The sequence below is a fragment of the Felis catus genome, chromosome A3 (genome assembly GCF_018350175.1).
Source record: "Felis catus isolate Fca126 chromosome A3, F.catus_Fca126_mat1.0, whole genome shotgun sequence".
NCBI lineage: Eukaryota > Metazoa > Chordata > Mammalia > Carnivora > Felidae > Felis > Felis catus.
The window spans coordinates 125,958,516-126,030,604 of record NC_058370.1 but is presented as its reverse complement, the minus strand read 5'-3'; the positions used below and the strand labels follow the sequence as shown (position 1 = coordinate 126,030,604).

The 72,089-nt window shown below is 37.2% G+C and overlaps 1 long non-coding RNA gene across 1 annotated transcript; it reads right to left on the bottom strand.

The window, feature by feature from the left end:
* Window positions 1–14,909: 14,909 nt before the first annotated feature.
* LOC109498377 lies at window positions 14,910–63,102 on the bottom strand. The gene is made up of 3 exons (XR_002155179.2): window positions 63,050–63,102; window positions 49,838–49,889; window positions 14,910–14,976 (listed from the first exon to the last, which is right to left on the bottom strand). It is a non-coding gene; the product is annotated as an uncharacterized LOC109498377 (long non-coding RNA).
* Window positions 63,103–72,089: the final 8,987 nt, after the last annotated feature.

Here is a 72,089-nt window from a genome sequence, read left to right as displayed (position 1 = left end):
AAAAGTGACATAACCCATGTGCCTAAGAAGCCTCTGTCAAAAGGCTTGAGATGCTTCTCTGGGAATATCACATTTCATTTGGCAAGAATTTCTCCTAGTGTATCTGGAAAAATACATAGGAAAGCCCCGTATGTACTGTTAACATGAGGCCTATAGGCAGCTTAATAAATGGGATAGCAAACAAATATTTAAAAATGAAAAAAAATGACCAAACCCCAGTCTTTTCAGTGTCCTCTGAATCGCTCATGGCCACCAGAGGGACAGGATGGTCTTAGCTCTGAAACTTTTTTAGGTGGATGACTACTGTGCTGTTCCAGTGACAGATTCATTCATGTCGTATGGTCATTTAGCAATGGACCCAGTCATAAGAGAGGCCTGGGTTAGCATTTTGGCTTCATCTTCTCACAGCTGTGTGATGAAAATGGATTTCATTACTGTCTGAATTTCCCACTTTCTTACCTGTAAAATGGAACTAATATGCCTCCCCTGTAGGGTTGATTTTTAAAGGAGATAATAAAAGCTAGAAGCTTCATACAATGCCTGGTAAGTACCTAGTAATTATTTACTACTATTGTTTTAATCGCATGTCATCAAGTCTATGATACCTACGATGATAAACTGGTCACTGGATCTAATGCTAACATTTTGGGGAAAACAGCTTAAATGTGCGATTTTAATGAATTATAATGCACTAGCGTTAGAATACATTCATCCATATGGTACATACTACTTATCTCTTTAGGTTCAACATCACTATTTGAGGCTAATCCTGTAAATACGGAGTCTGTTCTGTTTTTTTCTGAATCAGTTTTGGCCATTAGGGATTATAGACAGCATCACGGTGACACTCTCCTTTTCTTCACCCATGCTTGTTATCTTGACATAGCACCTTTAGGACTGGCAGTATAATTTGGGGTTTGTCAACGAAGACCAGAGTTTCCGTTTTTTTCCCCCCTTAATTGAATTACCTCTGACTGGAAGTTCAAAACTTCTTTTGAGAGAAGCCAGAATCTTTCTGACAAATTTCTAATGCTTGAAAGACAGTACCTCGCGTCTGAGAGGCTATAGAAGATATGGATAGGCGGTTTGTTTATCTCTCCATTATCATGGCTTGGACCTAATTGCTGCTGTGTCACTGCTGCCTTTCCATCTTGAAAATCTTTGTAATTTTGAGAAATTTGCAACTTTTGCTCACAGCACTTGAATTGCATGGCATGTGACGAGCAATCTGCTTATATAGAAATCTTATTTTCAGTGTTCCTTTATAACACAATCCTGAAACATTTTAAGCAGCAATTGATGTTATAAATCTGACTTTAAAACTGTGTCATGTTACCAATGAAAATAATTAACCTAAGGTGACTATTGACGAACACTTCGTGTATGAGCTGTGTTCACAATGAGTAAGTAATGACAACACCTCACAATTGCCTTTCTGTCTAGTAGTTGACAACATGCTTTTGACAATCAATGTAAGATGTGTCCCAGTTTTAGAAAATAGCAAACATACACACACAAAAAATTAAAGTGCATCTTTTTAATTTTTTTAATTATCTTTTTAAAGTTTATTTATTGAGAGAGAGAGAGAGAGAGAGAGAGAGAGAGAGGAACAGGGGAGGGGCAGAGAAAGAGGGAAAGAGAATGCCAAGCAGGTTCTGTGCTGACAGCACAACATGGGGCTCGATCTCACAGAGCTGTGATGTCATGACCTGAGCCAAAACCAAGAGTCAGATGCTTAACTGACTGAGTCACCCAGGTGCTCCAAGTGCACTTTAAAATTGAAAAGAATCAAGGAAAAATGGTTATCTATGGCATATCTTAGCTTGTTCTGATTATCATTTATGACCTTTCCTCAAATGCTCATCCTCCATAAGGAAAAAGCACTTGGTTATTTTTTTCCCCCTCTGTGCTTCTGCAGTAGCTCATTGTACTTGTGGGTTTTTTTCCCTCTGTTAGCACACCCCCTGCAGGCTGATCCATTAACCTATTTGAGAGTTTGAGCTTCAGAAATATTGCATTCCACCTAAAAAAGAATGACTTTTTCACCAGCAGATTGCAGCTTTAACCTCAGCACTTGCAACTTGGAAGTTGCATGGCTTTAATCAAGCCAGTAATCTCTTTGAGCCTCAGTCTCCTCAGCTGTACAATCACTATAATATATACTAAGTTTATGTTCAACTTCTATGCTCCACTGATCAATGATTTCTCCGGGTGCCAGCATAGATCCAAGTATGATGTGCAAAATGTAGCTTATGAATTTTACCATAGATTATTATAAAGATTGCAGATATCCCTGTGGCTTTGTAGTTTACAAATTTTATATTTATTTTCTTAATTTGAGAGAGAGAGCATGAGTGGGGGAGAGTGGCAGAGGGAGAGAAAAAGTGAATCTTGAGCAGGCTCCACACTCAGCACATAGCCTGACACAGGGCTTGATCCCATGACCCTGGGATCATGACTTGAGCTGAAATCAAGAGTCGGACCCTCAGCTGACTGAACCACCCAGGTACCCCCAGAATATTTTCTTAAGCACTAGTTTACTTAAGTTTTATAACAGTACTGTGAGATGAACAGGAGAGGTAATAATTTTCATAAAAGAGATCAGAAAAGGGGCTAAACCCTTCTGCTTCTCTTAGTGCAAAATTCACTACCTTCTTGGGTTTACGAGAAGACAGATTCAATAGTTATCTATTTCTGTCATATTCTTTCATTATTAGTGATTTCTAAGTAAATGTAGTTTGCTATTAAACAGGAAGCTGCATCCACGTGTTGGTGTTATTTGTGTCTAGGAAATGTTCAAGGAGTTGCAGTTAGAGTGAAGTAGGTACATCAGAGGAAGGTTATTGGGCCAGAAGAGGACAAAGCAGAAGGTTGCAGGGCTGGGGAGGAGGTTGTGAAACAGCTGTGGATTGGTTGTAGATGAAAGGAGCATATACAGGGATAGCTCTGACTGCCACCAGAATGGTAGCCTATGAATTTAAAACCCTCTGTTAAACCTCTGTGAGAGAATGTTGCACCTAGATATTTTCCCTTGCTGTCTCCTAACCCTAAACTTTTGGTACCCCATGATCCAAGCATGATATCAGGCCTTGAACCTGGATGAATTTCAGCCTTAGAGTCACTAGTTGAGTTTGTATGTGCCAAGTTCAAGCAGAGTGCAGGGATTTTGGAATTCAGCTTGTTGCGTCCCATCCTGTAACTATGATATATGATAAGAGGAAAAATTGTAGCCAAACTTGACTATGTTCAAAGCAAGGTGCTAGTGGAAGGATGGGATGGAAAATAAGTCCTAATGGATTAATGACTCATGATAAATGTTTTATTATAACAGCTTGTGAACGATTAGATAATTCTTACTTCCAAGAGTATAATTTAAATATTTTTGCCTGGACTGTTACCAAAGCAAATAAATCACTCATGTATCTAGTTAATAGTCAAATCTTTATGTGCAAAAATTACAAAAAAAAATAAGAGGTAATTTTTTTTGGTTAATAATCAATATCCAATTTACTAACTGCTTACTTTTGATAATATTTGCCATTGGTTGAACTCAGTTACTAGAAAAAATGATGCTTTTAGTAGACAATGAAAGATACTCTATTTGACATCTATCCATTCAGCAAAGTAAAAATAAAGTGGAGTGAAGATTTTTGGGGGCAGCTATGGTTGTTGGTAGAAACCAAACATTTAATGAAATATTTCACTCAAGTGTGTTAAAATCTCTCTCCCTAATTATTCCAGGCCAATTTTTCCTTCACTAACACCTATGCAATTCCCACTGAGTGCCACACATGCCTGTCTGAGGGCAGAAATCAAATGTGCTGTCCACTGGAGTTAATTTTGTTTCTCAGCATGCTGAGGTCAAATTATCTTGGACACCCTTATGAATCTAATTTATATCTTTTTAAAGGCCTGGAAGCATATCACCTATTGATTTAAACTTGGGATAAAAAATAAATGTTATCGTAATTTAGAAGTGTGTTTCATGTTCCTCTTCCATCTGGATGAGTGATTTAGTTTTACTGGTTTTTACTTAACTTTTTAAAAATGATTTTCAGAAACACTGTTATAAAGAACGACCGCTTTGTTCTGATCCCATTTTTACAGTATTGTTGTTTTCTTCCTAAGACATGTCAGAGCTTTAAATTGACCATGGGAAAGCTCTGGTAGAACACATCTGGGGACAAAGGATAATCCATCTTCTTTTGTCTTTCGGGTCAACCAAATCAAGATGTATTTCATTATACTTGCCATAAAGACTTTTAAATGAACTAGTAGGCTGTGAAAGTCTCTCATAAATTCTAAAGTGTTTTTTAAATTTTTTAATGTTTATTTATTTTTGAGGGAGACAGAGAGAGAGAGAGAGAGAGAGAGAGAGCATGCATGTGCAAGCGGGGGGAGGGGCAGAGAGAGAAGGAGACTCCGGGCTCTGAGCTGTCAGCAGAGAGCCCCATGCAGAGCTTGAACCCACACACCATGAGGTCATGACCTGAGCCAAAGTCTGATGCTTAACTGACTGAGCCACCCAGGTGCCCCTCTAAAATGTTTTAAAGATGACAAATGGTAGAGTTACTATGTGCTTTCCCATTTTTGAAATAATTGATAAAATGGCCTGACATTACATTGGTTAGCCCAGTGAATAGCATAAAGGAGGTGCTCATTGTTTTTAATAGGCACGTATTTTTTCTTTTGTTTATTTCTGCAAAACCCATATGACAAATAGTTCTAGTTTGTGGCCATTTTTCTGGGCTAGCGAAAGCCAAAATGTCATGTTCCTGCTTTCTGTTGACCAGAAATGTTAAAAAAAAAAAAAAAAGTAATAAAGGGTCTGAATTTTTCCAAAATTCACAACTGTGTTCCAGCCTCAAGGCTAAAGCTTTTATAGAAATGTTCTATTTTATTCTTGAATGCAAAGATTTGCACAATTTGTCATTTATTAAAAACCAAAATGTGTCTTGGAGACTGTATATTCTTTTTCTAATTGGATAACCATATAAAAGAAAAAAACAATAACATGAAGTATAGACATTTCTCTTTATTCCAGTTTGCCTTTTTCTATAAAATTAATTTATGAAAATAATATGAATTATATACAATTTATTAATTAATTAACTTATTTATTGTTTAATTTACATCCAAGTTAGTTAGCATATAGTGCCACAATGATTTCAGGAGTAGATTCCTTCATTCCCCTTACCCATTTAGCTCATTTCCTCTCCCACCTCCCCTCCAGAAACCCTCTGTTTGTCCTCTATATTTAAGAGTCTCTTATGTTTTGTCCCCCTCCCTGTTTTTGTATTATTTTTGCTTCCCTTCCCTTATGTTCATCCCTTATGTTCTTAAATTCCTCACCTGAGTGAAGTCATATGATATTTGTCTTTCTCTGACTAATTTCACTTAGCATAATACCCTCTAGTTCCATCCACATAGTTGGAAATGGCAAGATTTCATTCTTGTTGATTACCAAGTAATACTCCATTGTGTAGGTTTGTGTGTGTATGTGTGTATGTATATATATATATGTGTGTGTGTGTGTATATATATATATATATATATATATATATATATATATATATATATACCACATCTTCTTTATGCATTCATCCGTTGAAGGACATTTGGGCTCTTTCCATACTTCGGCTATTGTTGATAGCACTGCTATAAACATTGGGGTGCGTGTGCCCCTTCGAAGTAGCACATCTGTATACCTTAGGGTAAATACCTAGTAGTGCAATTTCTGAGTCATAGGGTTGTTCTATTTTCAATTTTGGGGGGAACCTCCATACTGTTTTCCAGAGTGGCTGCACCAGTTTGCATTCCCACCAGCAGTGCAAAAGAGATCCTTTTTTTCTGCATCCTCACCAATATCTGTTGTTGCTTGAGTTGTTAATGTTAGCCATTCTGACAGGTGTGAGGTGGTGTCTCATTGTGGTTTTGATTTATATTTCTCTGATGATAAGTGGTGTTGAGCAGTTTTTCATGTATCTGTTGGCCATCTGGATGCCTTCTTTGGAGAAGTGTCTATTCATGTCTTTTGCCCATTTCTTCTCTGGATTATTCATTTTTTGGGTGTTGAGTTTGATAAGTTCTTTATAGATTTTGGATACTAACCCTTTTCTCATATGTCATTTGCAAATATCTTCCCCAATTCTGTCAGTTGCCTTTAAGTTTTGCTGATTGTTTCCTTTGCTGTGCAATTCTTATTTTGATGAGGTCCCAATAGTTCATTTTTGTTTCCCTTGTCTCCAGAGTCGTTTTGAGTAAGAAATTGGTGCTGCCAAGGTCAAAGAAGTTTTTGCCTGATTTCTCCTCTAGGATTTTGATGGCTTTCTATCTTACATTTAGGTCTTTCATCCATTTTGAGTTTATTTTGAGTGTATGGAGTAAGAAAGTGGTCCAGGTTCATTTTTCTGCATGTCGCTGTCCAGTTTTCCCAACACCCCTTGCTGAAGAGACTATCTTTATTCCACTGGATATTCTTTCCTGCTCTGTCAAGAATTAGTTGGCCATACATTTGTGGGTCCATTTCTGGATTCTCTATTCTGTTCCATTGATCTGACCATCTGTTTTTGTGCCAGTACAATACTGTCTTGATGATTACAGCTTTGTAATGCATCTTAAAGTTTGGGATTGTGATGCCTCCAGCTTTGGTTTTCTTTTTCAAGATTGCTTTGGCTCTTCGGGGTCTTTTCTGGTTCCATACCAGTTTTAGGATAGTTTGTTCTAGCTCTGTGAAGAATGCTGCTGTTATTTTGATAGAGATTGCATTGAATATGTAGATTGCTTTGGGTAATGTCAGCATTTTAACAATGTTTGTTCTTACAGTCCAGGGGCATGGAATATTTTTCCTTTTTTGTGTGTGTCTCCTTCAATTTCTTTCATAAGCTTTCTATAGTTTTCAGTGTATAGATTTTTCACTTCTTTGGTTATGTTTATTCCTAGGTATTTTATGGGTTTTGGTATGATTGTAAATGGGATTGATTCCTTGATTTCTCTTTCTGTTGCTTCATTCTTGGTGTATAGGAATGCAACCAATTTCTGGACATTGATTTCATATGCTGCAACTTTGCTGAATTCATGGATCAGTTCTAGTAGTTTTTTGGTGGTGGAATCTTTTGGGTATTCCATATAGACTATCACGTCATCTGCAAAGAGTGAAAGTTTGACTTCTTCCTGGCCGATTTGAGCCTTTTGTTCCTTTGTGTTGTCTGAATGCTGAGACTATGAGTTATATACAGTTTTTAACCTTAGGATACTATTTTATTTACAAATCACATTATCAAACACTGATTTTATATTTTTTTCTGATTTTAGATTCTTAGAAGACTTGGCTACCTGACATCTCTTTGATGTCACCACTCTTGGATGAGGTGGATAAATGGAGACAGAAATATTTATTAAATCTTTAAATATGAATTTCTTGGGGCTAGAAGCTGTATATATTCCACAAGAATCAGTTTGCCCTTTTTATGGTCTTATCTGTGGGGCACGGTGGGGAAATGACTCATTGGAAAATATATATGGACAGTTTGCTATTTCTCTATGAAAGATGAAGGGAGTTCATTGGTATAATTAAGGCAGATATGGATAAGGAATGGTAACTGGTGGGATTGAAATTGGTTGTTGAAAGCGAGGATTTGTAAGAGGAGTGTCTGGTGCAGGATGAGGTTGGCAAGGTGAATGTTGTAAATTAGTAGATGGCCTTGGTTAAAGACTTAATTATGCTTCTTTTCTGTTCTCTCCGCAAATCACAGTAAGAGCTTTTTCGATTGTTAAATTGGTCAACTTTTTTCTTTGCAAGGGACTGGCTGAAGTGGCTCTTCTGGATGAGAGGATCAGGTGGCAGGGATTTTAGAACAAGATTAAAGTCAAGTGGCTGGGCCCCTGGGTGGCTCAGTCAGTTAAATGTCTGACTTCGGCCCCGGTCATGATCTCATGGTTTGTGGGTTTAAGCCCCATGTCGGGCTCTGTGCTGACAGCTCAGAGCCTGGAGCCTGCTTCGGATTCTGTATCTCCCTCTCTCTCTGCCCCTCCCCTCCTCATGCTTTGTTTTTCTCTGTCTCTCAAAAATAAATAAACATTGAAAAAAAATTTTAAAAGATTAAAATCAAGTGGGGTCAAGTTTAGGGAACTGAGTATCCCACAGATGCACACTAAAAATTTTCATTTCTTCATTGGAGAACAAAGAACACACCGTACTTTCTACTTTCAGTGGGACTGGCTTGACGAGATTGGTACTGAATTGCACGGCAGGTTTCATATAAGAGAGGGAATCTACTATATATTCAATACTGTGCTAGCCACTTACCAACATCGTATTCCAGTCTCACAATGACCTTGTTTTTATGGGGTAATGGGAAGTCTTCAGTTTTTGAAGAAAGGAACTGAGGTTCTAAGACTTAATACTATTGCTCAAGGTCACATTGCTGGTGATTTCCAGCAATCTAAGACTGTTTGGATCCAAAACTCAGGGTACGAAAAGTAGGTGGACATTTGATAAAGCACTTCAGTGCTTCTACAAGACCTCAAAATTACTGTCCTTGCCTCTAAAGTCTGGTCTTGGCAAGGTCACATTTTACCTCATTTTATGTGGGAGTTTTATTAGTACCCCTTATAGAAGGTACTATTGTGTATTTTCTCATTTTGCAACATCAGTACTAGGAATGGAACATTAATCCAAAAGAGAATTCTTACGGAAGTGGAAAGAAGAGTGGTAGAAATTAGGCATGTTTATGTGCATACATCTGTTTATATAAGATTTAATGTTCTCACCAAAATGCACATTGTCCCATTTGGTCCTGTTTTCCTACAGATTATTCTGCCATGAATGGAGTCTTTCATAGGATTGTGATTGGGGGTGGTATTTAGTGCCACTCAGAGGAGATCTGGACCACACATCTTGTTTAAAGAAAATTGATTTCTCTAAAGTAAATACTTATCACAGATTCTCTGCATAGGAAAATGATTGTCCACCATGCATGGTAAATTTTGTTTACTTTGCTGGAAACCTGCTTTCTCATCCAGTGAGTTAATCAACCAAGCATATATAAACAGACTACCGTTCCCTACACCCCCCTCTTTTTCTCTTATTGTTGTCATATGTGGTTCTAGTGTCCCCATAAAAGCTTGTCCGGCTTTTATTTCTTCTCTAAGATAATCATACGTATGTGTGTGTATATATGTGCATGAATGTAGAATATTGTAATCAGTTAAGGTTGCCTTTAGTTTGTAGAACTTTGTTCTGTAAGCCTTACTTAAATCTCTTCCAAAGTTCATAAATTGAAAAATCCACTTATTTTTAACTTTGCAAAGTAAAGGATACTGCACATGACTTGTAAGTTATTGCATCTCTAGTGACTTGTAGAATGCCCAACTTTTTCTTCTGGGTAAGGGATGGATCACAATCTCTATGGTCCTTTCTAGATCTAACATTCTTTGACATGTTAATTCAATGATTTCACATATATGTGGGTACTATTACATGAATCATACTGTTTTCAACAATCGAGTGTAGTAGTGAACAGCAAATGTTCTCCCTTATTAAACTTGCATACTAGCAAGGGGAGATGCATAGTAAGCATACAAACAAATAAACAGATAATAGAAATACTAGGCCAGTAAGTGGGGTAAGTATTACAGAGAAAAGAAAAATACAGTATGAGGCATAGAGAGTTGGGAGTTCTTTTATAGATAGGATAGTCAAAGAAAATGTTTCTGATAAAATGCCATTTGAGTAGATGACCTGGAGGAAGTGAAGTGTTAAGCTATGCATTTAATTTATGTATGTATGTATGTATGTATGTATGTATGTATTTAGAATAAGTGGGGGAAGGGCAGAGAGAGACAGAAGGAGAGAGAGAGAATCCCAAGCAAGCTCCATGCTGTCAGCTCAGTCTGATGTGGGGCTCAAACTCATGAACCATGAGATGATGACCTGAGCTGAAATCAAGAGCCAGAAACTCAAATGACTGAGCCACCCAGGTGGCCCAAGCTTGATATTTCTACTGGATACTCAGTGAGGGTGTTGGGGAAGCAGTTGGAGTCTGGAGTTCAGTGGAAAAATCTGAAATCTTCAGGGGAGATACACTTTGGAGATCATCCACATATAGGTAGAATCAAATCCTGTGTGTCTGGAGAGAACTATCTAATGAGAGAATAGATGAAAAGAGATGAGGTCTTAAGACTGAACTTTCAGATGCTTTTGCATTTAGAAGCTGGGGATATAAGGATAGACAAACAGACTGAAGAAAAAATCGGCCAGTGAGCAGCACGTTAAGGAGTTTTTTGGTGACCTTAAAAATAGCTGTTTTGGTTGATTGTGGGGACAGCAGCCTGATTGGAGTGTCTCAAGGAAAAATTGGAGGAGAGAAAATGGAGACAGAGATTACTTTTCCTACAAGTTTTTCTATAAAGAAAAGGACAGAAATATGGCAGTAGCTACAGGGCGTCCTGGGGCAAGGGATGTGTTTTGTTTCTTTTAAAATTTTTTAATTTTAATACGGGAATGCTTTTTATGTTACATGGGGACTGGAAGTGTTCAGGAGAGAGTGGCAGCAGGCAGAAATTTATAATTGTGCTTTTTGATAAAACATTCCTGTTGAATAGTCAGTAAAACAGATGTATTTTGGCATTTGGGCGCCTCTTGGTCCATGGGTGGATGGGAATTACCTTTCCACTTTGTAACAGAGTCAGCACCGTGACAGAAGCTCACCCATCACTCCATTTGCTAAGCTAATAAAGAGGCAATCAAAGGCCTATGTGTTCACAAGGTAAGGTTAGTGTGATCAGAAAAGGAGATTTATGTACCACAGTGAGCCACAATATTAAAAGGTCACAAATAACATTTCCCCTCTTTCTACATACCCTAAGGCCCTCTATTGCTGGCTTCTTTTAGGGAATTCATTTGTGAGCAGTTCTGTCGACCCATGACTCCTTACCCCCAGGGTAGTGGATTTCAGGTACACAGAATGAAGGAGGGTGGTAAGAGGTTCACAAGAACGAGCATTGAGTCTTCCTGGGCAAGGCTGAGCAAATCCCTGCCAAACTGGCCAGGGCAGGACAGTGCCCCTTTCTGCTGGAATGTTCTAAAGCTCCCTTCTAGCACTGACAACCTGTGTTTTTGTGATTACAGGATAGATTTTCAAGGGCAGTGAGAAATCAATCTTCCCGTCCACCCGTTGCTAATAAACACAGCTATGCTTTTCTACTTTAGGTATACTGTGACTGTCACATTGCTCCTCAGGAAATTTAGTCATGTTTGACTTTCATCTTCTTTCAGTGTCTCCTTTGCTTCAGATATCATGCCCAAAAGAATGTTCGAGTGCCTTCAGTCATATGGTGTTCTGCTGATTAAAGGCATTTGTAATGTTATTATCAATAAAGGCTAAACCAAAGTTTACTTTCACCCAATCTATAGCAGAAAACAGGTGTGTGTGTGTGTGTGTGTGTGTGTGTGTGTGTGTGTGTTGGGGGGGATGTTGAAGGTGTATTTGGATTGGCAAAAATTGTCCTTGCAAATGTTAGAAGCACCTGTGTTTGTAGAAACAGGCATTTTTTTCATTATAGTAGGCTGAACAGGGACTCTATTGGACGATATTATGATAAAGTGATTCAGAAGCACAATAAGTTTAAAACTGCATTTCCTTGAATTCTTAATTCACTGGTGCATTGCACATAAGAATGGCCATTCTGAAAAGTGGTTTCGGGTGAGTCAATGGTCAGTCGCACTGAAAGAATTTTTGGTCAATCTAGGCTGCCAGGTGGAAATAGCAATCAGATATAGAGATTATGTTCTTTTTTCCTATTCTGATTTGTCAAAAACAAGGACAACAAAATAATAATTCACATTCTTACCTTAAAAAATAAGATAACAAGGGACTATTTTTATTATCAATTAGGAAGCACTAAGATGTAAAGCATAATCATGGAGATGTTTAGGGAATTAGGAATCTCCCTAAAAGTAGCCTTTTGCAGCATTCAGGCTAATCCCAGTGTTTTCTTTTGATTACTTTGGGTACCATTTAGTCCACTTACTGTATCATCTTGTAATTGCCCTGAACAGTTTTTCATCACGATAGTAGTTACGTTCTCTCATTGTTTGACACAAAGAGTAAAGAAAAAAGTATTTAAAATGTCAGGCTACTTTGGTATGTTATACCACAAAGGATGGAGCAGATGTTTTTAAATAAACATCAGCCCTGGTTGTGCGTTGTTAAGACACCGAGAGAGCCTTTTTCAGAAGCACGGGAAGCTCATGAATTTAGAGGAGGCTTAAATACTGTACTTTCACATAAAACCATAAAAAGTTGGCAGAAGTATCGGGGGCCAATGAATGGGCATAGAGCTGAACATGTTATAACTCAGATTACCAATAAAAATGTCAACCTCAAATCTGAAGCAAATAGTTTTGTAATTCAGAACTGAAAGCATTTTTTAATTGCTTTCAAATGGAAAAACTTCATATAATTTAAGAAAATTTATCTACTTTATTATCAAGAAGGCTATTATTGCAGTAAAGGGAAATGGAGGATTTAAATGTCATTCCTGGCACCTAATTCCCCAGCTCTTTTATTGGGATGTTATTAAAACAAGACCAAATGGACTTTGCTCCATCCATAAAAGCCAGCCAAGCAAAAGAGTTAATCTGAGCACTGTAGAATCATTAGACGTGGCCTGTGGCAGAGGCCTGGCTGGGGTGGGCTGAGATGTGCCCTGGGAAGCAGGTGTGATGTGTCAGGAGCAGTGTTTTGGCATTCGAGAGCTCGCGGAGCCGAAAGAGCAGCTGGAGTCAGAGGGGGAAGCATGCCAGGGACAGTGACTATCTCTATACCCAAGGGACCAATTTCATCCATTAACATCCATTGTGAATCAACTAAAGACTTTGAAACAAGTGGTGGTAGGATGGGCTGTTAGGGGAGGCCTTTTTCTCCACCGGGAGAGCAGTTCCAGGAGCTTGCTAGGTGGGTACCTGGGTGTGGGTGTGCTTTCTACGGAAGTATGGAGAGAGATTCGGGTTGGCCGGATCAGAACAACCTGTAGATGGTGGAGCTGTTCAGAGTGCAATACAAGGGAGATAAAGACATACTGAGGCATCTGTAGCTGTGAGGAGAGAGCTGCACTTACTAGGAAGGCATGGAATGGGGGAGAAACATTTTCTGAGCTGGATTAATGTTTTGGATATTGCTTCAGGTGCTTTAATACTAGTCGTAGTCATAGTTTGCTGACAACTTACCCTCTAGCCATGCTAAATACTTGGCATACTTTATTTCATTTCCAATAATCTTCTGAGGTACTTTCCCACTTCACAGATGTTTCTAAAATCCAAGTTTGTTCTGTTCCTTATTTTTAATAATATACATGTACATAGTGATTACTACAGTAATGATTCCTACAGTCATGCTAATGAACACATCTTCTCCTCATATAGTAACCATATTGTGTGTGGAGGGGAGGTGTATGTGATGAGAGCACCTGAAATCTACTCTCCTAGCAAATTCTCAGTGTTCAATATGGCGTTATTACATGTAGTCATCATGCTGTACTTTAGGTACCTCGACATATGCATCCTATATCACTGCAGCTCTGTACTCTTTGACAAGTATCTCCATACTTCTCTGACCTCCTGCTCCTGGAAACCACTCTTCTGCTTTCTGCTTCTATTCATCTGGCTTTTTTAATTTCACACATATGTGGGTCAAACAGTTTTTTTGGTCTGTGTCTGGCTCATTTCACTTAGTATACTGTCCTCCATGTTCATTCATGTTGTTGCAAATGGCAGGATCCCCTTTTAAAAGGTGAATAATGTTCAGGTAAACCAGAATTTCTTTTTTCATCCATTGGTGGACACTTATATTTTTTCCATATCTTGGCTATTGTGAATAATTTTGCAACGAATGCAGGAGCTGTCTCTTCAAGATATTGGTTTGATTTCCTTTTTGTATATACACAGAAGAAACAATGCTAGATCATATGGTGGTTATATTTTTGAAGAACATCCATACTGTTTTCCATATTGGTTATACCAATTTACATTCCCACCAACAGTGTGCAAAGGTTCTCTTTACATCCTTGCCAGCATTTGCCATCTCTTCTTTTCTTCATAATAGTATGAGATGATATCCATGGTGGTTTTGTTTTGATTTGCATTTTCCTGGTGATTAGTGATGCTGACTAGCTTTTCAAATAACTACTGGCCATTTGTATGTCTTCCTTGGAAAAATGTCAATCCAGGTTCTTTGCCCATTTTTAAATTGTTTTGTTGTTGTTGCTATTGAATTGCCTGAGTTTCTTATTTATTTTGGATATTAACTCCTTATCAAGTACATGGTTTGCAGATACTTTTTCCCAATCTGTAAGCTTATTTTTCTTTCTTTTTTTTTTTAATTTTTTTTTCAACGTTTATTTATTTTTGGGACAGAGAGAGACAGAGCATGAACAGGGGAGGGGCAGAGAGAGAGGGAGACACAGAATCGGAAACAGGCTCCAGGCTCTGAGCCATCAGCCCAGAGCCCGACGCGGGGCTCGAACTCATGGACCGCGAGATCGTGACCTGGCTGAAGTCGGACGCTTAACCGACTGCACCACCCAGGCGCCCCTTTAAGCTTATTTTTCATTTTGTTGATTATTTTCTTTGCTATACAGTATTCTAGTCTATTTCTTGTTCCATACTCTCTTTCATGGTGTTGTGGATGTCATGGAGCATGCAATGCCACCTTGATTTCCTGTGAAAAGAAACATTAATCCCCAGTTTCAAAATATTATGAACATATGTTACAACCTTTATTAAACAATCACAAACCAACAATTCTGTATGCAAGTTGCTCTGCTGGCCACAGAAGTTAGGTAATGTGTTCAAAGGCGAAAGTCACATCCTGGTCTGTAATGGAGCACATCACATATCCCAACCCAAGCCCTGACCTGAGAATTATGCCATCCTCTTCTGAGTGTTCTGTGTGTGTTCTGTGTTCCATATTTCACCTGAAAAAGAGAAGACATGCCATTGTGAATCTGTCAGGTCCTTGGAAGCCACATTATAGAATTGCTAAAAGGAACTTCCGAAATTTTGAATCCAGTCCCCACATTTACTGAAAAGGAAACTGAGGCTCTGAAAGGCACTGTAACTAGGTCACACACTCTTTAAAGACAGAGGCTATCTTTTAGTATTCTTCGCAGCCCTAGCAGGCACACAGGACTTCAGGCATATGCTCCTTGGAGTGATACATGCCTGGTTTTTAAAGAAAGTGTTAAGATGAATATGTATTCATAAACTTCACACAAAATATATTTCCAATTCTACAGCAAGCCTTACTTACCTGTGGAATCCTGCACAAGGTACCTAACATTCCAGTTGGGCTATAAATGCTTAGAAATGCCCAGAACCTCTGGCTGGTACCCTTTTAATAAGCCCACAGAGTGTCCTGGGGAAATTTAATCACACCGACATCCACCTCTGGGACCAGAGGACTTGTGGAATTTCCTAACAAAGTTATTTATAGCATATTGACATGGATTTGTTTGTTTATTTCAATGGATTTTCAGAAAAGGCAATCTCTTTGGAAGATCTTCTATTCAAAGTACAGCATTTGTTGCTTTTTCTTGTGAGACATCTGGAATATAGCTGGAAACTTTGGACCCCTAGAATCTTAGTTTTTTTTTTCCTTTGGGGTGAAAGCCAAATTATAACAATTTGGGATTTCTGGAAATAATAACATTATTTTACGGTAGGAGTTTTGTGCCCATTTCAAACTATAATTTCAAATTCTCTTTTCACACTCAAGGGTACAGTGATGAATGGTACCAGCTGTGCAATTGTACTTACGGAGTTCCTCAGTGGACAGCAATGTAATAATATGAGGCCTAAGTGCTAATGGTAGTCAGGAGCCTTGCAGCAGTCTGTTCCTGCATATGCTTTGTTCACCACTATATTGCAGCACCCCTCATCTGCATGCATATTTGCTGTTTTGAGTCAGAAAGTAGGTGAATTTCCTACCTATGTGACCCAAAGATGTAGGCTGGGAGGTTCAGGCAGTTTGAGAAATTTTCCAGACTTGACCACTGTGGACAGAGGTTGACCTGACTTAATTTCTACCTGGGGGAACCTTTTCCTTCCTCACCCAGTTGACCCTTTCCTGCCCCCTTCAGAGCACAACACATTTCTTTAAAAAAAATTATTTTTGAGAGAGAGAGAGAGAGAGAGAGAGAGAGAGAGAGAGAGAGAGAGAGAGGAGAGAGCAGGGGAGAAGCAGAGAAAGAGATAGAGAATCTGAAGCAGGCTTGGAGCTGTCAGCTCAGACCCAGTTGCGGGGCTGGAACTCAGGAACCATGAGATCATGACCTGAGCAGAAGTCAGACCCTTAACTGACTGAGCCACCCAGGTGCGCTGACAACACATTTAACAGAGATTCGACTTGAGAAGAGCTGCCCTAGTTGAGGATCTTTCAGATAAGTTGTTGCAAAGTCCTCTCAGGAAGATGGCCCACAGAGATACCTTCTGTGGCACAAGAATCAGCACGCAAGCTGTGGGCAGGCACCTGCATAGTGGAAGGAGCCGGGGCGACAGCAAGGGGGTGCACAAGTTCTCGTTCAGATCCTCATCCAGAGGTGGCAAATTGGCAGACTGCTGGCTGGCCCTGGCCTCAGAATGTTTAGTTTGGCTGTCACAACATAGGCCCACACAGGTTTTACATTTGTATTATTTAATGGCAAAAAAAGGGGGAGGAATTTCACCTAAATGTTAACATTTCCAAACTCCCTTGAAAAACACTTGGGCTACACTTGGCCCTGATCCCCGCCCCCGTATCTGTAGAAAGGCTATTAAAAAAGCAGTTTTTGCCCTCTCTTTGAGGAGCTCAGTGACTTCGACTTTCCTGTAATCCCTTATACTTGCTATTTTTCCCCAAACTGGAGTCTTATTGCCTGTTCCTGGACGACAGCATCACTCGTTTTAAGTTCCCTGCATAGGCCCCGGAAACACTTGAATTTGTCGAGCAGACTGTATTTCTGGCCCATTTTGTAGGGACTGGGGCTGAAAAGGTGATCCTAATGGAATAGCGACATGGTCTTTTTTTCTATATTCAGATGACTTTGGGAGTCACCCAATTAAATACCACAGTCATAACTTTTAGTGCGGGAAGAGCATTGTGTTGTTTGAAATTTTATGCAACTTTATAGGCTGTCAGGTAAAATAATGAAGACAAAATCTCTGTTTTATACTTGGCTAATGCATTCATTAATTCACCCAACAAATATTCATTGCACATAACTTCGATAAAGGTTTTCCAAAATCCTGGTCACGAAATAGAGTGTTGCCTGCCACTGCAGAAATCTTTCCTGTTTCTGTCCCAATCTCAACTCCTTCCCCTGCATCCCTAGCAGTACGTATTCATTTGATTTGTAGAGTAATCCCTTTTTTGTATTACTTTATAGTTTATCACACACACATATTTCTATATATTCTTGTTTAGTCTTTTTCTTTAAAACATTTTTTTAAGGGTGCCTGGGTGGCTCAGCTGGTTAAGCACCTGACTCTTGATTTCGGCTCAGTCCATGATCTCATGGTTTGTGAGTTTGAGCCCTGCATCAGGCTCTGTGCTGACAGTGAGGAGCCTGCTTAGGATTCTCTCTCCCCTCTCTTTCTGCTTCTACCCTGCTCATGTGCTCTCTCTCTCTCTTTCTCTCTCTCAAAATAAATAAATAAACTAAAAACATTAAAACTCTTTTTTTATATAGCTTATAAGTGTCTGTTAGTCTGCAAGGTCTCCCTCCAATGCTTTCTTTTCCCACAGTTTATCACTTGACATTTATTCTTTTCCATACTCTGAATTTTGCAGTCGTGTGACATGGTGCAACTCAATGGTTCCTCTATCCTCTGCTTTCTTGCAAATTGATTCCTGAATCTAGATGCTTAATCAGCTTTTTGATTTCTATGTTTTTTTTGTGAGATTCTTTTATGTCTTCTGGTCTACATATTTTGATTTTGTGTTCTTTCATCAGGAGACACAATATCTGACTTCTTGCTGTCTGGCATGTTAGCTGCTGTTGATGCTGTATTCACTTCTATTGCTGCATAATAAATGACCACAGATTTTATACTATAAGATAACACCCATCTATTAGCCCTTAGGTCCATAGGCCAGAAGTCCAGCACACTGGGGGTTCTCTGCTCAGGATATCACAAAACTAAAATCAAGGTGTCTGCTGGGCTGAGCTCTCACCTGGAAACTCTGGGGAAGAATCCACTTCCACACTCATTCAGGTTATTGGTAGAATTCAGCGTGTTTGTCTGTCTTCTTGCCAGCTGTTGCCTAGGATTGTTAGTAGCTCCTAGAGTTCTTTAGGATTCTGAGGTCCTTCCAGGTGGCCCCCAAGCTTCTCAGCTTCAGAGAACCTCCCTTGTGCTCAATCCCTCTCATGCTTCAAATTTCACTGAAGACCTCTTCTGAGGACACCAGCTGAAAAAATTTCTTTGTTTTAAGAGAGCTCATTAGAGGGGTGCTTGGGTGGCTCAGTCGGTTAAGTGTCCAACTCTTGATTTTGGCTCAGGTCATGATCAAATGGTTTGTGAGTTTGAGCCCCAAATTGGGCTCTGTGCTGACAGTGTGGAGCCTGCTTAGGATTCTCTGTATCCCTCTCACTCTGCCCCTCTCCCTTTCTCTCTCAAAAATAAATAAACATTAAAAAAGTACTAAAAGAGCTCATTTGGTTAGGTTAAGCCAATTTACATAATCCCCTTACTTTATGGCCAATTAATGATTAGTGAGCTTAGCTGCATCTGCAAAGTTTCTTTTGCCAGATAAAGTAATAAATAGACTTCTGGTTTCTGGTTCCCCATGTAAAGAGCTTAGAAGTTGCCACTTCATCCTAACAACATACAAAGCTGAACAAACTGAAAATCGACAATTCTCATTGGATCTGTAGAGAGGGGAAGACGCAGGGCAAACTTCTGCCCCTAGGATTGGAGATACAGGTGAATATAGGGAGTCATGTTTACCAGAACAGATACTCACGAGAGAACCAGAGCCCAGATAGGAAAAACTGAATTATAATTGATGCGTTGCTGGAGGCTCAGTGTGGACAACTCTGAGAATTAAGAACTCCAGGGGATCCAGGCGTATGGGGCTCCCACAATATTGTGAGATATATCTCCGGCAGTAAAACCAGATTCCTACAGGAAATACAAGAGGAAAATTCCCTCAGGCTTCCATCAGCGGGGAGGAAAAGGAACCATTTTGAATTAGGCCAGAGCATTCCATTCTTAGCAAAACCTGTCCTCAGAGAAACCAGCTAAGGAAGGCTGCTGGTATATTATCAGAACCTAACTGACCTGAGGAAGTAGAATATCCAACTCAGCCCACTCTAGCCATCCCTTCCCACCTTAGAGGGGAGAAAAAACTGAGAAACATTTGTGAAGTTTATAGCCTGAGGCATAGGCTCTCTGAAAGTGGGAGCTAATCACAAAACTACAGAATGCCTCCCTCCTCCCCATCTCACTGTCACATCACTAAAGACCTATTTATAGCAGTTTCTTTAACCCAGTATGTAATGTCTAGCTGTCAAGGAAAAATTACAACATACCAAATGCAAAAAAAAAAAAAAAAAACAAACCCAAAAAACAAAAAACAAACAAACACAATTTGAAGAGACAGAGTGAGCATCAGAGCCATACATGTCAGGGATTTTGTAATTATCAGACCTGGAATTTAAAACAGCTATAATTTTTTAGAATTGAAGTATAGTTGGCACACAATGTTGTATTAGTTTCATGTGTACAACATAGTGATTTGACAACTCTCTACATTATGTTGTGCTCACCCCAAGTGTAGCTACCATTGGTTGCCATATAATGCTATTACAATACCAGTAACTATATTCCCTATCCTGTGCCTTTCATCCTGTGACTTATTCATTCCATAACTGGAAGCTTACATCTCATACTCAACGTTTTTTCCCATCCCTCACCTCTTCCCCTCAGGTATCTACCAGTTTGTTTTTGTATTTATGGGTCCGTTTTTGCTTTTTCTTTTCTTTTCTTTTCTTTTCTTTTCTTTTCTTTTCTTTTCTTTTCTTTTTTTTTTTAAATTCTACGTATAAGTGAAATCATATGGTATTTGTACTTCTCTGACTGACTGATTTATTTCACGTAGCATAATACACTTTAGGTCTATCTGTATTGTCAAAATGGCAAAATTTTATTATTTATTATGGCGGAGTAATATTCCTGTGTGTGTGTGTGTGTGTGTGTGTGTGTGTACCACATCATCTTTATCCATTTACCTAGTGATGGACCCTTTGGTTTCTTTCAGATCTTGGCTATTGTAAATAATGCCACAATAAACACAGTGGTACATATATCTTTTCAAATTAGTATTTTGGTTTCTTTGGGTAAATATCCAGTAATTGAATTACTGAATTATGTGGTGTTTCTATTTTTAACTTTTTGAGGGATCTCCATATTGTTTTCCACAGTGACTGCACAAATTTAGATTCCTACCAATAATGTGAATAAGGATTCCTTTATCTCCACATCATTGCCAATGCTTGCTATTTCTTCTTTCTGATACCAGTCATTCTGACAGGCATAAAGTGGTATTTCATTGTGGTTTTGATTTGCATTTCCTTGATGATTAGTGTTATTGAGCATCTTTTTATGTGTCTGTTGGCCATCTGTCTTTTTAGGAAAAATGTCTATTCAGTTTTTCTGCCCATTTCTAATCAGATTATGTGCGTGTGTGTGCATGTGAGTGTGTGTGTGTGTGTGTGTGTGTGTGTGTGTGTTGAGTTGTATAAATTCTTTATATATTTTGGATATTAATCCCTTATCAGATATACATTTGTAAATATGTTCTCCCATTTACTAGATTGCCTTTTCATTTTGTTGATGGTTTCCTTTGCTGTGCAAAAGCTTTTTATTTTGGTGTATTCCCAGTAGTTTATTTTTGTTTTATTTCCCTTGCTCTAGGAGACCAATCTAGAAAAATGTTAAGCCCAGTGTCAAAGGAACTAATGCCTAATCTTTCTCCAGAGTTTTATGGTTTCAGGTTTCAAATTTAGGTCTTAAATCCATTTTGAGTTTATTTTTGTGTGTGGTGTAAGAATGTGGCCCAGATTCATTCTTTGGCATGTAGCTGTCCAGTTGTTCCAGAACTATTTATTGAAGAGACTGTGTCTTCCGCATGGTATATTTTTGCCTCCTTTGTGGTATATTAATTGATAATAAGCATGAACATATTTCTGGGTCTCTATTCTGTTCTACTGCTCTATGTGTCTATTTGTGCTAGTACCATACTGTTTTGATTATTAAAGCTTAAAATAACTCTGATTAGTATGCTAAGGTCTCTAATGGATAAAATAGACAGCATACAAGAACAGATGGACAATGTAAACAGAGAGATGGAAACCCTGAGATAGAACCAAAAAGAAATGTTATAGATTAAAGAAATTGTAACAGAAATGAAGAATGGCTTTGATGAGCTTCCTAGTATACTGCACATGGCTGGGGAAAGAATCTCTGAGCAAGAAGATATATCAATAGAATCTCAAAAACCGAAAAATCAAAGAAAGTTAAGACTGAAATAAAAAGCTAGAACAGAATATTCAAAGACAGGGTTTACTGCAAAGGATCTACCATACAAATAATAGGGATATCACAAAAGAAGAAAGAAATCAAGGAATAAAAAAAATATTTGAAACAATAATGACAGGGAATTTCTCTCAAATTAATGTCAAATACCAAACCATAGATTTTGGAAGATCAGTGAACACTAAGCATTATAAATGCAGGCAAACAAACAAAACTTCTATATCTAGGTATATAATTTTCAATCTACAGATAATCAAAGAAAAAGAAACAAACTCTGAGTTTGGGGTGTGGAGGGGATGTTCTTTTACCTATGAAAGAACAAAGATAAGAATTACATCCAACTTCTCAGAAACCATACCAACAATAAGAGAGCAAAGTGTAATATTTAAAGTGTTGAGTGAAAAAAATCATTAATATAGAATTCTGTACCCTGAAAAATTATCCTTCAAAATGAAGGAGAAATAAATACTTTCTTTTTTTATGATTTTTTTTATTTTTTTAAATTTTATTTTAGAAAGAGACAGCACATGAGTGGGGGTAGAGGGGGCAGAGGGAGAGAGAGAATCTTAAGCAGACTCCATAGTCAGTGCAGAGTCAGATATGGGGCTCAATCCCACTACCCTGGGATCATGTCCTGAGCCAAAATCAACTGTCAGATGCTCAACTGACTGAACCACCCAGGTGCCCCTATACTTTTGTAAACCAAGAAAAATTGCTGCCAGTAGATCTGCCTTCCATGAAATGTTAAAGAAATTCTTCAGAGATAAGAAAAATAATAGAGATCAGAAACTGAGATCTACAGAAAGGAAGAGCATTGAAAAAAGAATACATGAAAGTAAAAGAAAAACTTTTATTTTTCTTAATCTTAATTGACCTAATGTAACAGTTTATGAAAAATACTATTAGTATTACAAATTTTTAAAAAAGCGGGGCGGGGGTGGGGCACCTGGGTGGCTCAGTCAGTTGAGAGTCCCACTTCATCTCAGATCAGGATCTCGTGGTTTGTGAATTTGAGCCCTGCATCAGGCTCTGTGCTGACAGCTCAGAGCCTGGAACCTGCTTTGGATTCTGTGTCTCCTTTTCTCACTTCCCCTCCCCCATTCACACTCTGTCTCTCTCTCTCTTTCAAGATAAATAAACATTTAAAAATTTTAAAAAATGCTAATAGTAACAATGTATTTAATGATGTATGTTTATGTATTACCATATATATATATGCTTATAGATAAGTGACAGGTGATAAGATATATGCTTATATATATATATAATATATATTATATATATATATATTATATATATATGACAACAATGGTACAAGGGGTGGGGGGAAGAAATTAGGATTAATTTGTTTCTATGAGGTACTGACACTATCCATGAACTACTATAGTGTTGTTTGAAAGTGGATTTGGGTTAGTTGTAAATGTACATTGAAAATCCTGGGAAACCCAGTGAAAAAAAGGAGGAAAAAAAGTATAACCATTATGCTAACAAAGGAGAGAGAATGGAATCATAAAATGTGCAATTAAAACCACAGAAAGCAGAAAAAAGTCAAAGAGTGGAAGAGAATACTAGTAACAGAGAACAAAGGAAGCAAATAGAAAACACTAACAAATATGGTAGATATTAATCTACCCATATTAATAATCACTTTGAATGTCAATGCTCTGCATGCACCAATTAAAAGAGATTGTCAGAATAGATAAAAAATGTGACCCAACTATATGCTGTCTACACGAAACCCATTTTAGATATAAAGATGCATATACATTAAAAGTAAATGAATGGAGAAAAATACACCGTACTAACACTAATCAAAAGAAGGCAGGAGTCCCTATATTACTACCTATATTAATTTCAAACAGAAACGACTTCAAAGTAAGGTAAGTTATCACGTATAAAAACCGGCATTACATAATGATAAAGGCATCAATTCTCCAAGATGACTTACTTGTTCTTAATGGTATATGCCTAACAACAGAGTATCAAAGCACAGGAGGCAAAAACTAATAAAACTGCAAGGAGAAATATATGAATCCACTATCAGAGTTGGAGACTTCAATATGTCTCTCACAAAGTTGGACAGATCTAGCAGGCAGAAAATCTATAAGCACATAGTTGAACTCAACAACAACATAATCAATAAGATCTACTGACATCTATTGACTATTTTATCCAATGAAAGTAGAATACCAATGGTTTCCTCAAGCTCACATTGCATATTCACTAAGACCACATTCTGAGCCATAAATACAACACATTTAAAAGGATAGAAATCACAAATATTTGCTTTTAGACCACAGTGCAATTAAACTAGAAATAAATGAGAGAAATAACTAGAAAATCCCAAAATACGTGGAAATTAAATAACACACTTCTAAATAAGACATGGATCAAAGAAGATAAATTTTAAAGCATTTTGAAAAACTGAATAAAAATGAAAATGCAACTTATCAAAATTTGTGCTCTGCAGCAAAAGCAGTGCTTATAGGAAATTATAGCATTGAATGCATACGTTAGAAATCAATAATTAATATTAATACATATTAATAAAATTAATAATCTCAGTTTTCACCTTGGAACACTAGAGCAAGAAGAGCAAATTAAATCCAAAGTAAGCAGAAGAAAAGAAATAATTAGAATCAGAGCAGAAATTGAAAATAAGAAATCACTAGAGAAAAATCAATAAAACCAAAACTGGTTTGTTGAGATCAATAAAATTGAGAGGACACAGATTACTAATATCAGAAATGAAAGATGGTGTGCACATTGCAGGAGCCCATGAAAATTAAAATTATAAAAAAGGAATACTACTGAACAACTCTATGCCCACAAATTTGGTAACCTAGATGAAATACACCAATTCCTTGAAAGACAGTCTGCCAAAAGTCACATAGGAAAAAAATAGATGATCATAATAGGCCTATATCTATTGAAGGCATTGAATCAATAATTAATACGCTGCAAAATAGACAGCACTAGGCCTATAAAGATTCACTGGTGAATTCTACCCCACATTTAAGGAAGAAATTACTTCAGCTCTCTACAATCTCTTTAAGAAGATAGAAGCAGAGGAAATATTTCCTAACTTATTCAGTGAGGTCATCATTACTCCAATACCAAAACCAGACAAAGATATTATAAGAAAATCACTGACTAATATCCGTCATGAATATAGATGCAAATATCCTCAACAAAATGTTAGCAAATTGAATCAAAAAAAGTATGAAAAGAATTATAAACTGTGACCAAGGGGCATTTATCCATGTATGCAAGTTTGGTCCAACATTTCAAAATCAATTATTATGAACCATCACATCAAGAGACTAAAACCATATCAATAGATGTAAAATAAGAATTTGGTGAAACCCAACACCTATTCATAATAAAAACTGTTAACAAACTAAGAATATGGGGGAAATCCTTAACTTGATAAAATCTACAAAATACCTTCAACTAATATTATACTTAATGGTGAGAAACTCCAAACTTCTCCCCTAATATCAACTGTGAGGCAAGGATGTCCCCTCTCGTCACGCCTTTTTGACATTGTTCTAGCTAACACAAGGCAAGAAAAAGAAACAAAATCATAGGAGAGTAACACTGGAGGTGGAGAGCATGGAGACATTAATAGAATTCTGCCTATCACCAAGCTCAATTTTTGGATCTACTTATTTATTGGGGATTACAAAATTATGATATTCTAATTCTGTTATTTTTCTTTCATGTGTTAGTTGAAATACACTTAAAAACAGTTATTCCCCCTCAACTAATTGTTTATTCAGTTATACTATTAATGTAGGAAAGGCAGAATAAATGCTTGATTCTTTCTCTTTATTACCAGTTTTTAAGATAATAAATCAAATGTCTAAGGGGTGCCTGAGTCGCTCAGTTGGTTAAGCATCTGACTCGTTTTTGGCTCACATCATGATCTCACAGTGTGGTGAGTTCGAGCCCTACATCAGGCTCTGCACTGGCAGTGCAGAGGCTGCTTGGGATTCTCTCTCTTTCCTTCTCTCTCTGCCCCTCCCCTGCTCGCACTGTCTCTGTCTCTCTCAAAATAAATAAATAAGCTTAAATAAAAATTTAAAGACTATAATAAATCAACTGTCTAAAATCCTCTGAGGGTGAACAGTTAGTTTTTAAAAATATTATTATATATCATATATATCTATTATATATAACACATTATAATATATAATCAAATATAATAATTATACAATATTATATGTGGATTTAAGTATATATGATGGGTTCCAATGAAGTATTGTTAAAATCTTTGAAGCTCAAATTGTTTCACCCTCGGCCCAGTGAGATCTTCTTTAAGTTGGTGCCTAAGTACTACTGATGTACCTTGTAGTCTTTAACTGTTTCCTTGCTATGTGTTGTGACATGATGTTTGATGTTTAACTCGTTTCATTTCCTCTAAGAGATATGTGGAGAGTTATTTGTTTTTTTTAAATTAATGTTTATTTATTTTTGAGAGAGAAAGACAGAGCACGAGCAGGGGAGGGGCAGAGAGAGAGAGAGGAAGACACAGAATTCCAAGCAGGCTCCAGGCTCCGAGCTGTCAGTACAGAGCCCGATGCGGGGCTCGAACCCATGAACTGTGAGCTCATGACCTGAGCCAAAGTTGGACACTTAACCGATTGAGCCACCCAGGCACTGAAGTTATTTTTAATATCAAACTGTTTTGCAGACTTATATGTAAGAGCAGTTACACTTTTAGTTAATTGCACTACAGGCTGATAAAAAAAAAATCCTGCTGTGAAGTTGTTAATTATTTAAAATGGATTTGTAGGGGTGCCTGGGTGGCTCAGTTGGTTAAGTGCTAGACTCAGCTCAGGTCCTGATGTCATGGTTTGTGGGTTCGGGCCCCTCATTGGGCTCTGTGCTGACAGCTCAGAGCCTGGAGCCTGCTTCAGATTCTGTGTCTCCCTCTCTCTCTGTCCCTCCCCCACTCACACTCTGTCTCTGTGTCTGTTTCTCTCTCTCAAAAAGAAGTAAACATTAAAATGGATTTATAGTTTATTAAATACAATTATGTCTGTATATTTTGAAACAATTTGGAAACAACTATTTTTCATACATGTCCAATACATATATTATTTATTCAGTCAACACACAGTGCTTGATGTATAATTGTATTTGCAGTCCATGGAGTACAACACTGAGCTAAAAAGAGCCCGTTTACCAAATTGTTCAATTCATACATCACTGACTGAAATATAAATGAAGGAAACATAAATTCAGCAAACAGTGGCTCACTGTTGCTTATTTAAAGTTATTTTTCATCCCTTTTCTTATCTGGATCCTATAAAGTGAGGTAAGTAGACAGCTCCCTGTGTGATAGATTATGAAGCTAGAACATATACAGTGTTTTAAGTAACATTTTTCCTATGATTAAAAAATTAATTCATGGTTTTATTTCTTAGAAAATTTTGGAGAATATATAGAAGAAAAATCCCCCACAAATCTATATAATCTCTATCCCCTAAAAAACCACACTGTCAGTAATTTGAGATACTTGCTTCTGTTGCTGGAGTGTGTGTGTGTGTGTGTGTGTGTGTGTGTGTGTGTGTGTGGACATATACATGCATGTGCTGTAAATTAGGTCATAATATATTTGTACTTTTACAATTGGTTTTTTAAACCAACATTATATGAATATTTCCCATGCTCATGTCTTTTAGGATTCATTAAAAACATGAGCCATCAGAGATAGTCTTAATAGAGTATCATATAGATGTACTATTCTCCTACTATTGGACATTAAGGCTAAGTCCACTTGCCTGGCTATCTGAAGTACAATGCAATGAATATGTTTGGAAATAATATTTTGTCCAAATCTCTCACTTTTTTTCTTAGAATAGATTCCTGTATATAAATGTATGTATCAATAATATGAAAAATTCCATTTTACTTTATACAAAGTATCTCTTAGAAGATTTAACAATATAGTGTATTTCAATTTTACATGAATATGAAGTATATAAATGCCTTCATGTTTTGCTAATATTTATTGTATGCTTTTAAGTTCATAGAATTCCTTATCTCATATCTTACCTCATTTAGTTTTCCATGAAATCAGTGAAGTTTAATAGCATCTTCATTTTACATAAAAGGAATCTAAGGAAGCAGGAAATTAAATGATTTTCTCAAGGCTTCTGCTAATAGGTAGTATGGAAGAGATTGGCTTTGAAGACGATCATTTCCCTTAAACTGCACTACTAAAGAGATCTGGTTAAAGATCTGGTTAAAGGTCTCACTCTCTTTCTCTCATTTATTTCTGTCTCCTGTGGATTTATTGATTCTTATTTCTATACTATGACTGATAACTTTATCAGCTGGGTTGTATCATAAATAACTGTGTGTGTGTGTGTGTGTGTGTGTGTGTGTGTGTGTGTGTGTTTAGTTTAGAAGGCTACTTTTAAGACTGAAATCTTAAAATACAAACTATGTTTGTTCTAAAGCATTACTGGTCCAAAATCATTAGGGTGGTTCCTTCTAGTTGCCATTAGCTTGATTATTATTTATTCAGACTTTTCCAAAAATTGAGTCATGTACACCCTTCTCTCTCCTTCTTCATTACCCTCCACACACACATGCACATACACACACACACACACACACACACACACACACACACACACACTTCTCACCAGTCTTTCCTAAGGGATAAATTACATTTTTTTTTTTTGGCAATTGTTTTGTAAGGGGGAATTTAGCACAACATAGGGATTTGTTATGTTAAAAATGAGCTGGTCCCAATTCTCTTTATTTAATTGCACCAAATGGCTATGTTAACTCACCTGGACATTGCCAGAAATACTTGTGGAGGCTTTGTTGTAGAAGCTGGGGAAAATGACCAGGGCAAGGAAAACCCAGTTTCAGTATGCTTGGTGCTTTATTATTTGATCAAGAAAACTACCTTTTCCTTGTATAAAAAACACCCACAAACATATGTTAATAGTTTTATCTTCTCTTCTAATTGGGTAAACATGCCTAAGCAGGAGTGAAAGGCAGAGGAAAGACCTTGAGATGTTCATTTCCTGAAATGGAATACTGTGTAGGTTTGGCCCCTTAGCCCAGGGGGTAATTAGGATGTGTATTATTCTTGGATATAAGGCCAAAAGGAAAGAATTCTGAGACCTTAAAATGGAAAGGTTGGGTGTTAGTCACCCTCTGATGATTGTCTTCAAAGTCAACAAATTCAAACAGCTAGAGTTGAGAGAAGTTATATTTGTGGTGGGGAAAAGATCAGGCTTGGTCTTGACTGCCCTTTGGTTTTACTTCAGCTTCTTTATTTTAACTTTCTTATTACAAATATTAGTTATTTTAATGAGTGTTAGCATGAAAGCATTTGCAAATGCCTCTTTGAGGATCTCTTTTTTGGTGGGAGTGGGGGTGGGTGGGGTGGGCTGAGAATCTTGTCTCTTCCTAGTCTCTTCTCAGCAAACATTTGGATTGCATTTTATTTTTGGACCCCAAGTTCCTAATTTGAGAGACTATCTTCTCTTTGGTATGTGCTTTTGATTGCAAAAACCTAGATTAGTCCAATATTTCCCACCCTAAATCAAGTTTTTGAGAACCATAAATAGGCCATTAAAAACTTTATACTTGTCCAGTGAGATTAGGAGGGGAATGTTCCAGTGAGTTCACACCATTGTTTTACTGTCTGTGAGTGATCACAATAAGCCAAAAATCACACAATCAACCTCTAAGATGAATAAGACCTAGAATAAGAAACAAAACAGTTTAAAACTGATACACAATTCTTTTTCAAATAACTGAATTATCTTTCCCAGGAGTGCCATGTATAGGATAGTATTTCTCATAAATATGAAATTATTATTTCTCACACTTTTTTTCCATAGTTATTATTGATCTTTCTTGCTGCTACCTCACCTATGAAACATGTAGGTTATTCCCTTGTGTAACCAGCAGTCCTTCATCTGGTCTATACATTGTGGTCATTCTAATAGCTACAGATAATAAATTTTAGCATTGAGAAACCCATTAGAAAAATCATGCGGTCACTTAGTGTCATGAGGACAGTTATGTTAGGTATAGCTCAAGGATGATTATTAGATTAATATCTATTTGCCAGATATGATGAGACTAGAATTATAGTAAAAATAAATTACTTTTTTCCAGGACAAATCTAAGTGGGAAAAAAAGTCACACTCTTGGTAACAGATATTTGTATTAAAAAGTGAAAAGTAGCGTAGGACATTTTGTAATTCATATCAGCAATAAAGAAGGTCAGATAAGGGGAAAATATTTAGGAATGTACATGGAAGAGAATCTTGGATTAGAAGATCAAAAATGACACTACATAGGCCTATTTTCCTGGTAAATTACAAAGCCAATTCCCTTTCTAATCTTTCATATGGTAAAGAGATGTTACTAAGATTTCTAAAGTTCATGTCTGGCAAAATATCTTGATATTCTGAAGCAGTAAATCTCACTGAGCATCAAAGGGCCAGAAATCTAAGTGAGATACACATGGCTTAGGGAGGTATGTGTGTGGTTATACGTGTCTCTTTGTGTGTTTCTGGTTAGAGAAGATTAGGCTGAATGGATGGATCATGTTCTATGGTAAACTGTCAACCCAGGGGATTTTTAATTTTTAGGCCTGGAATAGAAACAGCCTTGGCTGACATATACTGGAAGAGGGATGATTAATGGAATTGGAACTAATTTTAAGGACATGCTTCTCTTTTAAAACAAAAACAAAGTCGGCATATGGTATCATTGGCAAATTGCTTGCATGATGAGTCTTCACAGAGTTCTTTCCACATGGGTTACCTGAATAGATGAAGCAATAATCAGAGAGAACTAGCTTGTACTGAGCAACTATTATATATGATAATATATTCTAAAACAACAACAAAAAATACATTATTGGTGTAAAACTGGATCACTTGATTAGAGTATGAATTCCAGAAATATAATTGACTTGGTATGTGTCAAACTCACACTCAAAACAAGGAGGGCATAGTGATTATTCATTAATTGGTGCTCTGATAGGAAAACAGTTTGGAAAATGAAAAGTTACATTAAGGATTTCTGGGTCAAAGATCAAAGATTGAGCATCTTTACCCCCAGTCTTTCTTGCAATCTCACTAAAGTAGAACTAAAAGATTTTATAAGCATAAATACACAAAAGCACAGAGAAACTGAGAAACAGCAATAGCGACAAGGTGGGTGCTAAACCACTTAGCTGACCTGAAAAAAACAACTGAATCCTAAGTCAGCAGTAGAGAAAACTGAGCAGCACTCAATCTGCGCCACAAATCCCCCAAGAGGCTCAGAAATTGTCAGCACCAGGTACCTCTGCAAGCAGAGAGGATGAAGTGTATGAAGAAGTTGTTGAAAACAGGAGGTTGGATTAAATTCTGCTTCAAGATGCAGTCAAACCACCAGTTTTACTCCCTCCTCTGCTCAGCTGGAAAACTACTCTCACCTTGGCAGAAGACTGAACATTTATTCTCTGGAGAGGTAAAGCTGCACGTCTCTGGACTGGGAATATTAGGTACATTTGAAGGAAAGGAAATCTTATTGCAAATTGAGAGATTTCATCAAAGTTTTTGCACTGAATGTTGGATGTCCTGTACCACTCTTTCCTACTTTGCTCTCAGAATACTAGGAGCCTTGTTTGTACTTCCATGACTTGTATTCCTTGAAGAGACTGGATTATCCTTCTGTGCAGAATTTGAGTGATCAACAAGAAAAGACCTGAAGACACACATTAGTGCTTTCTTCAATGAAATTGAGTGGTCACATCACTCCTTAAAGCGAAGCCCACTGTTGACAAGCAAGCACAGTGCTCAGTGGTTTCCATTAGCCTTTAGAGAGCTACTCATAAACATGGATGGACAGCCAAATATCTCCAGGTATTTGAGCAAAGTGACTAACTGAGAAGATAGAGATGAAAAATAAATAAATAGAAAACAACAACATGGGTGGAACAGATTATGCAGGGAGATAATATTAAAAGTATCATTGTATTTAAAATAATCGAGAAGACATTGCATCAACAAAACAAGAATACTATGCCACAAAAAGGGATACTATGACTCCAAGAGAAAGGTCTTGAAAATTAAAACTCTAAAATATGATAAAGTGGTTAGAAGCTTTAGAAGTTGAGGGTGAGGAATTCTCTCAGAAAGTAAAATGAATAGAGATAGAAGATAGGAAAGGAAAATAAGAATATGAGAAGATCATCTCAGGAGAGTCAATATCCAAAATTATAGCTCTAAATAGGAAAACAAACCCAGAAAATTGAAAAGAAAGTCATAAGAAATAATTCAAGTATGTCCCAGAATTGGGAAGATGAATTATATAATAAAAATTATAGCAAGTACCCAGCAAAATGGATCAAAATAGAACCATGCCACGTCATTTTAGAGTGGCAGTGGCCAAGAGAAGATTGTGAGGCTCCCATAAAGGGTAAAAATCAGATATACCAAAGATTATGAATATTATGACTTTGGACTCTATAAAAACAGAGCAATACTTTTATGGAAAGTCCTTCAAAGTATTCAGAGAAAATGTTTTCCAACCTAGAATTCTGTATCCAGTCAAACCAGCCATTGCATATGAGAGTTGAATAAAGATATTTTGGGACAGCCAATATCACTAAAAATATACATCCTATTCACTCTTAAAAAGCTACTTTAGCTTGTTCTCTACCAACCAGGAAAATGAAAGGAAGAAAGGAAGACAGGATCTAGGAAACATGAAATCCCAGTCAAGCAAGTGGCAAAAGAAATACCCTTGATGATAGTGTGGCAGAGATTTCTAGTAGTCAGTACAAATTTCTTTTCTTGTCCTTTAGGCATATAGTTAGACTGTATCTACCAAAGTTCCTTGCATTCAAATGTGGCCTCAAGACTGAGTCCAGTGTATAAACTGTTACTTTCCAGCCACTGTTTTCAAGAAGTGAGAATGCCTTTTCTAACTCCCCTGGAGGTGGCTATATGCAGAGGATTCAAGGTCCCGGAAAATGATAAATTTATAATATGAAACAAACAAACAAAAAAAAAACAAAACAAAAAACCAAAACGCCCTGCATCCCAACCTCACAATATAGAGGAGAAGACACCCACTAACCATGGGCTGCCATCTTGGATTGTTACATTAACAAGAAATAAGTTTCTGTTTTGGGAATCTGTTATGGCAGCCTACCCTAACTACTCAGGATGCCGAAAAGAAATGCTAGGATAAAAGCTGCATAACAGGCCTAGATAGTAACTAGTCCAGATTGGAGCAAGTCAGAGGCTCTGGAATAAAAGTTTTCCAAGAAGATGAAACTGATAGAAAACTGGATGTTTTTGAACACTGGGGAAAAGTTTGGGGGTGAATTAGTCATAATAACACAGGCAACGAAGAAAACAAAAGTAAATAAAACATCCATTGAATCCAAAGAGAGCAAAATTTACACAAGATAGCAAAAGTAATTAAAGCTTGCTGAATGGCTCAGTTGTAAAGAACATTTAGGTAACCATAATAGACTGATCTGATAGATGTAACTTTATTGGGGGGATGGAAGTCTGAAGGTGTGCGTGATTATAGTAATGTGGGCTGGAGGAAAGAGCACTAAGCCCATATCTTCCATCTTGAGAAGTCGGTATCTAATTCCTAAAAATTAAAAATTAACAAACAAACACTCTCTATATGTGCATTAATATTTTTATACATTATTCTGGAAATGTGAAGAGTAGAAAGCACCGAGGAAGGGGAATATGAGGGGGTAGCAGAAAGGAATCTCTATTTTATAATAAGCCTCTCAGATGTATTTTACTGTTTAAATTATATGTATGTATAAACTATAAAAACAAAATAAACTGTATTTCTAAAATGTTATACTCACACTTCTTACAGAAATATTCTATGTAAACTTAAAACAGAGCTATAATATTAAAGTTTGATCAGAGTGGAACAGAAAATGGATTTGATATTAGAGTGAGGGGAAAACTTCCTCTGCTTTGAAGCTATAGAAGAAACTAAAGAGGAAAATATCTATGGAATAAAAGAATAAAATTAAATAAACAAATAAAAACTTTCTCAGTTATGAAAAAATTTAATTTTTATCATAAAGTATGTCATTCAATATATAAGAAAAATATCAAGACCTTAATAGATGAATGAAAAAATATATCTGAAAGGAAATAAAGCTAATTGTTGAAAAGATCCAATTTGCTGTTGATTGAGTGAGTGAATAAATAAAGTTACCTTTATACTTATTCCAACTTAAAAATGGTAACTCTTGAACTGTGTTTAAACCTGTGTTGTATACACAGACACAGCTAGTTTCGATACAAATTTTTATATTTTACTTGAGAATATGATAATTAGTGGCACTAATGATGCTGGAATCTTCAAACTCTGACAAAGGATCAGAGACCTAAAAATTTATCTTAAGTAAATGATTAACTAATGAAAAAAAAATCAAGCATAGGAGGAGAATGATGAGATAAATTATAATTCCCCACACCACAGAATAACAACATAATTATAAAAATGATGCCATGACTCGACCAGATTATTATACAATAAATATATAAATGCAGAATACAATACTGTAATTGTGATTGGTTTGTAAAATGCAAATGCCTATGGACTCAATCCTAACCATTTACAAAATTTAGATCAATTACTGTAGGCTGGGATGATTTATTTTTATCTTTAAAATTTTCTCTAGGGGCACCTGAGTGGCTCAGTCAGTTAAGCTTACAACGTTGACTCAGGTCATGATATCACATTCAGGAGTTCAAGCCACCTGTGCTCCGCACACCCTCCCCCCCTCCCCCAGCAGTCTGGCTCTGTGCTGACAGCTTGGAGCCTGGATCCTGCTTTGGATTCTGTGTCTTCCTTTCTCCTCTGCCCCTCCCCCACTTGTGCTGTCTCTCTGTCTCTCAAAAATGAATAAACGTTTTTGTTTTGTTTTAAATTTTCTTTAACGTGGGTTGCCTGAGTGGTTCAGTTGGTTAGGTGTCCGACTTTTATTCAGGTCATGATCTCATGGTTTGTGAGTTCAAGCCCTGCATCAGGCTCTGTGCTGACAGCTCGGAGCCTGGAGCCTGCTTCAGATTCATTCTCTCTCTCTCTCTCTCTCTCTCTCTCTCTCTCTCTCTCTCTCTCTCTCCCTCCCTCCCTCTCTCTCCCCCTCTACCCATTCATGCTCTCTCTCTCTCTCTCTCTCTCAAGAATAAATAAACATTAAATTTTTTGAAAATTTCCTTTAATGTTACAAATGAGATTGGAAGGTCAAGTGTTACCTGCAACACTTGCTGGTTGATTGAGACAAGGCACAGATTTTTTTTTCCATCTGAGATAATATAAATAATATTTGCTCACCTACCTCAGAACATTTTAATGAGAATCCTATGCTATAATATATATGAAAACACTTTGTAAATATAAAGCACTTTAATAATATGTGGAGTTATTGCTATTATTATCATCAGTGCTATTGAGAGCACTGCTTTGGCAGAATTACTCTTTCTCAACCACAGACAGAGCGTTATCTCCCTGCCTCCATATGTGACACATTAGAAGTTACTTGAGCTCAAGGTCAGTTTTTAACTTTGGCTTCTTAGAGAAGCAATGGAATAAACCAAAGATCAATGTGAATGTTTTCCAAGAAAATCATCCAAAAGGAATACCCAGGGAGTGATGGAAAGCATTCCAAGGACCCCACAGGAAGAATAAGTCTTTGTCTTAGAGCTCTGGGCTGCTCTAACAACTTTCTTAGCCATTGTTTCTCTCTTCGTTGGAAAAGATTGGCTCCATGGGCAAGTCCTATTACATTTCAGTGTCTATTAGTGTGTCTTTGAGGGGCTCAATCAGAGGGGCTTAATCATATGACTTCGACTTAAAAAGATGGTAATATTTACGTGAAAATATTATGGATGCATTAAAAAATTGAATTATTTTCACATAATTAAAAATACATATTGGTAATTTGTCAACCTGGGAAACAACTTGAGTTCACCAATTAAAGTTTAGGGATAAACATTTGGGAATATTTCTATGGACATTTGAGTTTGGTTTTTGACTACTGAAGTGAGCATAGAAAAGTCAAAGGGAACCTCAACTGCTGTTTTCATGTTTTTGTTGTATTGGAAACATGAAAAGTAACATGAAAATATATACTGAAGTTGCTCATTTGCTATTTCTGACAACGAATATTTATTGTAAAATGAGTTTTGCTAATGGCTTTTTCATTTGCTATCTCTGTGTCTCCTTCAATAAAACGTCCATTCATGTCTCTTGCCCATTTTATAGTTGGATTGTTTGTTACTCTTCTATTGAGTAGATAGATAGATAGATAGATAGATAGATAGATAGATAGTTCTTTCTCAGATATTTGATTTACACATTTTCTCCAGTTTGCAGGTTTTTTTTTAATCCTCTTAACAGGGTCTTTCAAAGAGAAAACACTCAATTTTGTTTAGGTCTCATTAGTCAGTATTTCATTTTGTGTATCATATTTTTGGTATTGAGTTAAAGAACTCTATGACTAACCTTTTATCCTAAAGATTTTTTCTTATTTGTTTTCTAAAACTTGCATAAAATTTACACTTTACATTTAAGTCCACAGTCCATTTTCAAGGAAATTTTGTATCAAGTGGGAAGTTTTTTGTTTTTTTGTTTTTTGGGTTTTTTTTTTTTTTGCCGTGTGTGTGTGTGTGTGTGTGTGTGTGTTTTCACTTGGATGTCCAATTGTTCCAACCTTATTTCTTGAAAAGACCATCCATCCTGCATTGAATTGCTTTTGCAAATTTATCAATAATCAATTGGACACATTTTTATTGGTCTATGATCTATTTTCCATTGATCTATGTGTCTTTTTCTACTAATACCACACTGTCTTGAATATTGTAGCTGTATAATAACTTAATGTTGAATATATCATGATTAACCCCACATTCTTCTTCTTCTTTAGAGTGTTTTAGCTATTACAGTCATTATACCTTTCCAAATAAATTTTAGAATAGCTTATATATGTCAACAAAGTACCTTGAAGGGATTTTGGTAGGAATTATATTAGATCTTTAGCTAGATTTAAGGGAATTAAAATCTTTACTATTCTGAGTCTTCCAATAAATGAGTACAGGGTGCATTTCCATTGATTTAAGTCTTTAAAAAGTTTCTTTTTTCAGTATTTTGTAATTTTCAGTGTATAGATCCTATACATGTTTTGTTAAATTTATACCTAAGTATTTTATTTTCTTTAGATGGTGGTAAATAGTATTGTGTTTTTAAAATTTGTTTCCTCATATTTACTGTTAATATAAATAGATATGTTATGGACTTCTTTTTTTGTAATCATGCTAAACTCACTAATTCTTTCTAAGAATTTTTTATTAAATTACTTGTGACTTTCTAAGTGGATAATCATGTCATCTGTAATTAGGGAAAGTTTTGTTTGTTCCTACCCATTCTGTATGCCTTCTATTTCTTTTCCTGGTCTCATTACACTGGATAGGACTTGTAGTACTATGTTGAATAAGAGTTGTGATGGCGGCATCCTTGCCTTGCTATTATTCATAAGAGGAAAAATTGCCTTTTTCCATTAAATACAATGGCAACCTTAAGGTTTTTTTTATGTGCTTTAAAAAAAACCCAAGTAAAGTAGTCCCCTTCTAATTTTAATCTGCTGAGGGGTGTTTTTTTTTTTAAATCAAGTGTGGGTATTGGATTTTGTCTAACTTTTTTTGCATCAGTTGACATGATCACATAATTTTGCATCAGTTGACATGATCACATTATTTCGATTGTTGATGTGGCAGATTATATTGATTGACTTTTTAATATATATATTTTTTTATTTTTTTTTTCAACGTTTATTTATTTTTGGGACAGAGAGACACAGAGCATGAACGGGGGAGGGGCAGAGAGAGAGGGAGACACAGAATCGGAAACAGGCTCCAGGCTCTGAGCCATCAGCCCAGAGCCTGACGCGGGGCTCGAACTCACGGACCGCGAGATCGTGACCTGGCTCAAGTCGGACGCTTAACCGACTGCGCCACCCAGGCGCCCCGATTGACTTTTTTTTTTAATTTTTTTCAACGTTTTTATTTATTTTGGGGACAGAGAGAGACAGAGCATGAACGGAGGAGGGGCAGAGAGAGAGGGAGACACAGAATCGGAAACAGGCTCCAGGCTCTGAGCCATCAGCCCAGAGCCTGACGCGGGGCTCGAACTCACGGACCGCGAGATCATGACTTGGCTGAAGTCGGACGCTTAACCGACTGCGCCACCCAGGCGCCCCCGTTGACTTTTTAATATTGAACCATCCTTTCATAACTGGAATAGATGCCATTTGGTCATCATGTGCAATTCTTTTGATTCATTGTTGGCTTTGATTTGCTAGTATTTTGTTGAGGATTTTTGCTTTTAAATTCATAAGACACATGACCATATTTTCTGATGAATTGATTTATATCTTTACTTTTGTACTTAACCATTATCATACCATTACTATAACATTTCAGTTTAAACATTATTCATGTTATTGTAAATTCTACAGAATTGTTACTTCTCATGATTGCTCATTTAGAGTTGTGCCATGATTGATTCTCTTACTGTTATACATTTGACTTGTTTTCCTGATTCGAGTTTTTTTTCTGTTATATTAATATAATATTTTAGTGTATGTAATTATTTTTATGTTTTGCTTTATTTACATACAAAAGAGTCCTAGAAGAGGATAAACATAAGAGATAGAGTTATAAAGAAAAATAGTGGTATCAGAAAGACCATGATTCAGTCCCTAATTTTCTTGCTTTCTAGATGGTCACTTAATCTTCTTGAGGCTCTATTCTCTTCTTAATGGGAACAACCAAGGTAAAATACGTAAGATGCTTAGTCCATGATGGCTACTCACACATCTTATATGGCAGTTCTTTTCCCTCTTCTCCTACTTCCTCTACTCTGTCTCACTCTCTTCCTGAGTTTAATTATGAAGAGTTAACTAGCATGGCCCTTTAAGGAAGATTTCTAAAATGTCAGATTATTTATTTATTTATTTATTAATGTTTATTTCTTTTTGAGAGAGAAACAGATGGAGTGTGAGTGGGGGAGGGCCAGAGAGAAAGTGAGACACAGAATCCAAAGCAGGCTCCAGGCTCTGAGCTGTCAGCACAGAGTCCGATGCAGGGCTTGAACCACAAACCGCGAGACCATAATCTGAGCCAAGGTCAGATGCTCAACCAACTGAGCCACCCAGGTGCCCCTAAAATATCTATTTTAAAATAATAATTGATACCATTATTTTAAACACTCTGAATTTTACCTCTGTAAAAGTATCATTGTTTTAGTAAAGCTAAATTGGGAGTGGGATAAAGAGACTGTAGGATTTATTGTGTGTGAATGTGAATATGGGTGAAACAAAGAGATTTCGTTTGTAAAATACATGAAAAATAAAACAATAGGGAAACCATATTAATAAACATTAAACAAGCAACACAACTTGGGGTTGAGTACCTCACTATTTCCAAAAGTCTCCTCTTAACAAGCATATTTGAATTTCTCACAGATGGTGATTTCACTATGAAGAGATCCAGAGGATTTCCACTTGCTGTTTGTTAGTGATGATAGTGATAATGATAATGAAGGAGAAACAGGCAGAGGAGAGGAGAGAAAAAGGGAAAGGAGTAATGGTGGGAAGATTAATTAATTTGTCATTTGTTGAGTAGCTATTGTTTGGACATTTCTTTTTATTTCTGGTGATGAATCTTGGACATTTCAGCCTTCCCCTTTCTATTATCTTGTATTTACTTTCATTTTCTTTATGTATACTGAGACAGTGTACCAGCAATCTGAGATGGCCCATTTCTCTGCATTCAATCACATTGTCTACTCTTCTATTTAAATTATTCACTAAATGTTACAAGGGTGATAGCCATATTGTTATCTTGTTAGTCTTTCATTGTTGGTGAGTTCTGCTTCTTTGTTTTATAAATTATGTTTATGATTGGAGTAAATCAGAATTGAGGATCAAATTAATGTGATAGAGAATGCTTTCCTCATTTTAATATTTTATTTATTTCATTTGATTTTTGTCAGAGTTGTGTATCAGTTTATGGGGTGATAGATTTTTATTTTATTTTTTTTACTCAAATAAGAACTTTGAGATGCTGTATCATGCACCTTTGGTTTTGGGACCCGATGGTTTTATTTTGAGAAGTCATGTGGTTCAACATTTTTGAGACTAACTGTATCTATACACAAAGCCCTGCCTAGGTTTCACCTTTGAACCTGGGTTCCTCGAAGACCCAATTTACTATTCATTTCAACTCATGATCCCCAGTGGGAGAGTGAGGCACTGTTCAGCCAAGTAGGCTTAGCCTGGAAGAGCCTGTGTTTCCCCAAACAAAAGCTAATCGTGAGTTTCCTGGAAGAGAGAGCTAATTTGACTGTTTGGTCAGGAAAATGCCATGCTGAGGTAAACTCGCCCGACTCTACTTGGTCTTTAAGGCCTAATCTTTTTATATGGGAAATACTACAGAGATGGTTCCATGTCATGAACTCTAATGGGCACCAACTGGGCTCTTGGGATGAGGGAGATTGTTGGAAGGGATGCTTTTAGGATACATAGCATAATAGGTGGCATATTTTAACACAATGCAATATTTCTGTCATTTTTATAATAACTATTCTGAATCCAAATAGACTTTTCATTAAATACATCAGCTTAAGAAATCTACTGTGATCATAGTCAAATAATATGTCACCTCACATATAATCTTGAGACAATCTTGAGATTAACCAACCAGTGAGTGCTACTTTTATGATGCTTTTGCTAGCAGATATTTACTTAAAAATGTGAACACTTGGCAGATTCTTCATATTTGAATTTGTGTTGTAAAAAGGTCTTAAACCTGAAAAAGTAGACAGATTCTCACTTGATAGTTCTTGAATCTTTAATTTTTTTCATGTATCAAACAAAGATTTTTCTTCAAGCAATGATTTTGAAAAAAATACATGCCACATCCTTTATTAGTCACTGGAGTTAAAAAGTAGATGAAAAGGATATTTATCTGTTCACTCATTCATTTAGAAGTCATTTTCAGCATATATGTCCCAAGCATCATCTTAGTTTCTGTGAGGTGATATAGAAATGGGTATAGAAAATCCATCCATTCTCTCATGCATTCAATCAGGCAGGCAGTCAATGAGCATTATTGAGAATCCGTGATTTAACAAGTTAATAAAAATATGGTTTCCATTTTGGAAAAACTTATAGTGTGGTATAAGATTCTCACTTAATAAAATGAAGATCCTTTGGGTTAATTATGAAATGAATGTAATAGATCATAGATGCTAGGTAAATACTTTGCAAATGATGGAACTTTATGCTTGAGGACACTTGTTCAACATCAAACTAGTCAGCCTCTATGTTTTCCTGACCATGCGAGGTACTGTGAACGCATACAAATTTAGTTTAACTGATTAAAATTTCTCCATATGCTTACAGAGTTCCAGGTCTTAGGCCAGACACTGAGAATAACAAGATGAAGGAATCATGCCTGTCTTTGAAGAACTTAATAGTAAAGGAGATAAGGATTCTCAGGAGTTGTGTAATGATATGAGTGGTATTGAGCACTGAGGAAGGAGCAGAGAATTTTCCTGACAGTAGTGATGCATGGACTGAGGTTCAAAACACTGAAGCAGATGGACATCAGTGTTCCAGCCACAAGTGAAAGGGATCAGAGGTCTGAGAGAGCTTGCTCTGTTGGAGGGACTACATGTCATGTGTTATTACTGGAGCATGAAGTGTATGGAGTAGCTTTGGGAGAGGTCCTGGATGCTGGGAGAGAGCATTTGGAGATTCTTCTGAAAGGGATGGTGAGTCAGAGATCTACTTTCCATCTGACCTGCCAGTATTTCACTGGCACATTTTTTTCCCTGCACATCCGATGAGCTTGTTGTGTTTTACTTAAAATAATAGTAATATTGTTTGAGCTCCTCAGTGGCAGAAAACAAAGAACAATCGTGAAGACAGGTAGGTTAGAAGAATACAGAACCGGCTCCAGTATCAACACCTGTTCCTCACTGATGTTACTTCTCATGTGTGTTATATGAAGCACCTTCACTTGTACTTATCTCCTCTGGTCCTCCTTGCAGACTTAAGGGGTAAAGTGGAAATTCTTTTGTTTGTCAGATGAGGACATGGAAGCCCTAGGATATAAGTTGACTTTTTCCAAGCCACACAGAGAACCAGTGGCTGGACCAGAGTCCAGATCCAGAGCCCAGGCTTTCTGGTCCTAGTGCAGTGTTCCTGCCATGAGTCATGTAGACTCTGTTCTGCTGTGATCTCAATAAGCACTTACTTACCCTCAGAGTGTACAATTTAAAATGTGAAGCAGATGGATCCCTTTCCATCTCATGTTTCTGGACAGCATTCAGTCATTTATTAACCACCTACTGTGTGCCTTTTCATGCCTAGGAGTGGGTAGGAGTCAGACTTGGGATTTGAATTCCACCTCTGATTCTACATGCCTCTTAATTTTAAGGAAGTTGCTCAAATTCTACTCTTTTTTTGCTCTTATGTAAAAATGGGCACAATGAGAGTACCTAAAACATGAGATGTGTCCTTAGCAGAGGGCCTGGCATATGTCAGTCTCTCAAAACCATTACATAGTAGCTGAAGTGATTAATAAGACCCTGGCCCTGCATTCTCCATGCTTTAGCCCAATGAGATCACAAAAATTCAGAGGACAGATTTAAGAAGTTTCAATAGGACAAAAAGGCAGAAAATCCTGGGCATTCCATGCTTTTTTTTAGTATTATGGAGTTGAGCATTTTTCATGGTTTATCCTCTTTCCATGGCTTCTGACAGTGCTGGTAAGGGAAGTGGATTGATTTAATCTTAGGAATGACTTCCTCTTCTATCCCTCTACTCTCTCCTATACTGCTAACTGCTCTTAAAGATCATTTGCCCTCTCCTCTAACTGTTTTTCCTGGCCTGCTGAGACTTTTTTTCCTAATTGGGTATCTTGTGGAATCAGGAGTTGCTTCATTAGTCATGGCAGTACCCATAGGCCTGTAACAGATAGACGTAGAACATGGATAAATATGGGTTAGGTCCTGACTGCACACACCCACACATTCACACATACCACACACACACACTTGCACACCACACATACACAAACACAGACAGAACATGCCTGTTTCCATTTAGTTGGGTTTCTTGGATAAAATAGTTTATATAAGTAAGACCAGAGTTTAAGTATGCCATGTTGAAGGTTCTGGCAAATGAGTCTGGCCTAAGAGGCATTTTTTATATCATAGAGCTTAAATAGCATCAGTTTTAGGGGTCAAGCCCTGCTGGGCCTGGCTTGGGGTTCTTTGCCAGTTTTTGAGGGTGTGGTATGGAGACTCTGATGTTTACTTTAATGATTGTGAGAAGTCTCTTAAACAGATTGGCTGCCTAGAAAAACATTTCAGATGCTTCTCAGTCCTGAACTTTGGCTTCTCCAGCCATGACCAAAGGAATATTAGTGGAAGTTTAAAAGCTTCTCTGATCATTCCATAAAAAATTGTGGTTTCCCTCCTCTATCAAATTAGCTAATCTCATTTACCCATGACCACTGTGTATATACAATCACACTGTAGGCATAAAATTATGACTTTGCTTTACCAAAACCTAAACTGAAGCTCACATACTGATGAGTGTATCCCTCACAGGGCTGAGATTGATGTAGTACAAGCTTCTGGATGGCAGGTACCTTATCTTGTTTTCTAGTATATCCCCGAGCTCCTGGAACAGGGACTTCATTGACACCAACAGGGTATGAGTTCTTTCAGGGAGTTTTATTGGTTCTTTCATCTTGGTGGATGTCTGGCACATAGCAGACTTTTCATTTAGAATTTGAGTGACTAAATACTGACCCTTGGAATCCTGTCTTCTGACCTAATTAGTGTAGGTGCAGACTTTGGTTCTTATTAGGATTAGTACTCTTTGGAAGGTGACCCACAAAGTTGGTCTTCATGCCTGCTGCCTGTGTATGAATAAAGGATGGGGAGGTGAGAGAGACCATGTTATGGTAGGAGTAAATGGTTATAACCATGGGGTGGGTTAGAAACAGATAAGGCTATTTCCTCCTTAATCTCTGAACTGCAGCCAGCCATCATCTGGCCCCATCACTAACCCCAGCCCATTTTCCTCAGGGCTCTGTCTCTACACAGGGAGTGCAGCTACTGCCATCAACGGGCTACACTCCTACTGGCTGAACAATGAAGGTCCATTGATGAGTATTTTGCCATGGATTCAGCCTTTTTTCACAGCCCCAGTGAATCCTGTACATGGATTTTTTTTCCCAAATATATATTTTTATATGACTATAAAAGCAATATGTACTCATTAAAAGAAAATTGGGGCTACACATAAGGTATAAATAAACAGGATAACATTACTTATGAATTTTAGTATATTTCATTACCATTTTTATGTTTAGTTTTTTTCATTTGCACTATTCAGATCATAATGTATGAGAAATAATGTATCTTCACTTTTTACCTAATATAATTCATTTAAGTACCTTTCCATATCATTAAATGGCATTGCAAATGCGATTTCAAAAATCCACAAGCTTCTGTACAATGCAGTATACCATAATTTACCTAGACTTTCCTCCATTGTTTGATAGTGATTAATAAATAGCAGAATGAAGGGTCTCTCTAGACACGGAGGGCAGTGTTAGGTCACACTTGGGACTGTCTAAGCCAGGCTTCTGATCTTGAGATAGTCATTTCATGTTTTGATGAAAGGGAATTCTGATACATGCTATAGTATGGAGGAAACTTGGGGACATAATGCTCAGTGAAATAAACCAGAAACAAAAAGATAAATACTTTATGACCCACTTAGATGTGGCACCTAGAAGTAGTCAAATTCATAGAAAGAGAAAGTGGAATGGTGGTTATCAGGAGTTGAAGGGGAGTGGGATGAGGAGTTGTTATTTAGTGGGTGTAGAATAGAGTCTCAATTTTTCAAGATAAAAGGAATTCTGGAGAAATATTATGGCAATGGTTTCACAATATTAATGTACTTAATACTACTAAGTTATACATTAAAAATGGTTAAGAGTAAATTTTATGCATATTTTACCATAACTTTTTAACTGTTCTCGAAAAACAAAATAAGTAATGTAAGAGATACTTTATCTTAGGGAAATCTCAGGGTGTGTGAGTATGTCAGTTGGAAGGGGATTGGGGCAAAAAAAAAAAAAAAAAGACTGGTTAACAAATTATACCAGAGGGAAAGAGAGAAATGGGCATGAAATTTACAAAAGACACTAAAAAAGTTAAGTGAGAGTGCGTATATGGGGGCACATATTGACAAGTGCGGACTGAAAATCAGGGAAGGTGTCATGAAGAAAGTGACCAGGACTTCCATAGAAGGATGTGGGGGACAGATGGGATAATCTGCATGGAGAGAAGAGAGGAAACTTGGAGGAAAAGCATGGAAATTAAAAGTTAAATATGCTAAGTTTATAATGATAAATACCAACACTATAAAACAAGAAAGATCACAGGTAAACAACTTCAAGGAACTAGAAAAATAATAGTAAACTAAACTTAAAATTAGCAGAAGAAAGGAAATAATAAAGGAAGGTCAAGGCAGAAATAAATCAAATGGATAATAGAAACAAAATAGAAAAAATCAATAAAAATTAGAGTTGTTTTTGTTGAAAAAATAAAATTGCCAAACCCTTAGCTGAACTAATAAAAAAGGAGAGAAGACTTAAATAAGTTAAATCATAAATTAAAGAGGAGATATTATAACAGATGCCACAGAAATAAAAAGAATCATAAGAGACTATTATGAGCAATTATATGTGAACAGACTGGATAACCTGGAAGAAATAAAGTCCTGGAAACATACAACCTACCAGAACTGAATCAAAAAGAAATAGAAAGCCTGAACAAATTAATAACAAATGAGGAGACTGAAGTAGTAATACAAAATCTCACAATAAAGAAAAGCCCAGGACTAGATGACTTCATGGTTGAATTCTACCAAACATTTTATAAAAAGGAACTAATAATGACCCTTCTCGAACTCTTCCAAAAAATAGATGGAGAGAGAATATTTTCAAACTCATTTTGTGAGGCCAGAATCACAGTGATACCAAGCCAAAGATGCCACAAGAAAAGAAAACCCCAAGCAAATATCTTTGATGAATACAGCTGCAAAAATCCTCAGTTAAATACTAACAATATGAATTTAACAACACATCAAAAACAGTATACGCCATGATCAAATGGGATTTATCCCTGGGATGCAAGGTTGATTTAACATACACCACATAAGTCAATGTGATACTCCACATTAACAGAATGAATGATAAAAAAAAACATGTGATCATCTCAATAGATACCCCAAAAGCAATTGACAAAATTCAACATCGATTCATGATAAAAACTCTCAATCAAATAGGTATAAAAGGAAATTCCTTCAATACAATAAAGCCCATTCATGAAAAGCAGCCCACAACTAACATTATAATCATGGTGATAAACTGAAAGCTTTTCCTCTAAGATCTAGTACAAGGTCAGAATGCCCACACATACTGCTTCTATTCAATATAGTAATAGAAGTGATAAGGCAAGAAAAATAAATAAAGGACATCCAAATCGGAAAGGAAAACATAAAATTATCTCTGTTTGTAGATGACATGGTCCTAGTTGTAGAAAACCCTAAAACTTCACAGAAAAGAAGTTGTTAGAATAATAACATTTCTTTATACCAACAATTACTTATCAATTACTTACTTAAAAAGGTAATCAAGAGAACAATCCCAGTTACAATAGCTTAAAAAAAGAATAAAATACTTAGGAATAAATTTAGCCAGAAAGTAAAAGATCTGTAGACTAAAAACTATAAAACACTGATGAAAGAAAATGAAGAAGACACACATAGATGGAAAGATATCTTATGTTCATGGATTGGAGGAACTAATATTGTTAAAATGACCATACTACCCAAAGTGATTTATAGATTCACTGCAATCCCTATCAAAATTCCAATGAAATTTTCACATAAAAAGATAAAAAAAAAACCAATTCCAAATTTTGTATGAAATCATAAACATCCTGAATAGTCAATCTTCAGAGAGAACAGAGTTGGAAGCATCACACTGCTTGATTTCAAATTTTATTACAAAACTATAATAATCAAACACTATGGTACTGGCATACATATAGACACATGGACAAATGGAACAGAACTGAGAGCCCAGAAATAAACCTGTGCATATATGGTCAACTGATTTTCTACAATGGAACCAAAATTGGGGAAAGAATAGCCACTTTATTAAATAATGCTAGGAAAACTGGATATTCACATGCAATGAATAAAATTTGACCCTTATACTAAACAGAAAAATAAACTCAAAATGGATTAAAGATTTAAACATAAGACCTGAAAACATAACATTCCTAGGGGGAAAAAAGGGGGGGAGAAAACTCCTTGACATTGGACTTGGCAATAATTTTTTGAATATGACAGCAAAAGCTCAGGCACCAAAAGCAAAAATAAACAAAAGGGCTTCATCAATCTAAAGTCTTTTTCATGGTAGAGGAAATCATTAGGAAAATTAAAAGGCAACATAGCAGATAAGGAGAAAATATTTGCAAACTATATCTGATGAAGAGTTATTATCCAAAATAAATTAGGAACTCACACAACTCAGTAGCAACAACAACAACAAAAACAATTTAAAAATAGGAAAAGGACCCAAATGGACATTTTTCCAAAGAGGACATACGATGGCCGATAGGTATACAGAAAAGTGTTCAACATTACTAATCATCAGAGAAAGGCAAATCAAAACCATGATGAGATATCACCTCACACCTATTAGGATGGCTATTACAAAAAAAAAATTAATGACAACAAGAGTTGATAGGGATTTGGAGAAAAGGGAACCCTTATACACTGTTGGTGGGAATGTAATTGGTGTAGCTATTATGGAAAACAGTATGGAGGTACCTCAAAATACTAAATATAGAACTACTGTGTGATCCAGCAATCCCCTGCTGGGTATATAATTTAAAGAAATTGGAATCAGTATCTGAAAGGGCTATCTGTGCTTCCATTTTAATTGTAGAACTATTTATAATAGCCAATATATGGAAACAACCTAAGTATCCCTCAGTGAATGAATAGATAAAGAAACTGTGGTATATATGTATATAAGAGTATTATTCAGTCTTTAAAAAGGAGATATTGTCATTTGCAATAACATGGATGAACCTAGCGAATGTTATGCTATGTGAAATAAACCATATAAAGAAAGAAAAATATTGCATGATCTCACTTAAAGGAGGAATCTAAAAAAGAATACATAGAGTAGAATGGCGGTTGCCAGAAGCAGGGAGTGGGAGAAACAGGTACAAAGTTATAGTTATGGGGGTGCCTGGGTGACTCAGTCTGTGGAAATATCTGACCTCTGCTCAGGTACTGATCTCACGGTTTGTGAGTTTGAGTCCCCCTGTCGGGCTCTGTGCTGACAGCTCAGAGCCTGGAACCTGTTTCAGATTCTGTGTCTCCCTCTCTCTCTCTGTCCCTCCCCTGCTCACATATTCTCTCTCTCTCTCTCTCTCTCTCTCTCTCTCTCTCTCTCTCTCTCTCTCTCTCTCTCTCTCAAAAATAAATAAAACATTAAAAAAAAAAACATAACCATGTCGTGTTGTATGGATCAAAAGGGTGGTAACTTTGTGCTTTTATTCAACTAAGGGACTTACCAAATTCTTAGGTTTTATGCAGGTGTCAAGCTCCCACCTGGAAAGGGATAGTTTTTTATATTACACTTAAACTTATTTTAAATAACCGAAGCCCCAAACAACAGTTGTTTAAAAGAATGAAACTCCATTTACAATGTGGTATGTTTACAATGAAAAACCATAACATTCAAGTATTAACATGGTTTGTAGGGAAGGTAATTTTAAAATAAAACAATTTCCAAAAAACAAAAAACAACAAAAACCCCACAAAGTTACAATTATGTAGAATGAGTAAATCTAGAGACTTAATGTACAGCATGATGACTATAGTTAATAACACCACACTGAGTACTGGAAATTTGCTAAAAGAGTAGATTTCATGTCCTTTCCTAACACACACTCATACTCACATGCACACACACCAAATTGCAACCATGTGAATGGATGTGTTAATTGGCTTGATTGTAAGAATTATTTCATCATGTGATTTGATCAGATTTCAAATCATCATGCTTCACATGTTATAAAAATAAAATATAAAAAAGCATGGAAATTAGCTTAGGGCCAGTTTGGGGCCTAACGAAACAAAGCGATGTGGAATAAACAGCTCAGGATCTTCCTTGAGTTGTGTCGGCAAGTTCTGTGCTAATGATTTCATGTAGGTCTCGGGGTGTCCTAGGCTTAAATTTGTCTGTCTAGAAAATGCCTGTCTAGGAAGAGACAGAGCTGGAGGCTTGGAAGCATTTAATTCAAAGTGAAACCAGGTCTGTTTTGTTGGAGATTCGGTAGATCTGGAAATGAAATCTCACAAATTGTTTGTCAAATTGGATTTGTGGGAACAGACTGAAATAGATATTATTCCATTGAAGATATGTCAGATATACATTGATATATTTGAAATTGTATTGGTGTCATTTTAAAGTTTCCTTAAGTATCTTTTTTTTTTTAATTTTAGCATAAGACTATGTTAGAAGAGTAGTCAGAGGGAAGGAGAGGGAAATTTATACCAAATTAAATATAGTCTCTCACCCAGTGGAGAATGTGATTCACCAGGGAGTATAGACATTGCATGGTTCATATAAGGTGGAGGGGGTGGAGCTTGACAATGTTAAACTGGCCTAAAGTTGTACATGATCAACTTCAGGACACGAGGTTAGAATTTGGATGTCAAGGAGGTGATGAGGCCTCATAAAATCCTGCGTCTTAGCTCGGTGGCTTTGGCAGTGAGTCCTTTAGCGTCTGGTGAGAGAATAGATGGAAATAGGTAGGCTGACTTAAATATTCAATCTAGGGAACATAGAAGCAAAGATAAGTTTCTACTGGGCAGGATTTTTCAAACTGCAGGCTGCTACCAACATTAAAAATAAATAAAGAAATAAAGAAGTAAATAAATAAATAAGCCAGAATTTGATAGTATACAAAATATCTGAGTGATATTATACACAGCAAAGAGAAGTATGATTTCATAAAACTTTGGTTTCAGTTTTGAGGGCAGAGTAAAGTACACAGTACCTTTCTTATTGTGAATGCGTGTCCAAAATACTGGAAACAATGCTCTACGGATCTGTGGGAAACAAATTATGGAGGCATTTGAATTTTTTTACATTTATAGGACAATGAAAGATTTCATTATAACATGTTCTTTATTTTATAAAAGCTTTAATTAAACTTTTATCAGTGTTATTAAAAAATTAAATCTTGCCCTAGATAACTGAAAAATATATTTCAAGGAATGAAGAGTTAAAGCAAACAAATACAACAAAACAAACACTACTAGGGCTAAATATTAGACAAGGAAGAGAGCAGCAATAACGTGCTTTATTTGTGATTGTGAATTTATGTGTATATGTTAATGTCTGTGTATGCATTTATAAAACATCAGTTAATCGAAAAGAATAATTATATTACCCTTTACAAATAGCAACCTGTCACCAAATGCAGTGATAGAGAAAATTAAATGGTTTTGTTTGTTGTTTTTTGGCTCTCTGGGTCTCATTGGCTATTTTCTAGGACTGATAATGGGTTAATCAATAGTCTACTTATATTTTCTTCAGAAAATTGAAAAATACATGCTTTTTAGGAGAGAAAACCTCTTATCTTTTAGAGAAGTTATACATAGCTTTGTTAGGCTTACAAAAGCCATGACAGTCATTGGGAAAAAATAAATTACTCTATTAAAATATACAAGGCTACGATTGTTGCTACCAACAACGTTAAGGGTTTTTGTTATAAAACCAAAGCAAATGGATTGAAGTGGTTTAGTGAAAAAAAATTAGTTTCTAAGTGATGGTGGTCATATCTGGAAAGGAGTTTTGGCAATTAGTGAAATGATGCTGATTGTTTTGAAGTCTTGTCTACCCAGTAGATTTCATGAGCATGTTATCATGTCTACTATTCTCAATGCTGATTTAAAAAAATATTCCATTTGTGTAAGCGTGTGCGCTGCCAGCTGGGTAGAATTCCTTTTACAAAGACCCAACTGAATGGATTGGAGAGGACTCTTTATTTATCTATGATTTCAACTCCACCTGTTTACCATTTTCTTGTTAAAAGGAATTAGTGAGTGTTGGGTATGTGGCTATGAAGCAATTGAGCAAATCTCCACTGCAACTATAATACAAATCCATCTTCAATCCCAGAGCAAATTGTTCTCATTTTGGGAGGGGAAAAGGTATTTTCTCAGCTAAAAACAAAAATTAACAAATATTTTGCAGAAGGTGAACTCTAGGGTCCCAACCAAATCCTGAACAAATTAGAGTGAAGCAGAAACAGCTGTGGGGTAAAATGCACATCCTAAGAGTAGGTTCTGGGCTGTCAGGCCAGATTGGTTGGAGCCAGCCCGTCCCAGCTTTACCATTTCTCAGCACCTTGGCAAAGAGTCGGAAATGTGGAAAGAGGAGCACGTGTTTATGAAAAACAACAGGAGCTCTGGGTTCTCTTTGCTTTGGCACCTAAGGGATTCCAAGGTGGTTCCCCACCCCTTGTGTTCCCCTGGGAAACAGCCCATGAAAATGAAGAAGACTTGCTTCTGGGGCAGGAGGATTAATGAATCTGTGACCGAGCTGTGAAAACTCAGCAAGCTTCTCAAAAGAATTGTCATTTTGCAGGTGCTCTCCCCAGACAGGGTGTAGTGTGACAGTCCTGCAGCTTTCACCCTGGAAGGTTATACTTTACATAAAAGTGCATGAAACATTTTCTGTCTTTTATCCAATCATAATTTAAGTCATAATTTAAGTCATAATTTAAGCCAGTCAGATATGGAATGACTGAAGAAGATTGAAATACAATCTTGATCATTTTTCAAATTCCAAATTTTCTTTACTCCACCTAAGACTGTTATGTTTGAGTCCAGGAAAGGTGTCATTTGGTTCCAAGCATCCTAGGATACTTGAGATATGCTAAGAAGTTGTAAAAGGATTTAGTGATCTTCCTCTCTTTCGACTTTATGTGTATTCTTCTTGTTAAATGTGTTGGAGTGTGCCTAGGGAGCCAGGGGAAAAGCACACTTCTTTCTATTCAGGTTCTGAACCAATTAGAAATAAGAACAAAAGGAGTGAAAATTTCAAATCCAAAATATAACCTTTATAATGGATAAGGCAGCTATGGTTTAATATGACTTATTTGTTGAGGCATATGTGCTTTTTAATAGTAGACTAGAATTCGATTTATGGAGCCTGTGCCGTGGTATCACAGGCTTTCTCCAGGGAAACTGTTGTTTGCCATGTGGCCAAGAGCATGTGGTCTCAGTGGAATATAACCCCTCCAACATTATTATGGTATAATTTATCTTTTTATATATAGCTTAGTTTCTATTTGTAATACATGCATATGATAAAAACAAATGAGAAAGGTATAATGGAAAGATAAAGTCTATCTGCCATTTATCTACCCTTCTCCCCCATCCCATACTCCAGATTAGTTTCTGTTTTTACTCTCCTTGATTGTTACTATTATAATTTTAAATAACATACTTCTAATTCTACTTCTCAAATTATCTTTAAACAATATCCATTGATTTTCTTCCGCAAAAGATGAGGAACTTTGCATACTCATAACATCCCCTACCTCTTCTTTTCTCTTCACCTTCCTATTTTTATTGAACATTGTCTTGTTTTTAACATTTTTTGAGGGAGGGAACCTAGTTAAAAGTAAGTTCCCAGAGTTCAAAATGCATTTCACCACTTATTTACTTATTATCTATGCAATCTTGAAAAATATACTTTGCCTGTCAAAACTTCAAATTCTACATGTGTAATTGGGGGTGAAATGGCACCTTCTTCATAAGTAACTGTGGACTAAATTGGTCAATCTATATAAAGCACTTTGCACTGTGCCAAACAGTCAGAAAACACTAAACAAATGTTACATGTGGCTCTTTGACAATTATACATCCTTCGTCAGGAGGTTAATTCTAAAATCTGAAATCTAACAAATAGAATCTGCAATATTATGATTATTTAAATATTCTTGAAGGTAGAGTCAAATGGCATGATTGGATTCTTAGAAAAAGAGATGTAATTTTTGTCACTGAAACTTCATCCTTTAAAAAAGATGCTTCCAAGTGTCACTGTTTAATAGATGTTCTTAATTTCTTTCAGGTTTCCTTATTTCTTCTGGTCATACTAATTTTTTTATACCTTTCAGTTTGAGAAGATACATAGCACTGGTGTTCAGCTTGCAGGTCCCACAGTGTATGTGACCTTATGCAAGTGACTTAGACTTCTATGTATTATTTTTCTTATCATCAGATAGGGGTAATAATAGTATCTTACTCATAGTGTTATTATAAATAATAAATGAAATAATACATGGATAGCACATAGCAAGCCACCCAACACTTTGCTATTTCCCCCCTTGTTTTTAATTTTGAAAGAGTACTTTATTCATTTATTTATTCCTACAAGATATTGGGGCACTTAATGTTCTGTGTGCAAAATTCATTTTTATTTTCTTCTCCTCTCCAAAGTGAGTGCTTGTAAGATTCTAAATTCAAAGTTGTAATTTGGAGTTCTGTTTCCAATTAATGATGGATGGCTTACTGAAGACCAACATTCCCACCAAGAACATCTAGACAAGCTGGGAAAAAAAATACGCCATGTAGGCACTGGAGAGCCAGTATGGCAGCCAGGACTGACTGGCTGGGACAGAACCCAGAAAGAAGTGCATTGAAATTAACCCAAAATTTTGCATTGCTTTCAAGATATGTGCTGTTCTTGGAATGGGGCCAATAGCCTAAAGAGTTGAGAAGGAAGTGGCAGCTAATTGAGCAGAGCATTGGACAACCTTATGGGACTGAAGAGATTAAAAATTAGATTCAAAGTACCAAGGAAATGGGCCCATGGAAAAAGCCTCATACTTCCATTTAGGACCCCAGGAGGGAGTACACACTAGGAGTGAAAGCAAACAAGAAATAGATCATTCCTTATCTCTTCCACCCCCAAAAAGGAATTGAGCTTTGTCAATGTCAGACTGGATTATGGTGATCTGTACCTATTCTAAATGCTTACTAGAGAATAAAAGTCCTTGTTGAAGGAAGATGAGTCAGCCAAATCTCAAATAATTTCTACATTTTTTTTCATTCAGAATGTCTGTGATTAAGTAGAAATAACCAAGCATGTCAGGAAATAAGACCAAATGACCAAAACCAAGAAGAAATACAGACAATAGAATCATACCAACAGATGATCCATTTATTATTTGACATCGACTTTTAAGTGACAATGATTACTGTGTTAAAAGAAAAAAAAAGGTCAAGAATAAGAATTTCCCTAAGGAAATAGGATTTGTAAAATAATGTAAATTCTAGAATTAAAAAGTATATAAAAGAAAATTAAGAACTAAAAATACTTAATTTAATAGTAGATTATTCACAGAAGAATAGAGGATAAATGAACTAAAAGATTACTATCAAATCTCCAAACTCATGCAAAGAAAACAAAACATAAGATAGCTAAAAATGCATTAAAGACATATGGGATATGGTGAAAGATCTGATATATCTACAATTAAATCCCTAGAAGAAAGGGAAAAGGATTCTGATGGACACAAAATTTGAAGTGATACTGGTCAATAATTACCCTAAACTGATGAAAATCATCAAGACACAAAATTCAAGAAAACTTGCCAACCCAAAATTGATTAAATAAATTTAAAAAATATGTATAGCATGGTAAAACTACTGAAAAAAAAAGATAATCTTAAAATCAGCCAGAAAAGAAATATTTTACCTTCAAATGAGCAACAATAAGACTGACAGTTAAATTCTCATCAGAAATCATGATGGAAACCAGGAGATGATGGATTAACATCTTTAAAGTGCCTAAACACAATGACTGAAAATGTATAATCTTGTAGTCAAGTAAATATACTCCAGAAATAAAGCAAAATAAGGGGTAAAACAATCGAAAGGGAATTTGTTGTCAACAGAGCCATGCCAAAAGAAATACTCAGAACACAAATTGTCAGATTATTGACTTAGACCCAAATATAGAAGGAATTACTTCACTCTAGTTCACTGGGTTCCCCTTTCAATGCACAAAGGATATTCAGCATGAATGAGAAATTATCCATTGTTGTTTTAATTTTTAGTACATGAAAATTTTTAGTACAGAATAACCTGACTATACCTAATGACCAATGGAGTCAAGTTTTTTCCTTATTCCATTATTTTTCTCTCTACTGTTTGTAAATGATGCTCTGTATTTGTGCTTTCAGTGGTTACTCTAATTAGGTTTTTATAATAATTAGTAATTGACAAAGTCTAAGTACTTCAAGTAGCTTCTCAGATTTTAATGTATATTCAGATCACCTGAGGATCTTGTTAAACTACAGGCAGCCTGAGGTGGGGCCTGGGATTCTGCATTTCTTACAAAACTCCTGGGTAATACCAATGCTACAGGCATCCGGACCATGCTTTGAGAGCCAAAAGTCTGAAAATACTTACCTTGGCTTACCCCATTTTCAAACTTATATTTTACTGTTGTTCCTTATTTTAATTTCCCCACAAATTAAACATCATTATCTTTATAGTCTCTTTAACTCACAGTTTCTTTGTTTACTACTTCTTCTATCTTATTTTCTTTTTTTAATGTTTTATTTTATTTTTGAGAGAGAGAGACAGAGCATGAGTGGAGGAGGGGCAGAGAGAGAGAGAGGGAGACCCAGAATCCAAAGTAGGCTCCAGGCTCTGAGCTGTCAGCACAGAGCCCGATGCGGGGCTTGAACCCACGAACCATGAGATCACGACCTGAGCCGAAGGTGGACACTTAACCAGCTGAGCCACCCAGGCGCCCCTCTCATTTTATTTCTTTTAGAATTTCTTCAGTGAAGATATGTTGGTGATAACCTCCACATTTCATTATGCAAAAAACTGTATTTTATCCTCCTTGTTTAAAATCTATTGGGGAAAGCACTCCAAGTTATTGCATTGTCTTCTGATTACCATACATACCAATATAAAATGAGTCATCTCTCTAATTGATATTCAGGTGATCTATCCTTTCTTCATACTTACTTTAAGGACTAATTTTCTTTGATGTTCATTGTTTCACTATGATATATCTTTATATGAAGTTATTTTTTATTTATTCTTTTTGGAATATACTAGACTTCTTGGATCTGGGAATTGGTGTTCTTCAATGGGTCTGGAAAATTCTCAAACATAATGTCATTAAAAATTGGCTTATTCTTATTCTTTTTTGTTGTATAATTGTCATTGGACATTTGTTGGCTCTCCATACTCTATGCTCTGGCTCCTAATTTCTCTTTCATATTTTCTACCTCTCTGTCTTTCTGAGTTGCATTTTTAACATTTTAAAATCTGTGTTCTATGGCACTAATTCTTGTCAACTTTAATCTTCTGTTTAACTTATCCATTTAATTTGTAACTTTAATTATAATTTTTCATTTCTAATATTTTGTTTGCACCTTTTAAAATATTCTTACATTTAAAACTATCAATTATCCTTTGTATTTTTTGTGCCTCTCCTTTATCTCTTCAAACAAAGTAAATATGGTTGTTATATATTCTCTGGGAATTACCATATCTGATACATTAAGGAAACTGGTTCTCCAGAATTTAATTCAAGGTGCCTTGTCTCTTCGTGTTTTTTCTTTTTTCCAGTGAGTTGTTCATTTTATTTGGAACTTTATCTGTGGGAATTCTTTGAGGCCTGTGTTGAATTAGTATTCCTCCAGAAATGATGTGTGTTTGCTTCTGCCAGTTTCCTGGGGGCACCATTGACCTAGGACCACTTTAAATTAAATTGTCCATTTGAGATATTTCAGACCTCACAGGTGGCATAAATTTGTATGGCAAACTTGTGAAGGGTCTGTTGTGGTTATAAAATCTCATGGGGTATTTTTCCCCCTCCACTGTTGCCAAGGCAGAGATTGGAAAGTTTTCTTGATCTTCTGTTTTTGGCAGTAGGTTTATTTCTCGTTCAACCTTCTACAAAAGGTATAGTCTATTGGGACTCTAGCTGTATGCAGGGGTCTCCCAATAGATTACCCACTTGGGGGAAGCCCCTCACCATTTTATCCTACCCCCTCAACCCTATGTGGTTTTTATGATGGCATCTCAAGATATCAAGGGGAAAAGAACTCTCTGTGTTCCAGAAGTTGAACAAATTTGTCTTTCTTCCTCTCTTTTCTCCCATGTCTTGTGCTGACGATGTGGGCAGATGAGGGAGGTCAATTATATGTTGAAAGCACTGTGACACTTTCTACCCATTGCATAATCAGATAATACTACTTTGTGCTTCTGTCTCAAGATCATCATGGGAAGACTACAACACAGTGAAATTCATTTCAGTCTGTTCTAGCTAGACTGAAACTGCCAGTAAAATGGGGGGTTGTCTTAAGTTTATTTTGTCACAACCTTCCTGCATAGTTTATACCTTCTTTAAGCTGCTCATTGAATGCCCAATGAGATATTCAACTACTAACATTAATACTAACATTATGACTAATCTGTCTGTTCCAGTGTGAAAATAAATCAACAGAAATCTTGAATTTAGCTAATGATAAGTATTGTTAGATTGATTATTTCTATATTTGGGTGTCTTTGGTTTATTCTGAAGAAATCAAATTCAGTTTCATGACTATGTGTTTGAAAATGTTATTCTTCCCAGAATCAAACCTCCCTCTGATTTCCTAGTCTCAGCCATCTACATGGACAGTAGATGGAATCAAAAGTAGATAATCAAGTGGAAGAGATTTAAGATGTGTGTTTTGAGACTGTTCCCAGACCTGTCCCTGTGGCTGAGACCCACAGATATTGTTCATACCCAAATCATAGTGGGGGAATGATGGAGGCCCTCCTCAGGGCACGAGATGGAGCCCAGTGAAGGGGCTGTGGTCAGTTCCAGTGTGATTCTTCACCACTCCAAGGTCAGACCTGTCAGGCTCTCCATAAGTCATGAGTTAGTCATGCACTTGGGACCTAGGCAGCACTCCAGCCTCCCTCTCTGAGAAGCCCTCTGGCTCAGGCCATCTGTCGCTTTTCTCCAACAGACAATCAATGGGTCTGCTAACTCTTCTCAAGCTTGATTTCAGGCCCCAATGGACGGCGTGAACCCTGTATTGGCCCACCATATTTCCTGAACCTCTCCCCCTTCCTCTATCCTGACATCTTTTACAACTGCCAAATTTCTCAGGATTAGCCTTAAAATAAAGAATTCTAGATGTAAAGAAACAACATTTTGGAGTAATTGTAGATAATGTCTGTGGTGTTACAATTCATGTTATTACAGAGGGAAGGGAGGGAATGAACACTCAAAGACTATTTCTACAATTTTTTTTTTATTGGCTGCCATCTCGAAAATCTCTGATTTATTCACGGTCGCTCTACTAATCTATTTAGTATCCTCAGGGATAATGCTGTTCTCTTCTTTCCAGCCTTCCTGGGAGATGAATCTCTCCCCCCCTCCCCCCTCTCTCCCTCATTTGTATTTCTTGTTGAATCTGGGAAACTTCTTCTTCACTCATTCCAAACCATTGTACCCCATTCTTTTTCACTGCATACTAGTAAAATGAGAAAAGTGTTTCTTCTGGCCATTGAAGTGTTCCAATGGCTTCTTGGACACCAGGCTCCAGTATGGAAATTGATTCCTGGCAGTTTATTTTGAAGGCCCTTAGTCTCTTTGTCACACTTCCTGACCTCCTTCTTTTTATACAAACTCAGTATGATTAAGTGGAATTCGCTAGCATAGATTTCGAGGTCTGTGATCTAGGTTTGGTTTCCTGTTCTGCCATTAATTCAACAGTGTGGCCTCAGTCAGATTCTTTATATATTTATTCATTGTGCTAGTTAGTTTTGTTATCTATAAAATGTGTACATTAGTACCTACCTTGTATAGTGGTTGTGGGAGCATTAAGACTAATCGTCTAAATAAGACCAGTGTCTTACAGATAGGAAGGACCCAGTAAATGCTAACTATTATTATTATTATTATTGTTATTTGTTTATTCACTCAATACATATGAATTGTGTGATTGCAATTGTGGCAATGGTAATACCTCATGATTATAGTAACTCGGAGTTGCCCCAGAGCCCTGGCCAAAACACTCACTGCCCTGAAGAGAAGGTAGATTTCTAATGGAGTCAGATGCCTTCAAGTTCAGATCTAAGTGACCATGAAGCTTCTTTTGTTTAAAATAACCATGACCTCCCCCTCACAACCCTCAGACCCAGTAAGGAATTCCTGTGTAGTTCGTCTCCCTTCCGCACAGCTTGTGAGGCTCTGAGGCCAGTGTGTCTGGGAAAGTTTCAGGCTGGAAGCATCAAGGAGTATTAATGTGCAGATGTAGGATCTGTCAAGAATACGAGCTGTGGTGCAACAAAAACCACCTGCGTGGCTTGTGATGTTTTTGAAACAGAGTGCCGGAAAGAAGGGGCCCAGGGCCAAGAAAGGAAGAGGGAGCTGTGGATTTGTGTGCAGCTCCTAGCACAGGCCTGAGAGCAAGAGGAGGAGGGGCACTGTTGCCTTGCTGCCACCCCCCCACCCCCCCCAGCACTGATGTCCATGTCATGTTTTTATGACTGATGGGCCATGCCACACTGAGGCGTGCTGGATTTATTTCTGTGCACACAGAGAAGGGAACAGGGAAGGTCGGTGTCTCTCTTAATACTCAGATAGTGGGTTATCCCAAGGAGGGACTCCCTCATACCCTTTACAGCAGAACATAATAGGAAGTCTCCAAATAGTAACACAAAACCATCCCATGAGCTGCCAGGACCCAGGCTGCGTGCCCCTCAGGCCTTGGGAGCAGTAAATCTGGAAGGAAAGCAGTTGGCCTCCCAATTAGAATGCGCTAGCGTCTGCAGTCTCCCACTACTCTTCTGAGCTTGCCAAAATCACAGCAAGGATGCTGCCATGCGTTGGGAGCAGAGCCACTGCCAACAGGCAGCCATGTGCCTACCAGGGGCTTTGCTTCTGTGGGCTAGAAACGCACAGCTGACTGATTGGCTGGCTGTCCTCTTTCCCCCGGCTGAGGAGTCTTTGCCAAAGCAGGCCTCATGGCTCTACTGATTGCTTTCCAGAGCCCTGAGTTAAAACTGGATTTTCTGTTCCTAATTTATGCCATGAGAGCCTTGACTACAACTTAATTGGGAGCTCCAGAATGGTGGAGAAACAGCTACTGAGGTACGCAGTGCTGGCAGAAAGCTGGAGTCAAAAACTGCAATCTAAGAGGCTTCAGAAAAGCGATTTGCTGACTGAAGGGAGATCCCAACAAAACCGTTTCCCACCAAGTGGCATAGAAAGAAGTCCAGCGATGTCAGGAGCACGGCCATATTGTGGACGTTATCCAGGCTGAGGGGAACAATTCCCAGACCGGCTTTCCCACCTACAGTGCTATCAACATACACTCACCCGACACTCCCCCACTTCCTTCACATCTCTCCCTGCCTCCGCAAGGCTCTCATAGCCTCCAGTGTTCTGTCTGCAGCAAGGGCAACCCTGCCTGGCTCCCGCATCAGCTGATGAAAACCCACATGGGTGGGAGAGAAGGAGCAGGGTCAGGAGCGAAGACAACACCTGCATGAGGAGAGGAAACTCCAAACCTGTGTCTGGAGTGACGAGCTGAATTTTGCCTGGGAGTGAGAACACTGATGCAGAAATACATTAAAAACATTGTTTTTGTTTGTACCCTCTGAGACAAGCAGTTAGTAAGTGTAGAACTCCTAAAAGGATAGAAAATGCTAATGTGAATAAAACCATTTCTTGGCCTAAGCGGAGTATTTGCTTTTATTAAGAGAGAAAGAACTGAACCTAGGATATTTTTCCTGGAATATGCTAATTTTAAAAGATGACGATTATAAAAAAAATTATTCATATCTTACAACAATTCTTTAAAGTAAGCAGAGTTGATATTCTGCCCATTTTTCAGAGGAAAGAATTGGAATATCCAAGACCAAACATATAGGATCAACAGAGCTAGGTTCTCACCTTAATTTTCTGACTTCAAATCTATTGTTCTTTCCGTTTGAGCTTACTTTTATTTTTATTTAGCTAGGTGCTTAAGTCCAAGATTTTCCTAAGATAAATTTTATTCTTTTTAGTAATCTTACACCCAATGTGGGGCTCAAACTCATGAGCCCAAGATCAAGAGTTGGATGCACTATTGACTGAGCCATCCAGATGCCCCTAAAATGCTTATTTTACACACAAAATATTGCCTGTGTGTGCATGTGTCTGTGTCAGTATGTGGTTTGTGTTTAGGGTACATTAACATGTCTTGGCCGTTGGTCAACTTATGTATAATCAAGAAGACCTCTAGCACCATTTTTTTTACATTTTTTTTTAACGTTTATTTATTTTTTAGACAGAGAGAGACAGAACATTAACAGGGGAGGGTCAGAGAGAGAGGGAGACACAGAATCTGAAAGAGGCTCCAGGCTCTGAGCTGTCAGCACAGAGCCCGACACGGGGCTTGAACTCATGGACCCCGAGATCATGATCTGAGTCGAAGTCGGATGCTTAACCGACTGAGCCACCCAGGGGCCCCTCTAGCACCATTTTTTTTTAAATTTTTTTTCAACGTTTATTTATTTTTGGGACAGAGAGAGACAGAGCATGAACGGGGGAGGGGCAGAGAGAGAGGGAGACACAGAATCGGAAACAGGCTCCAGGCTCTGAGCCATCAGCCCAGAGCCCCACGCGGGGCTCGAACTCATGGACCGCGAGATCGTGACCTGGCTGAAGTCGGATGCTTAACCGACTGCGCCACCCAGGCGCCCCAGTCTAGCACCATTTTTGAGTAAAGAGGCACTTAAATAGATTTGTAGGTATCTAATCTGCTTGAAAGGAAATAGAATTTAAAAACAACATCTGACAGATGCAAGGTGCTATCTCATTGTAGTTTTGGTTTGCATTTCTCTGATGAGCAGTGATATTGAGCATCCTTTTGTGTATCTGTTGGCCATATATATGTCTTCTTTGAGAAAAAATGTCTATTCATGTCTTCTACCCATTTTTAATTGGATTTTCCACTTTTTGGATGTTGATTTGTAGAAGTTCTTTATATATCTTGGATACTAACCATTTATCTGATATGTCATTTGTAAATACCTTCTCCCATTCCATAGGTTGCCATTTAGTTTAAGGTTTTATTTTGATGAAGGGCTAAAATCACCAACACAAGAAACAACACCTGAAAGGCAACACAAGAAAGGTAAACCCTCTTGCACTGTTTGTGGGAAGACAACCTGGTGTAGCCACTCTGGAAAACAGTGTAGAGGTTCCTCAAAAAGTTAAAAATAGAACTACTCTATGATCCAGTAATTGCACTACTAGGTATTTACCTAAAGGATACAAAAATTCTCATTCAAAGGGATACATGCACCCCAATGTTTATTGCAGCATTATCTGTAACAGCCAAATTATGGAAACAGCCCAAGTGTCCATCAACTAATGAGTGATGTGTATATGTATATATATATGTATATGTATATATATGTATATATATGTGTATATGTATATATATGTGTGTGTGTGTGTTTATGTATATATCATATGTAATGAATATATAATGGAATATTACTTAGCCATAAAAAGGAATGGAATCTGGCCATTTGCAATGACATGGATGGAGCTAGAGAGTATTATGCTAAGTGAAATAAGTCAGCAGGAGAAAGAAAAATACCATATGATTTGATTTTACTCATATGTGGAATTTAAGAAACCAAAAAAAACAAAGGAAAAAAAGAGAGAAAGAGACATACCATGAAACAGACTCTTAACTGTAGAGAACAAACTGATGGTTACTGGAGGTAGGTAGGGGGATGGGTGAAATACATGATAGGCATTAAGGAGTGCACTTGTCATGATGATCACCAGGTGTTGTATGGAAGTGTTGAATCACTGTATTGTACACCTGAAAGTAATATTACACTGTATGTTAACTAACTGGAATTAAAAAAAAAAATTAAAGAGTATCTGATTTCCAAACAATATTTCTTTCAGGTATATTTCTATTATTTCAGGAGATGGAGATTAAAAGTTGAAGTAAGAATGGTCTCAGAGATCCCAAATTAGTGTTTTCTGGTACTGTTGCCAGTAGAGTGTCCTGGAATAGCTATTGTATTAAAATGGAGATCCTTGCTTCACACTGAAAAGCCATGCGACCAAAGCTAATGTTAGCTCAACAGGCATTTACTGAAAATCTGCTGAGTATGTTTCAAGCAGCATGTTAAACCTTGGAGTTGTGGAGATGTTTACTTACCCCTTTCTCTGGTTGGTTTCCCTCTGGATCCATTCCATCCAGATGTGTTTCTATGCTATTAACTTCCATTAGTCAGGATAGCTTCAGTTATAGTGAGGTAACAAACAACCCCCATGTCTCAGCTGCATATCATAAGGAAGTTTGTTTTGTCATCACACAAAGTTCACTAAAGATCCAGATGATTCTACAAAAGCCCTCTTTTATATAGTACCTCTATGATCCAGAATGTTCTAATCTTTATCGTATTAATTTGAGATTTCCTCATTTGGAAGCTGGGAAAAAAATCCATTGATATTTCAGGTTTTCTCTTCTATAAGCAGCATACGTCAATTCTTACAGTATCTTGGTCACTGTCACATGACTTCATTTAAATCTGAAGGCTTCCAGGCAGGCATTCTATCTAGGAGCAAGAAGACAAAATGATATCTAGTAAGGTCTATAACACTATATATTTGAAAGCCTGAGTGAGAAGCTATAGACAATCACAAACAGCATATAGTAAAATCCAAATGAAGAGCAAACAGAGCTGGAACAATTTGCAGACTTAGGTGGGCTGAGGTGGTTTGGGAGGCAGAGCTAAGATGGGTCTCGAGACTTGAAGAGGAACTGGAGAGAGAAAGGGGGACCCCTAATAGAAGGCAGGCACAGAGTGGTTCTCAGAGAGAGGAACAAAGCAGGTGAGCTATGCTCAGGCCCATTCCAAGTAAGTGACTCAGCATGCTCTGTGTTTTCAATAGTGCTAAATTATGCAAGCAAAAAAAAAAATGAATTATGCAAACAAATTAAGTTGAAAAGTGAAAATAAGCTAGGTAGTAGCAAAAATCCTATGTGGAGATAGAGCTGTGTAAGATTTTAGTGTACATGGGTTTTCCTGGGACTATCTCGATGCACCATCTCTAGGGCATTGAGGCCTTCTAGAAAAGTGTTCCCAATGAGCCAGGAGGGGTACCAGGTGCTATATCTGTCAGGCTGTTTGGCCCACACTTAGAGACTCTCAGCTTCCTTTCTTTAAAAGTTTTAAGTCAGATTTATTGGAGTATAAATTATATCCAATAAAATCAACCCTTTTCTGAGTAAAGTCCTATAATTTTTAATAAATGCATATAGTCATGTAACTGCCAGCACAATGAAGATAGTAAATATTGCATCACCTGAAAAAGTCACCCCTTACTCTTCTGTAGTCAATGTACTTTGTCTATACCCAGCCTCTGGCTACCAGCACTCTGTTGTATGTTCTTATAGTTTTGCCTTTTCTAGAATATCATATAAATGGAACTATACAGCATGTAGTCTTTTTTGAATGTGGCTTCTTTCATTTAGCATAATGCATTTGTGATTCATCTGCATTGTTGCATCCATCAGTAATTCATTTTGTTTTATTGCTGAATACTATTCCAATCCATGGATGTTCCAGTTTGTTTATCCATTCACCAGTTGAAGGATATTTGGATTGTTTCCAGTTTTTGGCAATTATGAATAAAGCTGCAGTAAAGTTTCCCATCTAGATTTTTATGTGAACATATATTTTCATTCCTCCTGGGTAAATACCTGGGAGTGTGATCGCTAGGTCAAATGGTAAGTGTATGTTTAACTTTATAAGAAATGGCCAAATTGTCTCCCAAAGTGTCTCACCTGCCCCCACCCCTTTTAATTCCAGCTGTTGCTTACTCCCATGATGCACTAGGGAAGTTTTTAAAGGTAATAATGAGTTTAATCCTCACGTGTTCACAAATTTCTCAATTTACAAAGCACTTTCTGCCCATTGTTTTATGTGTTCCTTGTAGCATCCAGAGTTGGAATGATGCCAAATTTAGTGTCACATGACTTGAACTAGACTATTCCAAACTTAGATAAATCCTTTAATTTTCAACTCCTTTATTTGAATAAGGGGCCTCAACCCCTTTATTTGAGGAATGGGAATGATCGTGAGATATTATAGGCATAACCATGGTTAAGATAATGGATTTTAATGTCAGTCTTGTGTTCTAGCTTTGTTTCTTACTCTGTGTTATCAGAAAGTTATGTAACTCACCTGAGCTTCATGTAAAATGGGAATAATAAGAATTGCTTCATGGAGTTATCTGAATGGTTACATTAGATGTATACCAATCACTTCATGGAGCACTCACTGTGGATGAAGTGCTTCATAAGTAAGTTACAGTTACTATTGACAGTATGATTACTATGAAGATAGTATTCCTGAAATTTGCAAATGGCAAAGCATTGTGTGAAAGTGAGCCATTTAGTGATGAATAAAATTAGGATTCAAGATATTCAATATTAGTCACACTTTCAGTCACATTTCTAATGTGCTTGAATTTGAAGCCCAGAAATCTATCTAGCTTACCATGTAGCCTCTAAAATTTTTCAAGGAATTGTTAAAGTAATCTCTTCTGTAAATAGAGCCTGCAAAGCTATCGCACCATACCTTTGTTTGTCTTTGCTGTCCACGGTCTCAGAATCCATTCATTAAGGTAGAGTCTGATGACCATGGAGGAAGAGAATTCACTCTGAAGTCCACAACACATCTAGAAGGAAGCTGTCTAGGGATCACCTGGCCTAAGGCATTTTGTGGGGTTGTTATTAGAACCCTGCACTTCAAGATGTATGGAACCCCTTGATGTTGCCAAGGCCCTTCAGGGACTGTGGCATTATAGTTATCAAGGTCATCTGGGAGGTCCTTTGGAGTTGAATTGAGGTAGGTCTTATGAGGTACATGATATTTTTTTGTGTGCTTTCCTAGAAGTGACTGTAAATGTGTGCACATATTCAGTGCTTAGGTGCCCCTTGGACATGTCTGGCTGGTTGCTACATGGTTAATTAAAATAACTGGGACAAATTATGTACATCATTACTTGGGTACACATCTTGTATGGCTCTATTTTTAACTTTTCATTTTGAAATAACTTCATGCTAAAAATAGTACTAAAAACTTCTTCATTTACCAATTTCACCAATTTTTAACATCTTGCCACATTTGTTTTATCACAATCTTTCACTCTCTATAGGTGTGTACATGTATTCATATTTTTTAATTTTTCTTTTTTTTTAAGATTTTATTTTTATGTAATCTGTATACCCAACATGGAGCTGGAATTCACAACCCCAAGACCAAGACTCCCATTGCTTTACTGACTGAGACAGACAGGAGCCCCATCTTTTATAATTCTTCTGAGGCATTCAAGAATAGTTTATATACATTGTGCTCTGTTTCCCCTTAAGAATTATATATATATTTTCTAAGAAAAAATGATATTCGCTATGTAATCAATGTATAGTTACCAAATTTAGGAAATGCATAATTGATATGAAATTGTTATTGACCCTACAGTGCATGTTTCAGCTTTTTCAGTTGTCCCATCCTGCCCTTGAGAAAAAATTCCCTCCATTTACAGGATAAATACAGGGTCACATAGAACATTCAGTTGCCCCGTCTCTAGTATTCTTTTATCTGTAATTCTTCCTCAACCTTGCTGAGGCTTTCATGTGATTGACAATTTTGAAGACTACAGAATAACTATTGTATAGAATGTTCCTTAATCAGGATTTGTCTCATCTTTCTTCACGATCATATTCTGGTTATTACATCCCTGGTGGGAATAGTACAAAAGTGAGGTTGTGGCCGTCTCAGGACAGCACATCCAGAAGCCTGCAACATTTGTCTGCTCATTTGCCTGCTAGAAATGTTGTTCCATTTCTCTCCTTACAGTTATGATGCCCCCCTGCAATTAATAAACTTTTTCTCTTAGATTTAGCACCCGTTAGTGATTCTTGCCCAAATCAGTGTTTAGTATGATGGTTACACCACTTTATTTACATACATCAATTGGCATTTTATTATAAGGAAAAGCCCCATTTTTTATTTCTTTTTTCTTTTCTTTTCTCTTCTTTTCTCTTCTTTTCTTTTCTTTTCTTTCCTTCTTTCCTTCTTCCTTCCTTCCTTCCTTCCTTCCTTCCTTCCTTCCTTCCTTCCTTCTTTCCTTCCTCCTTCCTTCCTTCTATCTATATGTCTATCATCTATCTACCATCTTTATATCAATTTCAGCATATACTCATGGATTCATATTTTAATCAGCAGGATTATAATCCATTACTCTTATTTATTTTGATAGCAATGAAATCCTCTTCAAGCTGGCTTCTGTGTCTTTTTGACATTCTCCCAGGATTCTTTTTTTTTTTTCTTTAAGTTTATTTATTTTTGAGCGCTGGGGAGAGGCAGAGAAAGAGAGGGAGAGAGAGAGAATCCTAAGCAGGCTCCGCACTGCCAGTGCAGAGTCAGACATGGGGCTTGAACTCATGAACTGAGAGATAATGACCTGAGCCTAAGTCCAACACTTAACCGACTGAGCCACCCAGGTGCCCCTCTTCCAGGAATCTTTTCAGAAATTCTGAACCAAGCAGAACAAGGATGGTTCTTCTAGGAGTGACCTCTGGGGGTGTCAGACGTCTGGAGCAAGTTGGCTCTTGGAGGTTGTGTGCTGTGTGTGAGTGAAGTTGCATCTCTGAACTTCCAATCACATAAAAGCAGCACCTCCAGAAGTTGTAGCACGTGATCTCTGTTCATGCTCCTACTTCCTTGTGTAATTCCTTGCTGTCCAAGGATGTACATTAGCACCTGTTTTGAAACACCTCTGAGAGCAGCTGAGTGAACCCACGATTGGGAGAAGATACTCATCAGATACAGCTACTGGGCCAGTACGTGCACTCCTCTCTATCAGTCATCCATCTGGGACTGTGAAAACAAGGCCAGACTGTTTCCAGAAGGCAGCGCCTTCCCAGCACAGGACGAGAGACTTCAGCATCGGGCCATTCCGTGGCTGTGCACTAGGAGAACAAAGGGCATTTCGAAAATGCCATTTCTCCAATGATCCCTTTTTCCTTCTAGAAAGGCATGATATTGGGAAACCAAGATCTGGGTGGGAGGTGTGCCCATTGCTACTGGGGTGTCACTGCTTGTAAACACTTTCAGCAGAGCTACGGAGAAAACATTATATATACTTACTTCTGTAGGAATCACAAATTCATACCAGTGCCTCCAAATTCCAATCCAACTCCACATTATTCTTCCTTGCCCCCCACTCTTTTTTTACATTCCCACCTTCCACAGTGAGAATGGTTTCCAATTACATCAACACATTTACTCAACTCTATAATGCATAAAAATTAGTTTTAGAATCGCTAGACCCAAAGTACTATAAAAAAAAAAAAAACCCTACTCAGAAGAGTTCAAGGTTTGTTTGTGGTTTCATTTCCTCCAGACTGAAATTATGTATTTATAGCACTGTGTCTATGGTCACTAGCATTAGTTCTATTTTTTTTCCTAGTGATTATTAATTTTAAATACAGTGGACTTATTTGCTTCTCTTTGCATTTAGTTAGCAGTTCTTCCCACCATCTTTGTGAATTTTATTTTTCAATATACAGAATATTTACTATGCTTCCAAAATTCAAACTCTACAAAATTATATACTCAGAGGAATGTTACCCCTTCATTCCTCTTTCCCCTATTGCAGGTAAATGATTTTATTGTGTATGTTAATCAATCCATGTTTCCTTATGCAAAAATAATCATATTTATATATTTTTCTTATTTCTCTTTCTTTCTTCACACAAAAGATACCATGATATATTACTGTTTTCACTATTTTTTTTTTTACAAAGTCTCAGTATAACAACAGATCAAATCCTACTCCCTCTGCCTTGTTCTTGCTGTGGATTTCTAATACTTTCATATGGTGGCTAGATAGAGCCAAGAATATTCCTCTCAAAAGCCTACCTCTGAAGATTGCTCGATAGGTATTTAATTAACCAGGTTATTGAAGGAGGTAAGGGGATGGCATTGAAATATAACTGAGTGCATACTGGACTGTTTAACAACTTTTCTGTGGCTCCTATCACCTTCAGGCTGAAGTCTAAACTCTAGGCTTGATATAGAAGACCTTTAGAATGTGTCCCCAATTCCTTCTTCTTTTACTTGTCCTTGTGGATCTTATGCACCCTGAAGTCCTTGATCCTCATTCTTTTTTTAAATTAAAAAAAAAATTAGGTTTATTTTTAGAGAGAGAGAGAGAACACAAGTGGGGGAAGGTCAGAGAGAAGGAGAGGCATAATCCCATCAGCACACAGGCACCATCAGCACAAGTCTAATGGTGGCCTTGAACTCAGAACTATAAGATCATGACTTGAGATCAAGAGTCAAACGTTTAACTGACTGCCCCCCTTGATCCTCATTCTAATACACTCTTTCAGACTTTGAAGGCTTTAAAATGCCATTTCAGTTGCTCAGAATTAATTCTTTCTACTGTGTATGCTTTGTCAACATGTAACCATCTCTCCTTATCTAACTTACTTGTTACCTTCTCAAAGAAGCCCTTATTAAACTACTCTGGCAAACTTATTATTTCTATACCAGCACTCGGTACACATATCAAATATAGTACTTGTTAACCTGTATTGTATTCTTTGGTTTACTTTTAAGTATTCCCTATGAGATTTTGTGTTCCCTGAGGCTTAGGACATTTTTCTCCCATGATTAACAAAATACCACTACTGAAAATATTTTTAACTGATTCACTAAAGTGACAAGATCCTTTCGTTGTCTGGATCTCAATCAATTTTCCATGTCTGATGAAGGACCTACATGGCATTATCTCTGAGGAACCCTTAGAACCCTAACAATTCAAGATACAATGTGATTTTTTTTTTTTTTTGGCTCCTTAACCAAATTCACCACTGACAGGTAGGGGGCGCCATTTAACAGCTTGTGGAGAAAAAGTTCGCTTTTGTAACCGTTTCTTTATAGAAAGAGATGGCATTACAATTCTAGATGAAATTGAAATATACTTCACATTCCTCTTGAGATGTCAGTTTACTTAACCTTTGACATTTGGTTGAGAATGAAGCCAAGGATACCTTACTAAGGTCCATTGTAGATATGTGAATAATACTAATTATTCTTATAGGTTCTAGGTGGATTTATGAAAGATAAGAATGTTGATAAGGAAAAGGAATAATGGTTGATAACTCCTATGGTAAATGTTATTAAATTTTATTTATATGTATTATATATGTGAATTCAGTACAACATCTGGAATTGGTAGAGAGATTTCTTTGAATAAAAATTGACACCAAAGTGCGTGTTACAACGCCTGTTTCTGTCAGGATAAACAGCAACAGCAGAAAAAGCATTCTGTTCTGTTTCTTGTGTCTTTGTATTAAGATTGTGCCCACATTTCAGGGCACTTCCTGCCTGAACCAACTCAGAATCCAGAATATGTGGAGGTCCCATAGTATCCACATACCTCTGAGGTCAACGATCAGAATGCCCAAGCGGTCTTGTTTCAGGGAGGGAGAGTCTTGGTGAAAGTGTCTCCATGCTGCCTGCTCCTACTAGGTGCCTGTTTCAATCTAAGTTGCTTAACTGCCTGGGCCCAGCCCTACAAGGCATAAATAGAGTTTGTTATTATAAGAGACAACCTCAAGCCACTCTCTAGTGCAGTTGCATAAATAAGACCGGGACTGGCTTGGAAGGGGTGTAAATCTCCGGCTAAAATGAGAGAAGAGGGAGCCATTCACTTTAAACCACAGTTAACTTGCTGACTGAGTTTCTAAATAAACTTTTATCTCCTAAGACTGATGACTAGTGATGGTTATAAAAGTGAGCGTGAGAATGTGGCCAAGGAGGTGACCACACCTTTCCAGATTCTGAGGCTGTCTTCAGTGGGCATTTTCCAGGGAGCAAGGTGGACGTGGTTCTGGGTCCTGAGTGTAACTCAAGCTTTCTTACAGACCAAAAGGGGGAGCATTCCCAACCATATGGCTTCTCTTCTATCTACTCCCCTTCCCCTTTTGCCAATTACAGAACACAGAGCCGAACAGGAGAGATGAGTGAAAAGGTAGGTTTTAAGCCAGCGGTTTCCTGCCGCATAGAGCATGCAAACTCATCCTGCTTTGGCCTTCATTGTGTTGCCCAGAAACACTCCAGGAAGTCAAAGGAAAATGCCTCATCTTTGAGTGAACGCCTTGCGGGTGTCATGCCAGGAGCTACACCGCTCACATCGCCTGCACACTTTGGAACATTTCGTAAGCCAGAAAATGTTGCTTGCAGATTGCAGTTGTCAGTTCTCCGACGAGACAGGAGAGTGGCGAAGGCAGCGTTTCTTTGAGGTGTCACCTTCATCTAGCTTTCTGGTTTGTTTTCACTTGATTTAGAGTTTTCTTTTTCCTTAAGAAAATCCTTAAGAAGGATTTTTTTTTCTTTGCTGCTGCCAATATACACAATGCAAAAGAGTGAAAATGTGTTTTGTATTTCAGCTTATTTGATTTTTTGCTCATAATTAAACTTTTCTGCATTAGGTCAGACCTTCGCGGTGATTATGAATTACCACTTTTCTTCCACTTTTTAGAATCTGCACATCTTAAAGCAGTTTTCAGCACTTTCAGGGAATTGGGTTCCGTTTATTTTGGGATGACCTGTATTTTTTTCCTCCCTCTGAAATACGTGTTTCTCTTTTCTCCCTCCTTTTTTGTAAGTCATATTGCCAATCAAAGGAAGCTTTTTTTTTTTTTTGAACAAACAAACAGAAAGCCTATGATAGATTGAGATATAAGCAGCCAAATATGATGTCTTGGGAAATAGTTATAAATTTGAGATGCAGATTTCCTTCTGACACCCTCAAATGCTGGCCATCTCAGGGCACGATAAAGAATTATGATTCAATGAACTGCATGCTGGCATATAACTAAATAAGTAAATAACTGGAGTGAAGGCAAACTGCTGTTTAACAGCTTCCCCGGTTACATATACACGTTCAAACAAGCATGAAATGTGGGTCTCTGGACATCACTTAAAAGAACCACAAATAAACAAAGTGTGATCCCACACTCCTGTTCCTCCCGGACGGCAAGCAAGCTTGGCTGGGAATTGAGGTGGTTTTTGTTGCTCTTCTGTCCCATGCTCTGTAAACACAAACGCTGTCGCTCAGAAAGCTCAGGGTCACACTGCTGCTGACAGATGCATTGAGCCCGGAAAAGTGAGGAG